This window comes from Lacerta agilis, chromosome 1 (genome assembly GCF_009819535.1).
Source record: "Lacerta agilis isolate rLacAgi1 chromosome 1, rLacAgi1.pri, whole genome shotgun sequence".
Taxonomy (NCBI): Eukaryota; Metazoa; Chordata; class Lepidosauria; order Squamata; family Lacertidae; genus Lacerta; species Lacerta agilis.
The window spans coordinates 117,890,007-117,943,067 of NC_046312.1; the positions used below are offsets into that span (position 1 = coordinate 117,890,007).

The 53,061-nt window shown below is 43.6% G+C and overlaps 1 protein-coding gene across 1 annotated transcript; it reads left to right on the forward strand.

The window, feature by feature from the left end:
* Positions 1–768: 768 nt before the first annotated feature.
* Positions 769–39,483, forward strand: NAB1 (NGFI-A binding protein 1). The gene is made up of 8 exons (XM_033168785.1): positions 769–1,017; positions 9,631–10,464; positions 20,870–21,003; positions 22,051–22,102; positions 30,960–31,076; positions 35,029–35,170; positions 37,563–37,712; positions 38,414–39,483. The coding sequence occupies exons 2-8, from the start codon at positions 9,646–9,648 to the stop codon at positions 38,503–38,505; spliced, it is 1,506 nt and encodes a 501-aa protein (XP_033024676.1). The 5' UTR covers positions 769–1,017; positions 9,631–9,645; the 3' UTR covers positions 38,506–39,483.
* Positions 39,484–53,061: the final 13,578 nt, after the last annotated feature.

The window sequence follows — 53,061 nt, forward strand, 5'->3', positions numbered from 1 at the left end:
AGAGAAAGAACGGGAGAAAGAGGAAGAGAGAGAGAGAAATTAAAAGGGAAAGAGAGAGAGAAAGGAAGGGAGGGAGGGAGGGAGAAAGATAAAAGAGAGAGAGAGAAAAGAAAGAGAAAGAGAAAGAGAGAAAGAAAGAGAAAAAGAAAGAGGAAAAAGAGAGAAAAGAAAGAGTTAAGAGGGAGAGAGAGAGAAGAGAGAGAGAGAAAGAAAGGGAAAGAGGGAGAGAAAGAGGAAAAGAAAGAAAGAAAGAAAGAAAGAAAGAAAGAAAGAAAGAAAGAAAGAAAGGAGTGATATCCAACCTCCCAACGAGCCTCCCTTTCCCTTCCGGCGACTAAAGAGGGGCCCCAGGGGCGCTTTGCCCCGCGAGGCGCCTCCTTCCCGCTTCTGCGCTCCTTGCTTCCCTTTCCCCTCGCGCGCTGGGCCACCGTTGCCGCCGCCGCCGCCGCCGGCCCGGGCGCTCCTCCGTCCCATTTCCCTCCTTCGCCTCAGCCTTGTCCGCCGCGCGCTCCCCGCCGGCATGTAGTTCTGCCCCCTCCTCCCTGCTCTGCGTCACGCGGCCTCGCGTGGGAGGTCGGCCCGGCGCAGGCTCGTCGGCGCGGGCGGGCGGGCGGGCGGGCGCGCGAGCGGAATCTCCCCACGTGACGGCAACGACGGCGGCGCGGGAGGGGGGCCCTGGATGTGCGCGCGGGCGGGAAGGCCAGGAGGAGGAGGAGGCGGCGGTGGAGGAGGAGGAGGTGGAGGCAAGGCGAGGCTGCTGCCGCCGCTGCCGCCGCCGCCGCCGGTGCCTCCCTGCAGCCCTGCCGCCGCCGCCAGTGCTGGGTTGTCGCGGGGCTGCCGGGCAGAGCTGGGCCGAGGGGGCGGGAGGCAGCTCGCCCACCGATGGGAAGGTGGCAGCAGCAGGAGAAGGAGGAGGAGGCCGGCCGCAGGCGACCCTGGCCATAACTTCGCGCCCGCCCGGAGAAGGGAAGAGCCGGGTAGGCAGCGGCAGCGGCAGAAGCGTCTTGCGCGGAAGAAGTAAGTCGGAGACCCTCGTGGCTGCTCGGCAGGCGTTGGATCGCGCGCAGGAGGGTGGGGGGGGGGGAAGAGACGTTCACGGGCTGTGCGGGCGCGATCGCGGGGATCCTTTCCCTCGCAGGGTGGCGAGTTTTGTCTGGCTCCCGAATAAGCGTATGGGTGAGACGGGGCTGCGAAATGTTGGCGCCTCGTGAACAGGTTGTAGTCGCCCTCCCCGTCGAGTTATATTTTTTAAGAGAGAGGTGCGCGCGATTCCTTCCCGGCAATGTGAGATCTTGGGCATGGGATCCTCTCCGGGTTTAAGGCTGCAGCTTTTGTAGAGTCCCCCCGAGGGTCATCCAGTCCAACCCCCTCTGCAATGCAGTACCTAAGTTTTCTCCCCGCACCCCTTCCAACACACACACAAAAAAGCCTTTCTGGAGAGACCGCAATGGATTATTATTTTTTTTGCTCACGATTCGGGAGACATTTCCCCCGCTTGGCTTTAAGCGGCTGAAACTTTGCCTGCGTGGTTTTCGGACTCGTCGCGAAATCAACCTCGCGCGTCAGAAACGCACGTGTGAATGCGAGACAGAGCGGGTGTAAGGCCTCCGCGTGTTGGAGCGGTAGGCGAATATCTTAAGAATGTTAACTGCGCGCGAGACTTCTGCTGTAAGTTCTGGTTCAGCCTCGCTGGCGTTTCTGAGGCTGTGATGGTGGTGTGTAACTGGGAGAAAGTGAGGCAGGGGTGGAGTCCCCCAACAACATCTGGAGGTATCCAAGTTCCCCAACATCACATCACACTTGACCTTTGGCCATGCTGCCTTGAGGCTGATGGGACGAATGGGATAAAGGGAAAATAGGAGAAGTTTCTGCCCTGTCCCGCAGGGTGTTTTCATAGCTGCTGCTTGGTACAGTTCATTCCTGCTGCTGCAGATTGCCGGAAGGAGAGGGTGGATTCGTGTATATGTAGGCGGAGTGTGGATGATTCCCAGAGAAATCCAGAGCAGAAAAGGGTGAGGGCGTGGGAGGAAAGTACTGAAACATCCATGTATTGTCTTCGCTTAAAAGTTTGGGGGGATGGAGTGCAAATCCAAACACTACATTGGGTGGGATATTTTTTTACTATGTTTTCTCCTCAGTTGCACCGTACATTAACGGCTGTGAAACTTTTTTTTTTAAGTGCTGGGGAAATTTATTATGCTACAGATTTTTGAGACTTTTTTTTTTTTTAAAGCGATTGCTCGTTGTCCCTCTTAGACACTTGTCCTCACAATATTTGCCCTCTGGCAAATATATTTAACAGCTTTCCTTCATTTGGCTGCGAGCATAGACTCCCATATGTGTGGAAATACTGTACTGTACATGATGTGTGGTTGTTGTTTTTTGCACAGACACACCCTAGTCAGCTTAATATTTTTGAATGGGAGGATTCCTGTTTCTTTCTGCCGCCCCCTCAAAAGAATGATACACTTTGTAGGGTTTTGAAAGCGTAGGTAGGGGATCCAAATTATTTTACGGAAAGCAACAATTTGTTTTAACAAAGGACTTTTGTTTATTTACCAACTTTGATTAGAAACTGTTTTTCTTTGTAACTAATAATTCAGCTTCCCCCCCAAGGTGGGGGAGGGGGGGGGAAACACTGAGGATCTCAAAATATAATACTGAAAAGCTGGTGGATTGTCAAAACAGAACATAATAAATTTAAGGTAGAGATCCCTAATAAAAAATCAGTAGATCTTAAATGCCATTTTGGTAGAGGAGCAGAACTGATTGCATATTTTGAAAGAAATGCTAGTTTGGGAAAGAAAACAAACAAACACCATCCTAGTTGTTTAGTTAGCAAAAAAAAAAAGTTCTAACTAGCTGGTTGTTTGGGGGAAAATACTGGGATTGTATTGTTATAGCATCCTCATCCTGAATTTGGAAAGAAGTCCTGTTGATTTTAACATTTCTTACATCAAAGAAAGCAGTATACTATATATATAATTTGCATCAAAGTAGAATGGACTTACATCACAGCATCAAAACGCCACTGATAAAGTTGTTTATTTAAGCCCTGCTTGCTAAAAAAGAAATAGCCATCTACTAATGTTTTGTACCGAATGTTAGGCTTCAGAAAGATGCAGAGCCTTTCAAAATAGGCAATCGAGTGTTGTGCAAAATACAGTGATTCTGTGAGCTGCACAAATATTCATTCAGTCGTTTTTGAGGAAATATTTTGGAAAGTCTAGTGGGTGGGCAGGCTTGCAGGATGTACTGGTAATTTTGTTTTTTCTAGAAACCCCTGAGATCCATACATTTAGAATGAAAGAATTAACAAGCCCAGGAACTGAGCTCACATTCCTTCCACACCAAATCCGCTCCTGGTGTCTCCCAGTCTCTTAGGTTTCACGATTTCAGCATTATAATGAGTAGGGAGGCGGGTCACAAACGCACTCTCCTTTGGGTCGCTTCCATTTTGTTAAGAGACTGGAAGCCATAAATCCCTTGCAGACCTACATAAAGTAACCCAGAGGTCCGCTAGCAGATCCCAGTCTAAACTTCTCCCCACCTCTGGAATGTCAGAAAAGATCGTTTCAGAATGTATTCTGTTGCTTTTCCTGCAAGCGAGAGGTCTAAACATGTGCCCACTGGCAGTGGGAATGGCGAGAGATGTTGCCTAGCTCGCCCCATCCCATTCTGACTTAATATAGGCAGTCCTCTGTACCTATAGAATCCTCACTATTGCTGGCTTTTGAGCTCTGTGCCACTGCAACACAGTTTTCAAGCTTGGGATTTCCTTTCTCTCTTTTTTGGGGGGTGGGGGGGGCAGGAAGCAATTGCTGACACTTGAAACCTAAAAAGATGCCCCGCGCCAGCTCCTGAATTAACCTTCTGTTGCATACAACCCACTTTAACTGTATCTGAAGATGTGTACAAGAAGCTGGCGCCCCTGTTACTGGATCATTTTTTTACATTTATTTTTGCTTTTCATTCCTTGCCATTTAACTTTTGCTGAATGGGACCGCCCCTTAGCTACGAGAAAAGAGACAGAAAGGGAACTTAAAGTGGAAGGGGGGGTGCATTAGAAAACCAAGCGACGTCTGTGCAAATATGTAAAATGTAAAACAGTTCTCTTTCCTCTTGTTTCCCCTTCTTTTTCCAAGGTACCCCCCACCCCAGTCATTTGTATTACAGATGTGTTTAAAGAAAAACTGGTGGGAGTCTCGTGCGAGAACAAGCCATAATGCCAGAGTATCACGGCTGAAAAATACAGCAAGACTTGCTGTTTCAATTCAGCCTTAATTGGGGCAAGGAGGGGTGTTTTGTGAGGGCACAGAGTGTGCCTTAAAAGGCGACAATTTGGGTCTTTGCTAGTTCCTCTCTGCTCAGCGTGCCCAGAGATTGACTGTGAAATTTTGATTGCTCGGTTCCATACAGCATCTCTCTAGGCGAACGTTCATTCCCAGTTTCCTTTGCTACTGAGGCAGCCTGCGGGGACAGCCTGGGAAGGAACTGGTTAATGCATGCTAAGCCCACCCTAGCAGCAGCCCACACTTTCTTGACTTCTCCTCTTATCCTGCTTCGCCTACAATGAACAACATTCGCAGCAGCAGAAACGCCTCCTCTCTGTAACCTTCACAGAAAACCTGCAATTTCCATCTTCTGCTCTGGGCAGGAATTTCTATTTTAAAAGTTGGTCATCCCAAGATGCTGACTTGGATAGGGAGATATTGAAGATTTCTGGCCTGTCGTTTGTTTGATAGTTAAAACAGCTACAATAATTCCACACTTCTCTTAGCATTTCTGTAGCATTCTCCCAGGCTGTCCTTCTAATGCCTGCCACATATCACATCTTGTAATTGTAAGTTTAAACAGTTGGCTTTACAGCATGGCCATAACCACGTCTCCTTGCCAGTAAATCCTATTTAGTTCAGTGGGGCTTACTCCAAGGTACTTGGTGTTAGGATTGCAGTCCTAGTAGCACACTAACAGTGTGCTTTTGTTATGAAGGATGCAAACTCATCTGGTGCTGTGGATAAGAAAGTGTTTTTTTGGTTTCTACTCCCCTTCCAATCCTCTTTAGAAAAAATAACCCCCCCCCCATTCTTAGTAACTAGCCTCAAACATTTATTTTTTTTATTTAGGGGATTTCAACCCTGGTGTGAGGTTCAGCCTGCCATTTATTTCCCAGACTATCATCATAAAACTGAATACAGATGCAGCAACAATTATTTAAGAAACAGCACAAGACAGAAGCAGGAAACGGAAGACATATACATGGATGGGGCAGGGGGAATGGTGAATAACCCTGGATATAAAAGGTGTCCGGTGTTTTCCCCTCATCACTCCAGACCCCACTTGAAAAATCAAAATGTTGAAAATGTATTGGAAATTTTCTCACACACACTTCCCCCCTGGTATCACTGTTTCTACCAGAAGGTTTTTGCAACTTTCCAAGTTAAGGCTGCACTCACCCTGATGATTCAGTGATAGGATTCAACATACGTAGTTTATCAGTCAGTTTCCCAGTCATCAGCTCTGGCTTCAACGCCTAAGACAACTTAGAGCTTGTTGAGGGAATTTAAAAAAGCATCTTGAGGCTGGTTGTGTGTTCATACGTGCAAACCTGTAGGTGCCAAAAGGGAAATATCTGAACAGCCACTTATTCACATGTGCAAGTAAATAATTTTACGGTGGACGACTCACAGCTAAATATGTCTGTAGCGTCTATTGACCGGCATTGTCCCAGAGATGATACCCAGAATTCGACCCATGCCGTTTGATCTGTGAAGCTGTGGCCATTGAACAACAACAACAAAAATGATTTGTATGCAGTGTTTGAAAAGCTAGGAGCAAAATGGCTCCTGGGACCTGGGTTGTGGGCGACAAAGCAGAATGTCTAGTCGCCATGGGGGGGGGGGGTTGTCGGCAAAACTTTTTATTTATTATTTTGATAGGCATGAACTAGTACACAATTCACATAAGTGACACATTGTTAGGATCACATTTTTAGAAGAAATTGTTAATACATGTTTAATTTGGTGTTTACAATAAAAAATATTGGTACCATACTTCAAATTTCAAAACACTCTAGTCTTTATCGTTAAACTCCTTAGCATACTGTTTATCCTTAGCATATCCTTCGAGGCTTCAAAGCACATACATTTCAGTAATCCTCGAGTGTAGGCCAGGTGAAAAAAAAATGGCACCCAAGCCTTTTGAGGTGCTTGCAAATGGAGAATCCATAGGTAAGAAATGCGCCTGGCGCCCTGCTAATTTCAAACCGTGATAGTAGGAACTGTTCTTTAGTGTACGGGAGCCATTTGCAGACAGGCCCCGCTCCATCCAGAGTATCTGCTTCCCTCCCTTCCTGTTAAGTCTGAGGTGGCAGGGTGAAATCTTGGATTTCCACTTGGTGCATAGTTTCACATGAGCGGCATGCCCTGTAGCTTGGAATTTAGATTAGTCGCGGCCTTGAGCTGATGTAAGTGGTTATGGGAGCACAAGAGGCCTTGGTGATCTCTCAGAAACGTGCAAGGCTGTACATGTACAACCCTAATTAATATGTTGTGTGCAAAGGAGAAGCTTGTTGGATTGGCCCAAGGGAAAATAGTGGGAGGCAAACTCTTTAAGTACATTGGTACCTCTAGTTATGAACTTAATTCGTTCCGGAGGTCCATTCTTAACCTGAAACTGTTCTTAACTAGAGGCATGCTTTCGCACTGCCGGCACACGATTTCCGTTCTTGTCCTGGGGCAAAGTTCTCAACTCGAGGTAACTCTTCCAGGTTAGTGGAGTTTGTAACCTGAAGCATTTGTAATCTGTTGTTGTTGTTTAGTCGTTTCCGACTCTCCGTGACCCCATGGACCAGAGCACGCCAGGCATTCCTGTCTTCCACTGCCTCCCACAGTTTGGTCGGACTCATCTTGGTAGCTTCGAGAACACTGTCCAACCATCTCATCCTCTTGTCATCCCCTTCTCCTTGTGCCCTCCATCTTTCCCAACATCAGGGTCTTTTCCAGGGAGTTTACAGTTGCTCAGAGTATTGCATTGTGCAAGGCTCCTTTAGGAATGTAAACTGGACAGTCCTACTGGTGTTTACTCAGAGGTAAGGCTGGGCTCCCCCACCCTGAAAGTAGCTATTCTGAAGTTTGCAGACTTAAAATGCCGTCCTCCCTAGGGTTGCTTAAAAGTGCGATTGAATCCAGGGAGACTTATCTTGGCATTGGTCTTTCCTTAGTGTGTTGGGAGTTCTAGCTACTGTACTGTGAAACACTCGCTGGCGTGCATTTGGTTCCCATAATGTCAGCTGTGATGGCCTTGGCACCCCCAGAGTCCCCACATGGAACACAGCTACTTTATACACACACACACACACACACACACACACAGAGAGAGAGAGAGAGAGAGAGAGAGAGAGAGAGAGAGAGAGAGAGAGAAAGAAAGAGAGAGACGAGAGAGAGAGGCAGAAATAGTAGAGTTCAGAAGTAATCGAAGACCCTCACAATATGCAGCTCGATTTTACTTACTTTCTATATACAAATATACTTACTAATAATTTTATGTAGCACTGGTTAGTCCCCATCTCCCCATTTTTAACTTTAGTTTGCAAAAGGGCATCTCTTGGTGCGTGGGATTATGCCTTTTATGGTAGAACCACTCTGTTGCCACCTTGATCAAAAATTGTAAATATTAATAAATGTTAATCTGGCCCCTGTGGTAGTTTATTTGTTTATTGTGGTAAAACTATAAAAAAGCTGAACCACTTCAATCCCCCAAAAAGCTCAACAACAACTTCAATCCCCCAAAAAGCTCAACAACTTTGTCGGCCCTCTCACATGTTCACTTCATCAAATCTGGCCCTCTTTGAAAAAAGTTTGGACACCCCTGGTGTAGCTTTTACAAGTAGGCAATTCATGTGTCAGTGTTGAGCTGAAAACGGGCTTAATTTAACTTGTTCGTGCCTTTTTAATTTACTGTATTAGTTTCATTAGTTTCCTTGTGTGATTCTCGGAAATCTGTAGGAGCCGGAAGACTATTTAAATCTTAACAGATACATCCTTGTGTTAAAAAAATAATAATCAGGTTTAACCGTTTGACTTATACTCTGTGATTGCCTCTGAAAGTTTTCTATTGATTTAAAAGTTCACAGGCAGCAAAACTACTTTTGTGTGTGGGAATCAGCCGGAGCTCTTCGTGCTTTTGCACGTGGGCGAAGCAACAAATCTTTAATTTTACCTTTGCACAGTGGGCTGCTTGTACACAAACTCTCTCAAACGCCCATCTCTGCTCTCTATCTGGACAAGCAGGGAGCATTATCCCGAGTCCAAGGACACATTTCAGCCAGGCAAAAACACTTGGGATGTGAAGCAGCAGGACTATTGAGGGATACAGTTTCCGGGAAGTTCTAAAGTCAGATAGCGGGGCCACTTGGGCGTGAGGTTCTCCACCCATAGTTTAAGTGGTTAAGCAGTTAAAGGAATAGCCCTTCAGTATCTTAAGTTAAATTGAAGTGGTTCAGAGTAACTGTTGATCAGTGTTTTGAAATCAGATAGGCACATTTTTCACCTGGCTATCGACCACTGGCAACCTGGCTGCAGGATGACGCCTGACATCTCCACAATCTGGAGGGGCATTCCTGGGGGAATCATTGGATTTCGACTGTTTTCACACGCTGTAACACCACATCCTGTAGAATTCTATCGGTTATATTTTATCTGCACAATTAGAATGAATTTCTGGAACCAAAAATGCTTTTTTTCTCTGCAGCCTGAGCAGATGACAACCTTGAACTAGGTTAAGAACTTGGGGAACTTAAAAAGGAAAAGTCACTTGATTCAGGGACAGTAAGAGAACTGCTGCTACGTGTCATTTGGTTTCCTATGTTCACACATACACCCCCCCACACACACAGGCAGAAACAAAAGTTCAGAAGTAATCGAAGACCCTCACAATATGCAGCTTGATTTTACTTACTTTCTGTATACAAATACACTTATTAATAATTTTATGTAGCAGCAATTAGTCCCCAGATCTCTGTTTTTAATTTTAGTTTACAAAAGCGGTATATTTTTTTTTTGGGGGGGGGGTATGCCTTTTATGGGAGAACCACCCTGTTGCCACCTGGATCCAAAATTGTAAATATTAATAAATGTTAGTGTTTCACAGAAAGCGGCCTGTTACAATTTGACTTGGCCAGATACTACATACATATTGGCCTATTTTGACCACTTTTTCTTAACGTTGACTGCTCCTGCTCAGACTGCACAGAAAAGGCATTTTGCTTCCTGAAATTCATTCCGATTATGCAGATAGGCATGAACCTCCATATTGTGATGTCATACACCATCCTGGCACCTAGGCATCTTCACTTGGTCACATGTGGTCGATAGCCAGGTGCAAAATGCGCCTGGCACCTGGCTAATTTCAAACACTGAAGATGATTAGGGTTGTGTTTTTTATTGAACACTGAACCAGGTACTCTCTTTGTTGTACCATGCAAGATCCTGTAACTAATAAGTTTGTTCACTAGCAAACCTCCCTTGCCATCCATAGCGCAGACGTTTTGAAAGAACCAACGCATTGGTTGGATAACACATCTAGAAGTGGACATTCATTTTGTTATCCTTCTTCTTCTCCTTTTTGCAGGGCTCTCCACCCACCATGGCCACAGCGTTACCCAGAACCCTTGGAGAATTGCAGTTGTACCGAATATTGCAGAAAGCCAACCTCTTGTTCTACTTCGATGCCTTCATTCAGCAGGGAGGGGATGACGTGCAGCAGTTGTGTGAAGCCGGGGAAGAGGAGTTCCTCGAGATCATGGCGCTCGTCGGCATGGCCAGCAAACCTCTTCATGTCCGGAGACTGCAGAAGGCTTTGAGAGACTGGGTGACGAACCCAGGCCTTTTTAACCAGCCTCTTACTTCCTTACCGGTCAGTAGCATCCCAATATATAAGTTACCGGAAGGATCTCCTGCTTGGTTGGGAATCTCATGCAATAGTTACGAAAGGAATAGTAATACCCGGGAGCCTCACTTGAAGATTCCAAAATGTGCCGCCACCACCTGTGTTCAGAGCGTCGGTGCAGGCAAGTCCGACGGGGTGGGAAACTTGACACTGCAGAGCGGCAGCGAAACGAGACTATGGCAAGGGCACCACACTACAGAGAGCGAACACAGCCTTTCCCCAGCCGACGTCGGCTCTCCGGCCTCACCAAAGGAAAACACGGAAACCTTGGACGCGGCGGCGGCCCTGTCGGTCACCGAGTGCGTCGAGCGCATGGTTCCCACCCTCCCCAAAAGTGACTTGAACGAAGTGAAGGAACTGCTGAAAATAAACAAAAAGCTGGCCAAGATGGTGGGCCACATCTTTGAGATGAGTGACGAGGACCCTCACAAAGAGGAGGAGATCAGGAAGTTCAGTGCAATATACGGCAGGTTTGACTCGAAAAGGAAAGATGGCAAGCATCTCACCCTCCATGAGGTAAAATGGCGCAAGCAGCAGTCAGTTTCCCCTCTTCTTTTCCAATCTTCTTCTCAGAGATTCTCTCCTCCTGCTGTACCAGCTCAGATACTACATTTTTCTTAGGGGAAGCGCATAAAATCCAAATCCTGTCAGGCCAGTGATAATTGTTAAGGCAGCAAGCAAGACCTTATAACAGAATATTTGTACTTAATTGTGTACCTTCTTTGTGTGCCTCCTCCACCAGAGGTCCAGAGGGTGGCAACACGAGAACGGGCCTATTCTGCAGTGGCTCCTTGTCTGTGGGATGCTCTCCCCAGGGAGGTTCGCCTGGCGCCTTCATTATACACCTGTAGGTGCCAGGCAAGAATGAACTCTTTAACCAGGCCTTTGGCTGATTGACATCCAATGCCCTTTTAAAATGTGTTGAGTGTTATTGGGTTAGTTTTTTTTATAAAAAAATATTGATTATGTATTTTGTATTTTTATATTTTGATTTTATCTTGTGAGACCTGCAGGTATAGGGTGGTATAATAATAATAATAATAATAATAATAATAATAATAATAATACTTGGACGCATTTTAAAAGATGCGTCATCCAACCTGAAAATTGTCAGGTGTCTTTCTGAAGAACAGGCTGCATAGCTAAAATGGCACTTTAAATGGAAAACTGCTGTTCTTATTCTATACAATTATTTATGTGTTTGTCTCCTGCATTCTACTAGATACTTTTAAAAACTGACCCAAAGGTGGGTGTTATAAGAAAGTTTCAGTGGCCTTCCTAAAGCTAAACAAAGTTGAAGTCTAAATTTCCTAGGAAGGGAGATCCATAACCAGGGGGCCAACACAAAAAAAGACTCTGCCTCCGTTTTCACCAACAGAAACTCTTGGTGGGGCTTAACAGCTAGACCTTAAATCAGCTTTATTTGGGAGAAGGCAGTCTTTCAGATATCATGGCCCAAAATTGTTGAAGGTTGCTGTGCGATCTTGCAGAGTCTGACATCTTAACTAAAGTGATATTGTCTAGATTTTGTTTTCTGCTCTGGTTGGTTGGTAAAGATTGGCAGTGCAAGTAGCCTGTTCCATTAAGCTAGACCAGAGTTTCCCAAACTTGAGCCTCCAACTGTTTTTTTTTTTTTTTTTAGACTACAAATCTCATCATCCTTAGCTAGCAGAACCAGTGGTTGCGGCTCATGGGACCTGTAGTCCAAAAACAGCAGGAGACCCAAGTTTAGGAAACCCTGAGTTTGACCAAAGGAACTGTGTGCACTTAAGGAAAGGCCTAATACACGAGTCTTAAAATTAATCTTGATCATTGTCCAAGCAAAGAATAGTTGCATCTCCAAGGAAGGGTCTAGCAGACTGTAGGCCGAATTCTCTAAATTATAAAGCCCCTCAATTCACAAAGGAATGAATCTAGTCATTCACTTCAGGAGTACAGTGTCACTCGGGTTACAGACGCTTCAGGTTGCAGACTCTGCTAACCCAGAAATAGTACTTCAGGTTAAGAACTTTGCTTCAGGACGAGAACAGAAATTGTGGCAACAGCAGGAGGCCCCATTCGCTAAAGTGGTACCTCAGGTTAAGAACATTTTCAGGTTAAGAACGGACCTCCAGAACGAATTAAATTCTTAACCCAAGGTAGCACTCTATCTCTTTACCAAATTGCATGTTTCTATGTTGCATGTTGTAGCTTTAAATTCCAGGCTTAACCATTCTTGTTTATTTTGGTACTATTGATGAACAGTTACAGTACAGGCAACACTAAGCAAATAATTATGTCAGCATTTCTTCATTTTACAGTTGATGCAACATTTCCCCCCTCACAATTTCGGGAACACTGGGGAAGTATTTCCTTTCAGAAAATGCAAGATAAAAAAGGAGGGAGTTGTAATAGTACTTCCACCCACCAGAGTTAAATTTACTGGACGGAGCTCTGTGAAAATCAATGGTCCTCTGACTTTAAAGCTGCAAAAATCTTTTCTTCTTGACGAAAAACTTCCCAGGCAGTTTTGCGGATTTAAAAAAAACTCTTTTAGACAAACACATTTTCTACTGTACCACATGATGGATATAAATTTATCGTGTCAACGTGTGCACTATAGTCTAAAACGAAAGAGTTCCTCTCTTTTACCTTCAGATAAAACGAATGTCTGAATAGCAGTGTGGCCATTTCAGGGATGCAGACAAAATGCACTGTGATCTGAAATGCTAACCCAGTGGTATTAAAACATTTTGCTTCCCTTATAAGGAAGATACAAAAGTTGGGTTCAAAGCCATAGTTTCCTTAAGATAAAAAAAGGTTTTGATCTGTGTACCACCTAAAAATCAGCACTGTTTTTTTTTTTTTTTTTTTAAAGAGCATGAGATATAGGAAGCATATTTTGGGTGGTGGTTGCTTGGATTGTAGAAGAAAACTTCGAGGTGGAATCATAATCCGGTGATGCGTTTTCGTTTCTTCCATCAGATTTTTAAATGAGAGTGAAATCCATAGTTGAAAACATTAGACTTTGCACGTAGGTTTCTGTATTTTGTTCCAATTTCCCACCTAAATTGACTTGTTTAGGACAGCCAATCCGAACGCCTTCATAGCATGGCCAGGAAGGTAAAAGTGTTCAACTGTGGGTTTTGGGTATCGCTATTCTTTTGGTCGGATTTAGGTTATACAGTGGTACCTTGGTTCTCAAACTTAATCCGTTATGGGAGTCCCTTCGACTCCCGAAACGGTTTGAAAACCAACTTCCGATTGGCTGCAGGAGTTTCCTACACTCAAGCAGAAGCTGCGTTGGATGTTTGGCTTCCGAATTTTTTTTGCAAACCGCAACACTTACTTCTGGGTTTGCGGCATTTGGGAGCCGATTTGTTCGACAACTAAGCCATTCTGGAACCAAAGTACTACTGTAATTGTTTTTTTATTTTTATTTTTAAATAAACTTTATTAGGTTTAAAAAAAATTATCATTTGACAAAGAAAGAGAAAGAAAAAAAGAAAGGAAATAAAAAAGGAAAAAAACCATAGAATATATATATAGAATATATTTGACATACAAAAATTAAATATGGACAAAAATAATACTTTTTTCACACACACCCATCACCCAGTGAACTTCCAGCCTAATATTTTATTGTAGTTTCTGTAACTACATTTCTTGTATACCTAAGTCTATTATCTCTCCTTTTTTCTGTTTGTCTTGGGCCCACTCATATGTTGGATAGGAGATTGACCCTTTCCACAGATTATAATATAATATCTTTAAATGCTTTCCAATCTTTCTCTATTTTTTGCTCTGTTATTCCCCTAACTTCTCCTACCTTCCATGCCATATTTTGGTATGATGACCATTATGTTAGAAAAATGAGAGAAATTGTGGATAAAAGACATGAGGTTTACCCTGAATTATGATTTGATCGAAAACATATACAAAATGCAATATAGATGGTATCTGGCTCCAACAAAGCTGGCAAAAATGTATAAGGGAAGTAATAATATGTGTTGGAGATGTAATAAAGAATTGGGCACATTTATGCATATTTGGTGGAACTGCAATGAAATTAAGAAATTTTGGAGGGAAATATACAATGAATTGAAAAAGATAACAAAGTATTCTTTTAAAAAAAGACCCCGAAATCTTTCTGATAGGAATGCTAGGCGATGAAATCAAGGAAAAAGATAGATGCGTGCTAATGTATGCAACCACGGCAGCAAGGCTCCTAATTGCAAAAAATTGGAAGAGCACAAGTCAAAAAGTACCACTGTAATTGGTTTGACTGGCCAAAGATAAATCAGTTGACTGCCTATTACTTGATTGCAGCCAAATACTCAATTAAGCAAAGAATGCCACTGTGGATGTGGATCCTACTCCCCACCACCTATTCACGATGGTGTAATTCAGGCACGTCCAACAGGTAGATCGTGATCTACCGGTAGATCACTGGACGTCTCTGGCAGATCACTAGTAGATCACTGGTTCCCCCCAAAGAACTTTGGCTCCCCTAAAAAAAGCTCATGATTTAGCCCTGCTTTCCTCCTCCCTAAAAAAGCTCAACTTTGACCTGAACCCCCCAAAACAGTGCTTTCCTTCCTAAAAAAAAAGAAGCTCAGCAACTTTGACCTGAACCCCCCCCCCGCCAAAAAAGGGGGTAGATCACTGCCAGTTTTTAACTCTGTGAATAGATCGCAGTCTCTTGGGAGCTGGCCACCCGTGGTGTAATTGATCAACAAGGGCAGCAATGACTGCAACACAGCAAATTTCTTCCATCACCTACCTGCAATGATTGCCTATACCTCCCAAGTTGGAATGCAAAGCTGTCATTGGTGTGAAAGGTCTCCCCCTAGGGCAGCCTAGGTGAAAAACCAGTGAAAGTTGACTCAGATGGTGCTTAAATTTGGCTTGCTGCCCAACTAGAACAGCAGCCTTCAAGAGCCGACACATGTTTTTAATAGTTGACGGTATTTCCTTCATTTCTACTTTTCAATTTATTTTCTTAATTCTAACTGTAGACTTAACTGGTGTTCAAGGGAAAAAAGCCAAATAGAAGAACTGTTCAGTGAATTGTTCATATTTATAGAAACCACCATAGCACCATAAAAACTTTTGATGCATTGTAATGAATTATATAGTAAGTTCGTCTGATGGTTTTGTTGTTTCTTAACTTGTTTTTTATAAGTTAACATAACCATCCAACTTGTGGATGACTTAACTCCCCCCCCCACGCAACCCGCCTTTTGCGAGGAAGTGGAGCTGTTTGGTGCCTAACATCATCTGGCTGACATGGCTGCAGTGCCTCGCCAGTCAGCTGGTCTGCAGGGCAGCGTGGCAGGCACCATACTATCAGAGTTGGGCTACCTTCCCAGGTTAGTGAGCCCCATCTGCCCCTCCCTTCTCTCTACAGCATGTGCAGAAACCACTAAATAATAATTTATTCTTTATACACCCCCCCATCCACTGTGGGCGGCTCCCAACAGAATATTAAAAACACAATACAGCATTAAACATTAAAAACTTCCCTAAACAGGGCCGCCTTCAGATATCTTCTAAAGGTCAGATAGTTGTTCAGCAAACAACTGTTTGTCTAGTCTTGTGGAGTGCTGTGCCTGACGTGACAAGTTCTGGGGTTTGCAGGCTATGCCTTTTGAGTGCCCTGGCTGATTGAGAATTGTGTGGGCAAAACAGATGTTTTTGGCAATATCTCTGGATACACTATAAACTGGTCCAAATCGGGAGTCGATGTTAATAGGAAACAACTTTTTGGTTCAACCATTTAAACAATACCAAGCTTATATTTGCAATGACAACATTAAATATCTAGGCATGTTAATGTTACGAGACTTATCTAAATTACTGTCATTAAACGTCAACAAAATATATCATGGGGTATCAATAGACATCGACAGATGGGAGTCATTGAACCTGACCATGTGGGGAAAAGTCAATGCTCTTAAAAATGAACATGATACCTAGACTAGTTTATATCTTATTCCTCTTAAGAGTAATTCCAGTTCACATACCGAGCAAATACTTTCGCAAAATTAAATCTTTGTTTAGAAAATGCCTTTGGGGCTCTTCAGCTCCAAGAATATCTAGGCAAAAAATGCAGATACTGATAAAAGGAGGAGCATTTGGCTGATTGTAGAATTGTGTGGGCAAAATGGGTTACTTTAGTCCTTGTGACATCAAGTGTGTGGCAGGAGGGTGGCCCCACACATCCAATCAGGCTTTGCCTAGGTGGATCTGTCAGCCAGATCCAGATCTCCACCTCTGCTCTGGATATTGGGTGTCTGCAATCATTTGATTCCTAGAAAGGAAAAGTTCCCCGGTGGCTGAATGTCTAAAACAGGAGTGGGGAACCTTAGGCCCTCCAGATGTTGCTGAACTACAACTCCCATAATCCCTGATTATTGGCCATGCTGGCTAGGGCTGATGGGAGTCTGAAGGGCCACAGGTTCCCCAGTCCTGGTCTAAAGGCTATTGTGAGTGTTTCACCCGCTGCTTCTCTTATGCGTGCCATCACTCATAATGATTGCCTTTGGGCTGATCAAGGACTGCAGTAACAAGATCATAAATCATCACCATCATCAGTAAGTTTATTGTACTAGCCGAAGGCTGTGACAGTTTCATAACAGTTTGCCAAATTACAAACCACAAATAAAACATACACCAATAATATATCGGCGATAAGAAGAAAGAGAAATCCGAAAGACCGTCCACCCTAGCTGATAAGAATTCAGTATCAACAACCACTGATTTAAATGTTATGATTGCAGGCAGTGGAGGATATGCAGAAATAAGGCAGCAGGATTTGGTCCCTGCTCGTCAGCTGTGGGGGGGATTGAAGCTGTGCAAAAGTACCTTTTGAAGCAGCTCTCTTGTGTGAGCTACTTCAAAGATGCTTTTGCAATGTTCTAAGACAGCTTCTGTTGGGTAAGCAAGAGTTTTGCCATAGTGTTAATTCGTATGGAATCCATTCTTTCTGAAGTTCTCAGTGTTCAGAGACTTCTATTAATACCTGCTTGATTCCTCAAATCTTACCTTCTTGTAGACTGACTGAACAATATGTAGTAAATGTCAGCATAAGCTACTGCATTCTCACTTAATTTAGCTTTCGTTCCCGATGCGAAGATTCATTCCAAGGTCTTTGTAGTCATTGAGAGGAATTCATGGCTGTTTGTCCCGAGTGTGGCACTTTGGAAATTGTGAAGAGGGGAAAGAATATTGGGCTCAGCCTTGGCTAATGTACTGGTAATTTCATGCCCAGTGCCCTTTCTTTACGTTGCAGTGGGACAAGGTTTGGGCTTCTGGGTCCGTAAAATTCAGAATCCTCCTGCTCTCTGCATTGCTGCATGTACTTAAGCATTAGTCGTGTTGAATATTATAAAGTGTAAAGAGGGGAGAATGACTTTGTCGCAGGGTGGATTTGATTTAAATCCAATCGATTTAAATCACTAGTCAGTAAGACTTCATTTGAATGGTTGGTTTTTTTACAGAAAGACTCATTTATTAATATTTACAACCAGATGAAGGTTTCTGATTGTGCAGATGAAATAGAACTGATAGTTAATTCTACAGGATGGGGCATTAGCGTGTGAAAATAGTCCCGATCCAATGATCCCCAGATGGTGGAGGTGTCAAGCGCCATCCTGACACACAGGTATCTTCACTTAGTCACAAGTGGTCAAAAGCCAAGTGCAAAATTTCCCCTGGTGCCTGGAGGTCTCCACCTTACAGTGGTATGGAGAACTGGGGGCACCCACCTTGGGAAATCATCTCCCCCTAGAGATCAGGTGGGTGCTCAATTGCCTTCTAAATCCAGCCCGCGGACTGTCCGGGAATCAGCGTGTTTTTACATGAGTAGAATGTGTCCTTTTATTTAAAATGCATCTCTGGGTTATTTGTGGGGCCTGCCTGGTGTTTTTACATGGGTAGAATGTGTGCTTTTATTTAAAATGCATCTCTGGATTATTTGTGGGGCATAGGAATTCGTTCATTTCCCCCCAAAAAATATAGTCCGGCCCCCCACAAGGTCTGAGGGACAGTGGACCGGCCCCCTGCTGAAAAAGTTTGCTGACCCCTGCCCTTAGCTTTTCCTGGTTATTAATCCCTGCTCCTGCCATCTCTGGATACTAAAACATCACTGTTTTATTGATAAGACTTTTCTTGTTATATTTTGGTATACAGTCGTACCTTGGAAGTCGAACGGAATCCGTTCTGGAAGTCCGTTCGACTTCCAAAACGTTCAAGAACCAAATCGCGACTTCAGTTAGAAGCCGTGGAAGCCCCATCGTACATTTGGCTTCCAAAAGAACATTCGAAAACAGGAACACTCATTCTGGGAGCCGATTTGTTTGGGAGCCAAGGCGTTCAAGATCTAAGATCTGGTTACGTATCCTTCGGGATACGTATGCGGCAAACCCAGAAGTATTTTTCCGTGTTTCGCCGCATGTGCAGAAGCGCTATATGCGCCACGCACATGCACAGAAGTGCTCTACATGCTGCTCGCATGCTCAGAAGGGCTAAACTGTGCCGTGCACATGCGCAGAAGCAACACCTCCAGATACGCGCACCTCCAGAGCTCTGGAATGGATCCTGTGCGCAACCAGAGGTATCACTGTACTCTGTTGTTCTGTCAACCACCTTGGTATTTTGTTGAAATGAAAGGGCCATATCATTTTAATAGCCAGCAATGAAATAAACCTCAGCATCTATCATATATGAGACCCCAGAGGAAAAATCGGCAGTCTTCTATTGGGATTCCCCCCCCCCCCATAAATACTCATTTCCTTTGCTTGAGAATGTCTGTATGTGGAAGTTCAGTTATAACCTAGGCCTAGGGGATGTTGGCCTGAATAACCTTGAGGAATTTTGCTCGTCTTATGGAGATACTTTTGACTTCCCTCAAAATTCCTCAGGTGTTTTGCCTAACCAGGGAACCCCAAATCTGTTTTGAATTACTTCAGGTGAAATTTTGATGGCAACCCTAGTTGACACCAGTACTCTCTCACACGTGAGGGTAGATAACATCAGGCAAATGTAGAGCATGTTGTTATTTGGAACAGTGTCAGTCTTAATCCAGCGTGTGAATGCAGATAATATGTCAGGATCCAGCCTGTGACATAATATTCTGTTTTTCATTCACAGAGAAATGGTTAGATGAGGAAAGGTGGGTTTTTAAATATATACATATATATAAATAAATACTTCCCCCCAGTTGGAAATGTCATAACAGAAGGTACATCTGGCAACTTTCACTTCTCCATTTTTAATAATGCAACTTATATTGGTTTGGATCCAAAAGTTATACGCACACAGTGTAATGGGAGTTGTGTTAAAAGAATGAAAAATAATGGCAAATAAAGACTATATATGCCATAGCATATGAACTCTAGAGGCCCATACAAAATCTTGCACAATACCTTGTGTGAATGGAAACTTAATCTGAATTTGGAGCGCTTTTCTCCCACAACACTCCTATTCCAGCTCACAAACAGCCCTCTCATAAGCCGAATGGGGATTATGATAACTGGGCATCTTCAGACCCAAGCTGCTCCTCTTCCTTCTCCTTGTATCACCATCCATCCATCCATCCTTCCCTGTCTTCTGAGGAGACGACGAAGGCTGAGGGTGAAGTCTCACATTTGTATGGGAATCTCAGACCAGTAAAAACTGGCCTCTTGATGGCCACGGATTGGTTTTGGGAACAGTAGCTCCATCTCTGATATAAATGGTCTGGGCAACCCACCAGAAACTTATTTAGAGCTTCGTTCCACCTGCTTAATGATCCCGAGCTCCCATTAGTCAGTTTAGGCCAGTGGTTTTCAACCAGTGTGCCGTGGCACCCTGGGGTGTCTTGAATGATGGTCAGGGGTGTCACAGGCAACATTGGCCTCTGTCCCCCTTTCCTTCCCTCCCTCCTCTGATGCCCTTTTGTGTTTCTGCCTCCCAAAGGCTTGCACAGCTGTTTATTGCAGCAGCCCTGGCTACAAGCTCTGGGAAGCGCCTCTCTTTGGGGCAGGGGTGGGGCAGTTCAGAGACCAGGGATGGCAGCAGCTGCTTCCCAGAGGACTCCCAAGGAGAGGAAGCTGAGGGAACCCTCCACAAGGGTGTCCAAAAAAGGGGTGAGAGGCTGGCTGCTCTGCAGGCAAGGGGGTGACATAACTGGGTGCCGCAGAAGGAATATAGTTGGTTAAGGGAGCCGTGGATTCAGAAAGGTTGAAAACCTCTGGTTTAGGCCACTTGGCCCATTTTATGCAAACATTATTAACTTGAGACTGTTCACTCAGAAATCAAACCCAAGATGGCAGCCTGTTAAAGCTTCACTGCAGGGGGATGACGAATCTCCACGCACTCGGGGGTGGGGGGATCCCATTAGATCACACCAGAATGTAGGAGTTTGTCATAGCAGTTCATCCCAGTGGGTGGCTCACAGGGTGCAGTAAGGGATTGGCTACACAGCCAGCCCCCTGAGTCAACCTCAGGATTATGATTTTATTTTATTTTAATTATTTGTTTGTTTATTTATTTATTTTAAAAGCAGGTCTGCCTGAGTTCATTTTAAAAGCATGCTTTGGTTTTAAACAAAATAGCTTGCCCCTGATCTAATAACTATTTTTTTAAAAGTATACCAACTTACTTCCCAGGGAATTGAGGATGACTTCAAATGGGGGGGGGGACCCAAAGGTACTAAGCAGTATTTAAAAACTCGGTTGTTTTTCTTTTGTGGGGTGTGCACGCGCATCTTTACAAAACTGTGGCAACTGTGTTAAGCGCGATGCCAGAAATTTGAAGAAATCCCTCCAGATTTCTCTTATGAAGCTCTAATGTTGTTTATGTACATTGCAGCAGGGATGGAAGATACATAAGGTTTCATGTTCCTCAAAGGAGTGATACAGCTAAGGCAACGAAGCATCCCTTGTCTTTTGTTCTCTAGCTCACGGTTAACGAAGCCGCTGCTCAATTGTGTGTGAAGGATAACGCACTGCTGACCCGGAGGGACGAACTCTTTGCACTGGCGCGACAAATATCCCGAGAAGTTACCTACAAATACACTTACCGGACTACCAAGTAAGTGCTTTTTTTTTAAGGGGAAAGATCCTAATTGCTTTAATGAGGTTTATCGTGAAGTATCAGAAAACCTGTTTTTATTCTTCTTGTTCTGCAGTCAGGGCCATAGAATCATAGAAATATAGAGTTGGAAGGGAACCTGAGGGTCATCTAGTCCAACCCCCCACGACCCTGAAATCAAGAGTCCCACGCTCTCCCTGACTCATAGTCCTGGTTCATAAACATGACGAACCATAGATGTGGTGGGAAGGCATGAATTTGTGTGCTTTCTCATGACACCTATAACCTAACCCATGGGTAGACAAACTAAGGCCCGGGGGCCTGATCCAGCCCAATCGCTTTCTAAACCCGGCCCACGGATGGTCTGGGAATCAGCATGTTTTTACATGAGTAGAATGTGTCCTTTTATTTAAAATGCATCTCTGGGTTATTTGTGGGGCCTGCCTGGTGTTTTTACACGAGTAGAATGTGTGCTTTTATTTAAAATGCATCTCTGGGTTATTTGTGAGGCATACGTTCATTCCCCCCCCCAAAAAAATATAGTCCAGCCCCCCCAAAAGTTGGAGGGACAGTGGACCGGCCCCCTGCTGAAAAAGTTTGCTGACCCCTGAATGTGCACACACCATCCCACCTATTGGGAGCCCATGAGTCTTTGCATTTCCACACCACATTTTTCTAGTTGTTGCAGAAAATCGTATTTTTTGTAGATCGGGTGGCTTCAACAGGGTTGACGTTAAATATCCAACCCCAACCCCAACCCTGACATGCTAGCTTCCTTTGTACAGGGAGTTGTTTATACAAAGGAGCATTCAAACACGCAAACCTTGCTCCACTGCCCATAATCTCTAATGGTAGTCCAGCAAGATTGAAGCTTACATCAAGTTCTTAAACGTGCTCTGTGAACCTATCCAGAAATTGAGGCTTAAATGAGAAATTTCAGTTTTCTATCTCTCTGTTGCAGGCAAGGATTTCCCCAAAGATCCCCCCCCCCAAAGATAGTGTGCGCTACTTAGTAAAAACAAAACAAAATGTGTTTTCATCTCCTAGGTCTAAATGTGGAGAAAGGGATGAACTGTCACCAAAGAGAATTAAGATAGAGGTACTGTATTTCAACTTGTTCTGTTTAGTTGTAATTGCTAAAACCGACTTGTGTGAGAGAGGAAAGAACCATTAAGGCTTCGTTTGGTGAATGGCTATGTTCTGCCTCATTCTCCCGACTGAAAAACAAATCCCTTAAAATACAATGCGTTCCGAATAAATATGGTCGGGTTTATCGAAGGTTCTGTACTAGTCACTTAAAATATGAGGGCAGTTGAAACAATATAATGGAGCTTGTGAAGTTGTGAGTTTGGAGAGAACTTGGCCAGTAATCAGGATAAAATAGATACATGTTCCATCTCCCCCTGCACTTCCCCAGTTTTATTTATTTCTTGCTTTTATTTATTGCCCCCTTTTCACAGCATTTCTACAGTGGAACGGGCACAAGAAATTCCTGCATATATAGATTTTCTTTTCCATTCAGTTGATAGTAGCAGTAACACATACACACACACACATACCTGGCCTTTTGCACAGTTACACATGTTCTTCCCTGAAGTAAGTAAAAGGAAAAAACCAGCCCATGAGGATGGGGGAGAGCTTCTCCCCAAAAAGCTTATGAGACCGGGATGTCTCTACTTAATTTTTTTTTCATGGAGAAGATCAGTAGGTATTATTTCAGCAGAATACCGGGGGGTACGGGACACATCAATTTGAATTTAAATATTTCACTTTATAAATACTGGGCTGATTTTACTGGAGAATATTTTTAGGAGTGGAATTTGACTGATGTTACATCCTCATCATAAGGCTCCTGTCTAGCTTCGGCTGTAGATCAGTTAATTGCAGCACAATCTTATGCATGTTTGCTCATTCAATTGTGTTAGATGGGGCTTGCTGAGTGCAGCCTCAGTGCCATGCTAGATAAACACTGTATGTTTATCATATAATAATAATAATATTAAATTATTTGTACCCTACCCATCTGGCTGGGTTTCCCCAGGCTTAGTTATGGTTATTATTATTAGTATTAAAATTTTGATTTCTATACTGGCCTTTTTTAACAATCTCAAGAGTGGTGTCCAACATTAAAAACATATTTTATGGAGCATAATAAAAAACATAATTAAAAAGCATAGTAGTACAGTGGTACCTCGGAAGCATAGCTGTCAACTTTCCCCCTTTTTAAAGGGAAATTCCCTTGTTCCGAATAGGATTCCTCGCAAGAAAAGGGAAAAGTTGACAGCTATGCTCGGAAGTCGAATGGAATCCGTTCCGGAAGTCCGTTCGACTTCCCAAACGTTCAAAAACCAAGGTGCAGTTTCCAATTGGCTGCAGGAAGCTCCTGCAGCCAATCGGAAGCCGCATCGGAGGTTTGGGTTCCAAAGAACGTTCGCAAACTGGAACGCTCACTTGTACAGTATTCTTGTATAGTATATAGTCTGCATAGTATACAGCATAATAATAAAAAATAATCATAATAACAGTCCCCTTTCTTTAACAGACCATAGATTATTTAATAGCTGAAAGCCTCGGTAAAGAGGAATGTTTTTGCCTAGTGCCTAAAAGACGTGTAATGATGGCGCCAGGCGAGCCTCTCTGGGAAGAGCATTCCACAGACAAGGAGCCACCGCAGAGAAGACCCATTCCCGTTATGCTCATAGTAAAACTATTGAAATAAATTAAGCCTCACTTAAGTGTGACTGACATTGGATGTTGCCCTTTATTCCATCATGGTTTTCTTCCGGCAAATAATGGTCCTCTGTACCTCCATTTGAGGAGCACTGGCAACAATTTTCGGCACGTCATGCTCAGTTAAACGGTCTGGGTCCTCTCTGTGTGCTAGAGCATCGTTTGACCTAAACACAAATAATTTTGTTGAGTAGGTGGAACTATTGGGGGGGGGGCTGTTTTCAGATACCTCCATAAACTGTGTTTCGTTGTTCGGATCTTCCTAAAGGAGGGAAATAACACGGAGAGAAACTCCTGCCAGTAGCTCTGGGAAGTTCTTGCCCTGTCTGATGGATCTTGTTGCCATTAGGAAACAATTTCCTGATAGTCAGAAAAATGAACACATGTATACGCACACTCTGGCTTATGGAGGTAATGACTAAACCTAGCAAAAACATGGAAATATATTCAGTATTTTTTCATTTTGTATTTTTTTAAAAATAGACCCAGTTTTAAATAATGTAGCTTGCAGACTGAGTAAATAGGCTGTCAATTTTACCGTAATTTCCCTTCTGTGTTGAGGGATATGTGATACAGCAGACCAGTAGTTATTTGGATGCATATATTTGCTGCATATATTTCCCTGTAAAGGAACGTTTCAGGAAATGGTCCCTTTGGATGCAAGAATTCCTTTGTACAATTCGATTTTGTGTGTGTGTGTGTGTGTGTGTTTAAACTACCCTGGGAAAATGTCGAGGGCACATTTTTATTCTGTAACTGCTTGTTTTGAGGTGGACTAAAAGTGAAGAGACAGGGCGAGGGAATAATTAGCGACTTACATGTTCCTATAAAAGCCAGCGAGAATTTTGCAAAGGGACTTTGAAAGTCTTGTTACTTTTTGTGCTGCAGGAAAAGGAAGGTAATTGCTGCGATCCATTCCTAAACGCATAGGCCTGTCCCAAAACTAGACCCTAGTAAAAGAGTTAGGTTGTAAAATGCCAAACATCTACATGTTTCATATAGACATGGATTGAATGTGGTGCTAGTCATACTCAGAGTAGACCCATTGAAATTGATTTCTAGGAGTAATTTAAGACCATTATTTCCTTTGGCTTGGTTGTACAGTCGTACCTCGGAAGTCGAACGGAATCCGTTCCGGAAGTCCGCTCGACTTCCAAAATGTTTCGAAATCAAGGCGCGGCTTCCGATTGGCTGCAGGAGGCTCCAAAGGAAAGCAGAGCGATACGTTTGGCACCAGCTTGGCTGCAGGAGTTGCTGGCAGGAGGCGTACAAGGCATCTTAGGGACTCTACTCTGCATTTGTGTAGGGTTTACTCCATAGCCAGTGTGGTGTTGTGGTTAAGAGCAGTGGACTTGTAATCTGGTGAACCGGGTTCGCGTCTCTGCTCCTCCACATGCAGTGTTGGGTGAACTTGGGCTAGTCACACTTCTCTGAAGTCTCTCAGCCTCACTCACCTCACAGAATGTTTGTTGTGGGGAAGGAAGGGAAAAGGAAATTGTTAGCCACTTTGAGACTCCTTAGGGTAGCGATGAAGCGGGATATTAAATCCAAACTCTTCTTCTTCTTCTTCCACTGAAGATGTACCACAAGGCAGGGTTAGGATCAGAGTTTTTTCCTTCTCCTAGATAGGCTACCTTCCCAGGTTGATGAGCCCCATTTGCCCCTTGCTTTTCTCTACAGCACGTGCAGAGACTGCCTTCTTGGCCATTGGACCAACTATTGATCTCGTCCGCTCAGTCTGCCAATACCTGTCTTTATGGAGCAAGCAAGCAAGCAAGCAAATAATCCAAAGCCCTGGTAATGCTTGAAACAAAGAATGCTTGCTGTTTGTTTGTTAAACAGTAAAACCATAAACAGGGCGGTGATACAATGACTATTGCAATTGACACAAGAGGAGGAGGTTTAACAAACTGAAGGACACCGTCCTCTTTCTGTGTTCTTCCCTATGGAAACATGCAGATGGGTACAGATATACCCTGCTTTAAGTCATTTACATACTGCCTTCTCCTGTATATTATTTACTACAACTCTCGATGACTAAGCTCCTTAGCGTCTAAACATCGGATTACCAGAACGACGTCCAAGCACTGAACCACTGGTATATCACAAGTGGACTTTTTATTACTGCATTTGCAATTGTTCAAGATAATATCTGTTTTGGAAAGAGAAGAGATGAGCTCTGAACCACTGATATATTTACAAGCGAACTCTTTACTTACTGCGCTTGCTATTGTTTAAGAAAAAACCTATTTGGGAAAGAAACTGCTTTTGCTATTTTTATGGATGTTCAGTGTTTACAGATAGTTGCCATTTGTTTGCTAAAGACAAGGGAAAATATGGTTTACCTCACTGAGGCCTAGTAACTTTTCAGGATTTCAGCCTGTCTGGTATTGTTCTTGCGAACACCTCCCATACAGTGGCAGGTGGTGCCCCCCCCCCTTTTTAAAAAGCTTAAGTTCTGGAAGTGCTATACAGCTTGCTGAAGCATGAGCCAGGAACTTTTATAGATGGCGCCTTAACCCTTGAATACATACGCCAAGCTATTTTTTCTCTTGCCACCTCACTTCTCCTGCTTAGATGAGGACTGAAACGCAGGAGCCCAGATTGTCACTACAGTCATATCTTGGTTTTCAAGCAACCTAGTTCTCAAAACGTTTCGGCTCCCGAACGCCGCAAACCCAGAAGTGACTGTTCCGGTTTGCGAACTACTTTTGGAAGCCAAACATCCGACGGGGGCTTCCGATCGGCTGCAGGAGCTTCGGTTTGGTTTCCGAACAGTTTGGAAGTCGAATGGACTTCCAGAACGGATTCTATTTGACTTCCAAGATACGACTGTACTGTTGATTCCCCTTCTGCCTTTCCACCGGCGTCAGTGTGTGTAAAACACTGCCATTTTGATCCCGGGAGGCGTTTAATGCCTCTGTTCCACAGGTGGAAATGATTACCCCCCCGGGGCGTGATGTGAAATGTCCCCCCCCCCACCGGTATAATAAAGAGGAGGGTTTTCCTCCCTCCCTCTCCGAGATGGAGGCGCCTGAGAGCAGGACTGCATGGGCAAGCAAACCTACGGACGGCTTGGTTCCAGCTAACGCCAGGGTTGCAAACATCACCTCTGCAGAGGGAAGGAGTTTTGCATAAGCAACACACAAAAGAAAGAGGGCGGAGGGTGTGCGTGGAGGCGAAGCATATCACAAATTACACCTGATTACCTGTGAAAGCCTTCCCCCCCCTCCTTCCCCCATGTGACCTCTCCGTTTTCTCGATGGAGTGGGTGGGTACGTTTGCAGGGAGAGGCGGGGGCGGAATCCCGGGAAAATGACAAGCGCTGGGAGCCGAGTGGGCGGGAGAAGGAATGCAGCAATTAGGTTCGGATTTGGGAGCAGCTATTAATGAGTTGCGGCGAGGTCCCTGAATGGCCTTCTCACGTGCAACGAAACAAAAGCAATATTTTAGTTACAAGAAGTTCCCACCCTCCCTCTTCAGCAGACGCCTTGATCCATGTGTGTGTAAGTGTGTGTGTGTAAGTGTGGAGTTGATGTGGGTGCCCCCTCACTTCCCCCCCCCCCAAGTCGGTGACACCAACAGCACACAAGGCTTTGTGTCTTTGTGCCGGAGAAAGCACAGCAAAATCACTGGTGGTTGAAGGAAGGCTTTGCTCTCTCCAGTGCTGTTATTTTGTGCAGAAAAGGGTGTGTGGCTAGGGGTGTTCCACCCCCCCCAAATACAGGATTGAGTGTCAGCAGGGCATGTGAGACAGACAACAGAGTCATTACAATCCTATGGACTAGCAGTACAAAGGCACCCTGCCGCCAAACAGCACACCCATAAGCGGAGGTGGCGGGAAGATGGATGAGAGGGCGAAACTTGAAAGATTCAGTGGGAGTAAGAGACCTAGAGGGAAATGGAAGGGGTGGGTGGGTAGCTGGGAGGGCTGGAGTGGGGGGGGGAGAGAGAGAGAGGTTCAGCATTCATGTCGGCATGAGTTATAAGGCGGGAGAGAAAGAACGAGGGTATGCCCACGCCACTGCCAAGCAGGGTTGAAAAGCAAGAGAGTGGGGGGATTTCTTTCTCTCCCCGAAGATCACAAAAGAACAGAAGCGGTGCAATCTGGTGTTCGTGTAGGAGAAGTGTTTGGCGGAGGGGAAGAAAGCGCCTGTGGGGCTTGGGAACATCTGCTCAAAGAAATTGCTTTAAGAACAGCCAAGTTGGAAGGGAGCACACTGGGTGTGTTTGATAGAGAGCAATGGGGAAGAAAGGAGCATTTGGCTATCGAGACACTCTTCACCCCCTGCTTCTTCCGTTAGGGTTCCTTTTCATAGACTTTTTTATTATTTAAAAAATCAATTTTATTAAAGGTTTTCAACATATAATACAGTCATGCCATGGATCTCAAAACGCCTTGGCTCCCGAACAGATCGGCTCCTGAGCAATTGAAACCCAGAAGTGAGTGTTCCAGTTTGCGAATGTTCTTTGGAAACCGAACGTCCGACGGGGCTTCTGTGGCTTCTGATGGGCTGCAGGAGGTTTCTGCAGCTAATCAGAAACCGCGCTTTGGTTTCCGAACGTTTTGGAAGTCGAACGGACTTCCGGAACGGATTTTGTTCGACTTCCGAGGTACGACTGTACAATAAAAAAACAACAACAAGCAAAGCTAATACCTTAAAAGATCAAAATAATAAAAAGGAAAAGAAAAGAGAGAGCGAGAAACCACACCCACACAAGCACAAAGTTGTATATTCTATCAACCTTCTATCTTAATCTTCAGTTCACAAACATGAGATCCACGTCTTCCCAGTTCCCATCTTTCTTAGCCTCACACCCGACAAAAACCAATCTACTCTGTCTCTCACACAGATATTTTCTATCCATCTTCTCTCTGAATTCATCTTTGTATCATCTTCATATCATACTATAAAAAATATTATTTAATATTATTTTTTAAAACCTACCAAAAACTTAATAAGAGAAAAAATAGGTACTCTTTTTAAAAAAAAAACCATACACTTTTCTTTCAAAGTGACATCCCAGGAAGAAGTAGGCGGGTTATGGATTTTACCTCTTTCTCTCTTTTTTTGCGGGGTGGTTGCGATGCAGGGCGAAAGCATGTTGAGTAGTTGCCACTCGGACTTAGGGCCTGCAGTGGCATTTCTGGGTGATGAGCCGCGATGCTTGCTCCAAGCCACCTGGGCTCGGAAGGAAGAGTCATATACAACCCTGAACGGCTTCCAAAAAAGCAGGAGTAGAAAAGATCAGCTGGGTAGGAATAGGTATAGGAAATTCCAGTCACGTTCACCCCGGACCTTTGTGTTTGTTTTCATTCTTCCTCCAAACAAGCAGTGTTATCGTTGTGCAATTATCAGTGAAGCAGTGGTTTGAATGGTGCCTTGAATGGTGGTCAAGGGTTCAGCGGACAACACTGGCCTCTGTCCCTCTTTCCTTCCCTCCCTCCTCTGATGCCTTCTTGCGTCTCTGCCCCCCAGAGGCTTGCATGGTTGTTTGTTGCAGCAGCCCAGGCTACAAGCTCCCCAGGCGAATGGTGCCTCTGAGCCTGGCCAGGGGGTTCTTCCCAGGCCCCTGTGGGGCAGTGTGAGGAGGGACCTCTCTTTGGGGCAGTGGGGAGCAGCTCAGAGACCAGGGGCGGCAGCTGCGGCTGCCCAGAGGACTCAAGGAGAGGGGAGAGGAGTGGAGGCTGAGGGAGTACTCCACAAGGGAGGGTGTTCAAAAAAGGATGTAAAGGTAAAGCTACCCCCGACCATTAGGTCCAGTCACGGACGACTCTGGGGTTGAGCGCTCATCTCGCTCTATAGGCCAAGAGAGCTGACGTTTGTCCGCAGACAGCTTCTGGGTCATGTGACCAGCATGACTAAGCCGCTTCTGGCGAAACCAGAGCAGCGCACGGAAACACCGTTTACCTTCCCGCCTGAGCAGTACCTATTTATCTACTTGCACTTTGGTGTGCTTTTGAACTGCTAGGTGGGCAGGAGCTGGGACTGAACAACGGGAGCTCACCCCATCGCGGGGATTCGAACCGCTGACCTTCTGATCGGCAAGCCCTTGGCTCTGTGGTTTAGACCACAGCGCCGCCCGCATCCCTTCTATAAAAGGGTGAGAGGCTGCCAACTCTGCAGGCAAGGGGGTGACGTAACTGGGCTCCTGAGCCCCACAGGGGTGCCGCAGAAAGAATGCAGTTGGTCAAGGAAGCCGTGGACTTAAAAAGGTTGAAAAGCTCTGGGTTAAAGGTTTAAATACTGCTGGTCGCAGCCACCTTCCTCCTCTCCTTTCTCTGCCGCTGCAGCCGCAGTGAGGGTGGAAAGTCAGAGAATCTCTGCCTCGCCACTTACGACAACTGCGTTCACAGTGCTGTGAGCTAGACTGCAGCGCTCTTCAGGCATTCATAACGAATTCACGTAAAGTTGGCGGTAGAGTCACTAGTGCAAGGCCTGCTCCCAGCGAAACCTTCCCCCATTGAGCGGGGAAATCTGAAGAGAGCTTCTAACCACACCAGTTCATTCAGCAGTAGAAGGTTTGGGCAGCACCCATGAGGCAGTGATGTTGGGTTGGGGCGGGGCATCCACCATCCCCTCCCTGCCTGTTGCTTGAGCACCCAGATGAGGCCCATTTGCAAAAGCTGCCTTTGTAGGCTGATGAGGCATATTTAAACCATGTCTTCTTAAATGCAAGCTTGTTGTCAGAAATTTCTAGGGAGCAAACTTTGCAGAAAAGGAGTCGTAATTTGATGTCTCTCTGACGTTATGCAACATGGGCTTCTGTTTTGTTGTACATTTTCATGCTTTCACAACAGAATGAAAGCACAGTGGCTGCGTTTGGAAACTGCTTGCTGATATGGTTACTTCTTTATTTCCCTTCCATCCTAATGTCTTAACTTGCACAAAGCAGACCTTTTGATATTCCTGATTGAAATTCCTAAATAAAAAGGGAGTCTTTTGCTACCTTAAAGTCCAGCATGTTTATTGTGCCACAAGCTTTCATTTAGGTAGAGCAACCTGCACTCGCAGCATTTCTTTGTGCCTTTAAAAGAACCGACTTTTGTTCTACACTTGCTCATCTTCAAAACCTTGAAACATTTATTTTTGCCCTTAAAACAACTGCGGAAGAACTATTGGCTGTAGTGATGATTTAAGACTGGAAAAAAATATCTTTAGTCTTCCGAATCGAAACATTCTGAAATAGTAACAGCTCCTTTCCCTGCTTTTTCATGTTTGCAGGACGGCTTCCCTGACTTCCACGACGCAGTCCAGAGTTTTTACCAGCAGGATTCAGTCAAAATACAACAGGCATTGTCAAAAGGGAAGTGTGAAGACCTGGCTGCGCTTGGCTCACAGGTAAACAACCTACGAGTTGCAATAAAAAGGCTTCCTTGTATTAATGCTTCTTGCAGAACAATCACAGTTCTTTCCTTACAGGACACTCTGTCCCCGTTCTGCAGATCAAGCGGTCCTTCTGACCTGGCTGCGATCGTTTCACTTCTAGTGTAGGTGGTAATGACTCACGACTGGTGCTTTTTTTTTGGAAAACGGCATGCTCATATGAACACACACTCGTAACGGCTACAGCTTTATCTTCATTCATAGTAAAGGGATGAAGATTTTAACTGACCGGAGCAAGGGGCATCTTTCAGTGTTTCCTGCCTCTTGTCAGTACAGAATTTGGCAACTGGGCAGATAACTGCACCAGATCCCCCATAATCTCTTGTCTAAGCTGTGCCGCCTTCAACTTATCGCGGGGTGTAGGAAACTTGAGACTGAGAGCTCTCATTCTTCACTCCCTGTTGTCCTTTCTCCCTGACTGCTCAGACTCTGCCTCTTCTAAGGCTGGTATGCTAGAACTTCTCACCTGCTCACCTGCTTCATGAAGTGTAGGCAGGTGACATAGCTCAGATCTTGTGCAGCCTGACACTTCAGTGGAGACCCAGCAGCTCTCTGGGCCATTGCAAGATGAACAGCGCAGATAGCAGAGGGGATAATTCCTACCAGAGTGCTGCTGCCTTGCTAGAGGGAACTCTCCGCACTGCTGAACATGGCGATGTCCTCTACAATTATGCTTCTCTTGAGATCTCCTCCACTTCAACCTCTACATCTGACTAGCTAGCCCTCGTCAGAAGCCCTGCCAGTGTCAAATGTTGCCTGTTGAGAATGTGCAGTGTGAGATACATTTTTGTGTGGAATTTAAAAGGGAACTAAGCAATCCCTTAAAAAAGGAACAGATGAGAAAAGATAAAAAGAAATAGGAAATGAAGATGAATACTGGCTCCTTTCAAATCTTCATAACCTTGTATCAATACACAGTGCTTTTCTTCTGGGAAAAAACGGTGAGGGAACTCACCGTAAAGTTTGTTTGTCTATCGCAGGCACAGCCGCAGTGCCACACACCCCGGGCAGTGGCTAAACGTAAGATGTGATTAATAAACCCAGGCAAACAATGATCTGGATTTAAAAAATGCCCACGACTTCATTGATTACAGATATAGGTGGATTTTTGGCCCAGGCATTGGGTGTATATCTCTATCAACCTCCCAGACAAAAAATTATTTAATTTTAAAAAGGTAAGGGAACTTAGTTCCCCCGATTTTCTGCTCAACACGCCCCCCCCAGTCAATACAGTATATTATGAGGACCGATTACTTGGCCAGCCCAAGGCATTTATTGATTCAAATTGAACTATACTTAAACAGTATATGTAGGTATACAATCATTACAGACCAGTACAAAACAAACACAGAACACTGTGTGCCATGGTGCCTCCTTTCACACCAGGCTGAGCATGTTCGATTTCATTTTACTTTTGAGCTGGTTAGATTCTCACCATCTGGGACTGGGTATCATGAGCAGTTTCACTTTCAGGCGTGGTAGTTATATGGAGGCATTCGTTTTCTGAATCAGCTGTGAGTCTGTTTCTGTTGATGGACTTCCAAGGTCACACTTGAGATGTTCATCATGAGTATTATGAGGCTCGGTTGCTGGAAGATGTGCTGTGAGTGTCGTGACATGTCTCTGTGCATCAGATAACGCAAGAAAACGAACCAAACAGGACAGTGTCTTCTTGTGAACATCGCTGGCGTTGTGCAAGGGAAAGTTGTGCTAGATGAAAAATTCTGCAGCTAGCACCATGTGAACTTATACCTGGTTTCCAATAGGTGGCAAACGGCTTCACGCCGAGGAACAGATAAAAACATTTATTTAAGAACTTATCAAGTGAGTCAACCACTTCATTACAGACAGCACCAATGGGTCTCCTATCAGATTCATACTGATGGCATTCCTTGCATTGGGTTTGTGAGCTCTCTCTCCTCAGCTGAGTTTCTTCCACGATCACAGTTCCATCTGGTTGTGCAATGGCTTCATCCTTGAAAGCACTGATGCACACACCAATTGAATGCCGTTCTTTCAGTGCTGGGAGCTTCGATTTTTACTGGTGTAGCTTCTTCATGTGGAGGATGCTGAGCTCATCTCCTTGTAGCTGCTTCCGGTACCTGCTGAAGACCATAATTACATCAGCTAAAAAAGTCCCAAAGAAGAGCTTTTCCTCATCAAGGAGGAATGCAAGAAACCCACATGCCGGTTTCTACTCATAATTCTTTAAGGAGAGGCCTAGAGAATGTCAGGAAGCTAGTAGAGTGGAACCTTGGTTCTCAAACTTAATCCGTTCCAGGTGTCCGTTTGACTCCCGAAACAGTTCGAAAACCAAGGCACGGCTTCCGGTTGGCTGCAGGAGCTTCCTGCACTAAATTGGAAGCCGTGTCGGACAGTAGGCTTCCGAAAAATGATCGCAAACCGGAAGACTCACTTCCATGTTTGCGGTGTCTGGGAGCCGATTAGTTCGGAAACCAAGGTACCACTGTATTGTATTCACAGGTGAGAAGGAAAACTCCCACCCACCTGACCTCAGAAAGATTGGGGAGTGCAATGAGACAGCTGTTACTGCATCTGAAGCCTGGTGTGTGGAAATACACATAGAGAGCTTGCGCAAAGACCATTGCACCTGTGGCTACAGATTAAACCAGATTGGTGTATGCACTGGAGATGTGGATCTGAAGGGAGATCTCTTTTAGCAGGTTGTTAATTATCTTTCTCCTGTAGTGTATAAGGCCCTGGTCTTTTTTTCCAGGTGAAACGTTCACACTGTTTCCCCCCACAAACATACTGCCATGCTACACTTTTCAGAATGGGGATTTTTTTTTACAAATTATTTGAAAAAACAACAAACAGACTTCGAACCACTGGCAGGATTGGAATAAACATACACACATTTTATTGGCACAATATGAATTTGAACAATATGAAAATAATATTTACAGATGTATTACACACAGAAATAACATATACCAACAAAACAGTTATGGGAGCTGGGGGAAGTCTTGGAGGGGAGGGAGGGGGGAAGGAGGGGGAAATGGGGGGAAATGTATTTGATTGTAATGTTGAGAAGTGGTATGGATTAAAAAAAAATCAATTAAAATTATTTTTAAAAAATTGGGTAGTGCTATTTCCAAAAATAAAGCTTGAGGGAAATCTTGCCATAATTGTATTTGCAATTTTTCAAAGAAGGAAAAAAAGTTGCTGTTGAAATATTGATTGATTGATTGATTAGAAATAGGCACCCAAAGTGAGGAGGGGCTTGTTCTGAAGGGTCATAAAGATGCCAAAATGTTTAAGTGGGTCGAAAATAGCTGTAGATTTGTTTTCCTTTCCTTTTTTTTGTTTGATTTTGGTACCCCAGTAGGTTGGGAGGGAGAAATTTGGAACAAAGTAGTGAATTCTGATTACCGGCAACTTTGAGAATTTCCCCCATCAAATTCTGAATTGAAGCAGCTTGTGTAGATTTCAGCTAATTGTTATAGTCTGCAAAAAAAAAAAAACCAACCATGATGTGACCAAATGTACTGAGATTCTTCTTGCGCTGTGTTTTACCTGTGTTCCCGAGCGCTGGTAAAACACCAAAAGAAAAGAATCCTGACTATCACATTACGATTGCTTTTTTTGGAGTGTTTTATCAGTCAGGATTGAGAGGGATTAATAACTAGGCAACGGCTCTCTGATCTTGTCATCCTTACCTTTTGCTGGCTCCCTGATTTCTTTTTGCTTGGAGATCCACTGCTGGTTGTCAAGTCTTTTCCCTCCATGATTCAGCCATTTGTAGATTGTGGGATTCCTGCCTGAGACTGTGCCATTTCGGTGTACAGTACTTCACTTGGCATCTGGTTGGTGTAAAACGACTGTACTTCGTAATCGTAATTGTAATTGTGGCAATTCCCTAAATCTGCCTTTGTCTCCATTGCAGCCTGAGAAGATGATGGCCAAGCAGATGGAGTTCCTCTGCAGCCAAGGTGGCTTGGAGAGACGCCTTTCCACGGGCCTTTACAGGCAAAGCTCAGAAGAGCATTGTGCCAATGGCTTGACATCGGATTATGGTGTTGGGCAAGGTACAGTAGCTTCCAGGCATGTATTTGCCACCACACATCTGTTTTAGAATTGTCGGCGTTTGTGATACTGGTGCAACTGTGACGATTGCTAAATTATGACAAAATGAAATTGCCTGTGGTTAAATGATTTCTTGGGAGAGTATTGCGGGGGCAAAAATGTAGTCTGTGTACACATTGCGTGAGGAGAAATAAACCCTCTGAGACCTAGATTCCTTAGTGTTTGCCTCTCCTGCGGTTGTTCCCACATGGCTTGGGTCACCCACATGATCTCGCAAGCATTTTGCTGGTTCCAGACCATGCCTACAATGGCTGCTGTGAAAAGAGCTTTATGTTTCCATGCCACGTGCCATATGGGTGGAAGGCTTTTAAGTCGCCCTTAGGATTGCGAGAGGAGCAGGGGCTAACACAGCTCTGAGATATTGTTTATTGACTTAAAGGTAAAGGTACCCCTGACTGTTAGGTCCAGTCGTATACAGGGTGGATTTGATTTAAATCAAACTGATTTAAATCACGATTTAAATCACTAGTCAGTAAGCCTTGATTTAAATCACAGTTTTCTACATAAAGACTAATTCTTGCTGGTATAACTTTAATATGCAAGTAGATGAAGATTTTTAGAATAACAACTTTTCATATTAGTTTTTTTATCCCCAGTTTAATAGGTTAATCATTCATATTTGGACAACTTTTCTGTTGTACTTAGGAAGGAGAAAAGTAATCATTACCTTAATAATAACAATTTAAATAGATTTATTAGATCCATTCCACTCCAAACAATCAGAAAAATATTGTTTCTATTCTATTCACTGAACTTCTTGAAACTTAACACTGAAGGGGTTGATTCTGTATTCATAGGTTTGTAGAATAATAGGATTAAGGTCTTTTTCTCAACTCTGATCATGTTATAACATTTTTGCTGTGAAGAAGAGGCATGTGATCTGCTGAGTCAAATTCAGTTTTGAGAACTGCAAAAGTAAACCAAGCATCTGTGATAATATCTTGTAGGCAGAGAAACTGCCCAATAATTTTTCAAAAACCTCTGGAAGAGCATAAATGACATTGTGAATAAATTAATGGAATTTATTTACCCAAAAAATTAAACATATACAGCCTTATTCTACATAATTAAAAAACTAATCTTTATTTCATGATTGAATAACCTTTGGATGGTAATATATTTTCACCAAAAAGCATTTTATTTTAAAAAATCCGATTTAAATCAAAAAAATCTGATTTTTTTTTTTTAAAAAGTCATTGATTTTTATCCACCCTGGTCGCAGATGACTCTGGGGTTACGGCGCTCATCTTGCTTTACTGGCCGAGGGAGCCGTTGTTTGTCCACAGACAGTTTTTCCGGGTCATGTGGCCAGCATGACTAAGCCGCTTCTGGCGAACCAGAGCAGCGCACGGAAACGCCATTTACCTTTCCGCCAGAGCGGTACCTATTTATCTACTTGCACTGCATGCTTTTGAACTGCTAGGTTGGCAGGAGCAGGGACCAAGCACCGGGAGCTCACCCTGTTGGGGGGATTCGAACTGCCGACCTTTACTGTATTTATTTACAGTTGCTCTGCCCTGGCTTCTGCCAACCTAGCAGTTCGAAGGCACAGTAGTGCAAGTAGATAAGTAGGTACCGCTGTGGCGGGAAGGTAAACGGTGTTTCCATGCGCTCTGGCACACATCACAGTCCTCTGCGTGCCAATAGCGGTTTAGTCCTGCTAGCCACATGATCCAGAAAGCTGTCTGCGGACAAACGCTGGCTCCCTTGGCCTGAAGCAAGATGAGCACCACACCCCATAATTCCCTTTGACTGAACCTAACCGTCCAGGGGTCCTTGACCTTTCCAGCTTTTACAATGTTTTATTTTTTAAAATGCAAGTCACCTTGAGGCACCTGAGTGCAAATATTTCGGAAATCTTTGAGTGGTGTAGAGTCTGAAAGACAGCAATAGATCATTAAAACGAAAACAAATACAGTGGAACCTCGGTTGTCAAATGTAATCCGTTCCGGAAGACCGTTCTACTTCAGAAAAGTTCGACAACCAAGGCGCAATGGGCGGTTGGCAAAGTCAATGGAGAAAATGGAGAAATGCGCCTCAGAAGCCATTCGACACCTGAGGCACATTCGAAAACGGAATCATTCACTTCCGGGTTTTTGGCATTCGGGTTCCAAATCGTTTGGCTTCTGAGGCACTTGGAAACCGAAGTTCCACTGGTAAAATCAGGAAAACGGCAACATGAAAACACACACAAAAGCATATACAAGTGAATAAAATAGAGATTCATATTAAGTTATGATCATATGGTGACATGGGCTGTTGGGGGCTACACTGTGCGTGGACCACCTCTCGGTTATAGTATTGAATGAATATCTCTTTGACAATATATTTTAGGGGAAAGGCCTTTAAATCTACGCATGTCAAGTCTACCAAATAGGCATATGCCTCACATTTCATTAGACGATGAGCCTCACGTCGTGAAGCCAATCTGCAGTGACTTGAGCAGATTGTACGCCAGTGCTGAAGCAAAGTCACAACCTTCAGGTAAAATTCTTCCCTGCTCATAACGACTATGACCAGGGCCGGCCCACCCATGAGGCAAGGTGAGGTGACCACCTCAGGCAGCAGGTTTCACAGGGGCAGCAATCCCAATGGAGATCTTCCAGATGTAGATCTTCCCTCATCCCTTCTTTCCTGCTGGTGAGGGGACACCATTTTATGGTTTACCTCAGGTGCCAAAATGTCTTGGGCCAACCCTATCGTGTGAAATTTGTGGGGGCACTTTCTCTCAGGAGAGGGAAAATGATTCTCAGGCATCTTGTATAGCCTTTTAAGTGCTTCGTGCTATTTTGGGCCTCATTCAAATGTTACATTATAGCCACGGACCATTTCTCCAGCATGCCTCAGGGTTTATATCACAGCAGAAATATCTGCAAGGCCAACCACATGGGGTGCTAGAACTGCATGCCACATCAGTATTGTTTATAATTTCGTTTTTTGCTTATGACTTTTTATAATCTTAATGTTTGATTTTATGTTTTTTACATTGTTGCAAACCGCTGGTGGTACATTACGACGGAAAGCAGATATTGCCTAGTGGTTAAACTGAATTTATTGCTGTTTGGTACTACAAGGGTACATTTGTGTAAGATTTCATATGCTGTCTATTGACTACAACTGGCCGAAAAGAACACTGTTGTTTCGGGTCGATATTTTTCTAAAAGGAATCCATTTTGTTGTTGCAGAAGGCCTTGGTATCTTAAAAGATTTCCCTCACTCTGCTTTCAACAGCCTCGAAAGGAAGGTGATAAAGACAGAGCCAGAAGATACGAGATAGCCATGCTCCCTTTTTGTTTTTGTTTTTTAAAAAATTGTTAAAATAAAGCTTTGAATGAGAAACGGAAACATGCCTTAATAACCAGCGTTGCCTCATTGAAATAAGCGATTTCATAGCCAAAGCCTAAGGACTGGGACTGTCGTGTTGTGGAACTGACGTACGAAATAACCAGCTGAAAACTGCAACGAGAAGTGGGTGCAAACATTTATGGAATGAAAAAGCGGCTTTGTAATTTGGGACAGGCTCACAAACTAATAATACTGTGGGCCCTTGTTATTTAAGAATGTATTATGTATTTGTATAACTTAAAAAGTTTAGAAACACCCACAACCCCAACAACTAATAGGTGTCATAGATTTGTATTACGTCCAGTAGATGTGGCTTGCCATTATTTTTACTTGAAGTTTTCAATGTCTACTTTAAATGTAGAGATATAACAATAACTGAGGTGGGTTTAAAGAAGAAAAATTCTTACTTTGAAGCAGTTGGACAGAAGACTTAAGGAGGGGAGAACAGCATCTTAATAAAGCATTTTAACAGCAGGTTTTCAATGTTTTCAGTTTTAGAAGCAAAAAAGACCAACAAACCAATTACATACGATTTTATAGGGAAATAGCACTCGCAAGAGCTGACTGTATGATAACTGGCGTTTTTATGCTTATTGATGTAAGATCATTTTCAAGCACTTCCTGGACGCATTTTTGTATTTTATCTACATTGTGTTCCTGTCCACTATTAGGGAATTATGGGTAGAAGCAGCAGCACACTGTTGCTTCACATTGTACACTTCAAACAGGGTAACAAATATATTTGCATTTATTAAGACACTCTGGTTAAGCCTGCCAGGGCGACTGCTGAAATGCTGGCAACATTTTGGAATGATCCTTAAGAGTCGTTCTCATTTTCTCAAGCTGGAATGTTCCAGATAACAGAAGAGGTGGGAAAGCACTGCAAGAAATTTGTATTGTCTGAAACAACCAATACTCGCAGGAGAAATAAGAGGAGGAGTACGTTACTGTTATAGGAGTAGCTTACTCCTATATAATATAATATAATATAATATAAACCACATGCAGCAGGTGTAGCCAATCTGATGCTTTAGAAGATGCTGGACTGTGGCTCTCCTAAATCCCAGGGAGCAAGGTCAATGGTCAGGGATTAGTCCAGCAAAAACTAGAAGGCAGAATATTGGCTACACTTTCACGGAAATGTATGTATGAACAACTGTACTCATTATTTATTTTCTGGAGGGTGCCATTTTGTCCATAATGGAATGACTGGCTAATACAGAGACATTTCCAGGGTATTTCAGTGTGGTGTCTGCATGTTAATGCACAACATCATTATGACATGTGGGTCTACCTAATAATAGCCTCCTCTCTTTCATTCCTTTGGATCGTGTGTTTGCATTTAAAAATAGGGTTTTCAAAACTATAATTTTATTTATTTCTTTTTGAAATGGTGAATTTGCCTATAGTACTTTCGGATGGGGTGGGTGATGAAAATGCCACCGGTTCTTGTCGATTTGCCATAATAGGATATTGCTCTTCATATCTGAAGATTTTGCTCCGTGTAATAGTGATTTACCAAGTCATTCCATATGCCATATTGAAACTCTGTGTAAAGTGTAAGGTGACATGTCCCACACAACTATCTGGTATCATTGTAAAATGTGTTTAATAACTGTTTATCACTTGATTTGTGGAGCAAAGCTTTATAGTAGAAACACCAGTGCACATGTTTTTAATATTATAAACGGGGGGGGGGGATCTTTTTTTAAAAAAGAGAAAATACTGGTTTTTTGAATTTTGTTGTACTACTTTACTGACGAAGAAATGTATTCAGCAGAGTAGAATCTTCAGCTTAATGGATCAAAACAGATGGATTAATGTGTAGCTTAAAATTGGATCATTTTATTGTTTTGTGAATTAATAACGTGTGTTTTCGTGTTAACTAAGGTTTCAAGTAGCACTGCTTGATATCTGAGCAGTTTCATAATTTCTGACAGTAATTATAGGCAAAGAAAAGCACATAACACTTACCCATAGTATACAGCATCTTGTTTTATAAAGGCCAATGTAATGTAAATTTAAATCTGTGGTACAGATCTATTTTTTATTTTCAGTTGTAAATGACCCGAGACAGCTGTGTTATAAGTACTAAGGTACTTTTACTTTAAAAAAAAACAAAAAACAGTCCTGCAAATCATTTCAGTCCCAATAAGCAGGGCTTTTTACATTTTGTTTTGTGGGCTGTGTTACACAACCTTAAAAAGAAAAAAAATCCTATCAAAGTAAGCTGAAGCAGCTATGCAGTGTTCCCCAAACTTGTGTCTTCAGCTGTATTTGGACTACAACTCTCATCATCCGTGGCTAGCAGGACCAGTGGTCAGGGATGATGGGAATTGTAGTCCAAAAACAGCCAGAGACCCAAGTTCGGGAAACGCTGAAAGGCACTCTTTAAACATCTTACCTACCAGAGCAGGTACCTTTGGCCATCCAGATGTTGCTGAACGCTAAATCCCATCATCCCTGGCTATTCACTGAGCTTGCTAGGGGCTGATGGGGGTTGTAGTTCTGGAAGGCCAGAAGTTTCATGCCCCTCTTCTACTGTAGAAATAAGAGCTGATTTCAGGGGTACAGAAGGGTGCACAGTACATTCACCTCAGAGAGCACATGGGGAATTGTTTTGGAAGTACCCCTTTCTCCCACATGATAAACTCATCTCACCCGAAGGAGCCTAGTCAAGCCTTGTAGCTTGGGCTGCTTCATGAATTATACAACTTTGCACATGGAGAGAGATTCATGCAAACTGCCCACTCCTGCCATGCACAGATGCATTTGATTTCATGACATGCCCTTCTGACTTACCTCACGACGTTTTCCAAGATGCAGATCTCTCTTATCTTGCAGTCAGTACACAGGCTTCTTCCAGAATGCTAATTATTAAGACTCACCGATTGTCAGCAATACAAGCAGAAAAAAAGCCTTGTCTCTATAACTTTTGCAAAGGGGGGGTAATTAAGGAAGCCTGGCTGTTAGCTGCAGCAGGGTTATTTTGACCAAAGTGTGATCTTTGTTTGTCTGCATTTGTGTTCTTGTCTGTCTGCATTTGTGTGCCTCGTTGGATACAAAATAAAAAGTCTCATTGGCAAAGAATTCCCTCCCCTTGTCTTACTTTAAACAGAAGGAGAGAAGAGGTAATTCTGCTACAGAAGTAATAAAGACTGCTTATTTGTCCTTGTTTCTTCTGGTAATTCTGGTTTGCATACCGGTTTACGGGAACTCAGTTCTGGGTTCGAGCTGAAAAATGAGCTACAGGTGAAACTCGGAAAATTAGAATATCGGGGAAAGGTTCATTTCTTTCAATAATTCAACTTAAACTAATATATGAGATAGACTCATGACATGCAAAGCGAGATATGTGAAGCCTTTATTTGTTATAATTGTGATGATTATGGCGTACAGCTGATGAGAACCCCAAATTCACATATCTCGCTTTGCATGTCAGGAGTCTATCTCATATATTAAACTCCAGTAGCTAATGAAAACAATTGCTTACATAAATGGACTTTTCTACAATATTCTAATTTTTTGAGTTTCACCTGTATTTAAGGTGTCAGATAGCACACATTTTCCTGATGTGCCTTGCTCTTTGTTGTTACTGAGGAGCAGGTAACTTCCATACAGTGCTGGCGCCAAGAAGGTGGAGGAGAAACTTAACTTGCGCGTGAATTTGAAGTTTACGACTTCACGTTACACTGAACACGGGCACAAGTTGTCTCTGCACATGCGTAAGTGTTTGTAACACCCATCTGCACTATACTTTTTTAGCACTATCATACCACTTTAAACGGTCATGGTTTCCCCCCCAAAGAATCCTGGGAACTGTAGTTTATTAAGGGTTCTGAAAGTTGTTAGCTCCCTCCTGCCCTCAAACATTCCCAGTGTCTTAACGATCAGTCCTTTGCCAAGGGAAATCTGGGAACTGTAGCTCTCTGAAGGGAATAGCGGTTCCCTAACAATTCTCAGTACCTGTAACAAACTATACTTCCCAGGGGATGGCACTAGGTTTTTGGGGAACATATTTTTCCTGGAACATTGGCTTTATCAGCCACAATGGGCATGGTTCCAGTAAAATTGATTTTTATTTTTTTTGCCCAACAGGTAAAAATGTAAGTAGGTACCAGTTTAAGGCTTTAATATTTCCAATTTCAGTACCGTTCAATGAATACATCTCACATGGCTTGGGATTACAGTTCAGTTTTATTTACATAGACTCTGATTCTACAAAACATTAGATGCATAAATTATACATGGATTTATGCACATAAATACAACCGGTAGAAATGCTGGCATGTAATTTTTATGTTGCATAATTTCTACCTGGCTAGCTTGTGTTCTTTTTCTTAAAGGTATATTTGTGGGGAAATCTGTGTACAACATATGAGTCATTTGGTTTAGCAGCGTTATTTTTTAAGAACTGTCGTCCCCCCCCTCCCCAAGAACTGCATATTTGCAAACACCAGAAGTTCTCTGTAGTTCTAATCTTGCTGTCATTCCCCCCCCCCTTGCATTTTACAAAATCAGTCTTGGGGTCTCCTGCCTCCCCATTCACCTTTCCCCACACCTTAATATAAGGGCTAGTTTCTATATCACAGTTGGTGCTTAGATGCCAATACCTAAGAAATACCAATGTATGTGCACTCCATCAACTATGAGGACACACCTGAGAAAGTGTCTCCCTTTCCTCCTTTAAAATGTATGCCCCACTTTCCCCACTCAATCCTAATAATAATAATAATAATAATAATAATAATAATAATAATAATACAAAATCAAACTGAGTTTGTTCCTGGTACGAGCTTTCGTGTGCATGCACACTTCTTCAGGTATCTGAAGAAGTGTGCATGCACACGAAAGCTCATACCAGGAACAAACTCAGTTGGTCTCTAAGGTGCTACTAGAAAGAATTTTCGATTTTGTTTTGACTATGGCAGACCAACACGGCTACCCACCTGTAACTGTAATAATAATAATAATAATAATAATAATAATAATAATTTATTTATACCCTGCCCATCTGGCTGGGTTTCCCCAGCCACAGTTGTCAATCTTCCCTTTTTTTGCAGTGGGAAACGGCGCTGGAATAAGGGAATTTCCCGCAAAAAAAGGAAAAGTTGACAGCTATGCTCTGGGCAGCTCCCAACCGAATATTAAAAACACAATACAGCACTAAACATTAAAAACTTCCCTAAACAGGACTGCCTTCAGATGTCTTTTAAAAGTAAGATAGTTGCTTATTGCCTTGATATCTGACGGGAGGGTGTTCCACAGGGAGGGCGCCACTACCGAGAAGGCCCTCTGCCTGGTTCCCTGTAACCTCACTTCTCACAGTATGATATTTATTACTTTTTCATTTAAAAAATGCATATAAAGGGAAAACCAATGATTCACATGTGTCAATGCCCACTTTGTCTGATGCAGTATGTAAGGTATTTGGGCATTAGCAACAAAAAAAATTGGGTAAGCAGTTGCCTTGTTCCTTATTATCTTAATATTTTAAAATACAAGAAAAAAGAAACTGCTGGTAAATAGTAAGTGTTGGCATCTATCCATAACTTCCCCCCACTATTAAATTCCACTGCCCATCCATCCTCAGGTCTGGAGGGTTACCTGTGGTGGGGTGCATATGGAAGGGTAGGCGACCAGGTGGTTCGTCTTTTATGGATGGTAATCTTATTCTGAAATTATTTATCAAGGAGTAAACAAACTGGGGGAGCGGGTGACGCTGTGGTCTAAACCACTGAGCTTAGGGCTTGCCAATCATAATGTTTGAATCCCTGCGATGGGGTGAGCTCCTGTTGCTCGGTCCCTGCTCCTCCCAACCTAGCAGTTGAAAAGCACATAAAAAAAACAAGTAGATTAATAGGTATCACTCCGGCGGGAAGGTAAACGGCGTTTCCGTGCTCTGCTCTGGTTCACCAGAAGCAGCTTAGTCATGCTGGCCACATGACCTGGAAAAACTGTCTGCGGACAAACCCCAGCTCCCTCAGCCAGTAAAGCGAGATGAGTGCTGCAACCCCAGAGTCGTTGGCGACTGGACTTAACTGTCGGGGTCCTTTACCTTTACCTTTTAAACAAACTGGAGGGAGTTCACCAGTACGGTTTAAAGTGGCTGATAGAACAGGGGCTCCCAAACTGTGATCTGTGGACTACCAGTGGTATGTGAGCTTCATTCATGTGGTCCATGACACGTCTATGGAATTGTAGCTGAAGATGAGAGACAACTCCTCCATCCCACTGAATATTCATAAGGATTTTCAATCATCTTTTTGTTGCTTCTTTCGTTTCTTATATTGTATTTTATTGTACAGTCACACCGCGGAAGTCGAACACCTTGTGAAATGAACGCCACAAACCCGAAGTGATTGTTCCAGTTTGTGAACGTTCTTTGGAACCCGAACGTCCATCATGGTTTCCGATTGGCTGCAGGAGCTTCCTGTAGCCAATCGGAAGCCACACCCTGGTTCCCAAACATTTTGGAAGTCTGGACTTCCAGAACAGATTCCGTTTGACTTCCGAGGTACGACTGCATTACAATTTGGATTCTGTAGAATGACAATTGCTACAACATGCGGAGAATTCATTAAATGGGTCCACCAAAACTCTTAGCGATTTTCAAGTGCTCTGTGGGTTGGGAGTGGGGAGTTTAGGAACCTGTAACTTTCACAAGGTTGCAGATTTTTGAAAAAGAACTGGCCAGGTGAAACAATAAGCCATCACCTGTACTGTAGGTTACATATTGGAATACTCATGTGACTTCAGATTTGTTGCATTAAAAACTGGTTTCAGTCCTCACCACCTGCCAGTAAATGGATTTATTTTTTGCCGCAACATGCAGTAGAGGCAAGTTATCTTATTCATCTTCCCTCTTTAGAAGGATTTACTCAACCATTCATTAGCTGAGAGAATAACATCCTCTTTCCAGTTCCTGCTGACTCCTTATAAAAGCTGCCATCAATAAGATTTCTAGCAAGATAAAAGGCTGCAATCCTATGCACACTTTCCCAGGGATAAGCTCCAATTAACACAGTGGGACTTATTTTTCGGAATAAACACGCATAGGATTGCACCGATCCGAGCCCCACAGAACGTAACCCTTTTGTGTACTTTAATCAGGAAGCAGAACTTACCATAATATAGCCTATTGTTTCATCATTTAGTAATTAAGCAGAACAGTGAGACTGTTGCACACATTTCCAACACACAAATGCACACAACTGCCAAGATACAATCCACAACCAGGCATCTTAATCCTTAAATAAAACTTGCATAGAATACTTAATTGGAATAATTGGAATTCTTGGCCCTCTGGCTCAGTTATAATTACACTTTCAGTTGTAATTGCTTGGTTTACAAGCATGCTCTCATCAACCCATTATATATATCTATCTCCTAATAAAAGGTGGGAAATAAAACCTGGGAAAGTGGACCTTTGCAAATGGAAGCATCCTTGAGAATCTGTAGGGAAGTTGTTACTGTGTTAACATCAAGAAAGGGCCCCCTCTATGTATTTCCATTGCCCTTGAATGCCCAAAGAAGAAGGTGGCCCCGCAAGAGAGGACATTTTTCCCATAGTCCCCAAGTTGTGGAATCCCCTCCCCACGAAAGTGTCTCTGGCACCTTTATTGTGAGGTTTCTGACACATTTACACTGGCCCCCTATTCTCCTCACTGTAGTTTGCTTTGATGTTGTATTTTTGAATTGCCGAAGCCTGGTGAAAGGGCAGGCAAGAAATGGAATTTATAATAAAATAAATAGCCAGGTTATTTTGGGGGACTCTGTAACAACATAAAGCATCCTACTCTCTCTCACACACAATATCTGATTTTGGAATGTCTTTTATTATGTGGTTTTAAACCACTCTGTAGTAGAATCGGAGAATTGCAGAGTCTCTTGACGAAGAGTGGCATATAAATTTTTAAAAGTACACAAATCAGAAGAGATTCTGACTCTCCACACCACATTCAAAAGGAGGCTTCCTGAAGGCCCTTTGCCAAATTTATATCATATATATCCTGTCATTTATCCACATACAAATTACATGGTAGGTCTGGGGTGTGGGTGGCGCTGTGGTCTAAACCACTGAGTCTCTTGGGCTTGTCGATCAGAAGTTCAGCGGTTCGATTCCCTGCGACAGGATGAGCTCCCATTGTTCTGTCCCAGCTCCTGCCAACCTAGCAGTTTGAAAGCACACCAGTGCAAGTAGGTACTGTAGATAAATAGGTACCACTGCGACGGGAAGGTGCGACGAACCTCCACTTCACACTCTCCCCTTGTTACTAAGTGAATTTCTAATCATGTGTTCTGGGTCAAATTTCAATCCACCCCACCTGTCCCTATGAGGTCCGTCTGTTATTTCAATTCCCTTTTATTAATAATCTGGGAATCTCTTAGTAACGGGAGTTTTCCTGTCCAGCGGCCGTGGACGGTTATATCCTCTGCTCTGGGCTTCAGGGGTTAAACTCTTCTTTGCCTACAGTTCGGGGTCTCTCTTTCATTAGATCCCTCACTATATCAGTTAGCTAAGCCCTCTTAGCAACTCTGTGGCAATACCAAGGGTTTCCGCCCGCTAGCCCCTCCTGAGGGAACTCCAAGACACAAACTATCACCCTGCAGGTCAGTTTTGTCCTTTCCCTGAGTTCACCTCCTCATGAGCATACATAACTCGCTGGACCAAATGAACGACGATATTTTCTTAGCTCAACAATAAGAAGTCTTTATTTCTTTCAGAACATAACGGTTTCAGTAATGGTTTATAAGCTTAGTTTCATAACAGTGTAAACTCTTTCTTTTAGCATCATATATACATCTTCAACGATCCTAACCTATCCTAACCTACCCACCACTATCCTGGCCCCACACCCTCCTTCTTCCAGTCACCACTCTTCTCACACTAACGGCTGCTCCCTCCTTTTAAAGAGCGGAATGTCCCGCCTCCCAAGGGATATCTGCCACTCAAACTGGGGTGCCCATTAACTCATAAAACACTGTGGGTTTCTGAACATCCCTTAACTTAGATCCGATTCGTTACAGAAGGTAAACAGCATTTCTGTGCGCTCTGGTTTCTGTTACGGTGTTCTGTTGCACCAGAAGCGGTTTAGTCATGCTGGCCACATGACCCGGAAAACTGTCTGTGGACAAATGCTGGCTCCCTCGGGCTGAAGCAAGATGAGTGTCGCAACCCCATAGTCGCCTTTGACTGGACTTAACTGTCCAGGGGTCCTTTACCTGAGAGATGGTGACTGGACCACGGTCACCTGGTTTTTTCATGGCTCAGTAGAAACCGCAACTAGAACCCTGGTCTCCCAGGTTTAATCCAGACCACTACTGGCTCTCACACTGGCTTTGGGACATTCTGTGGGAATTAATTCATACATGAAATTTTAAAAAATGTAAATAGCTGCACCCATGTGGGGAGGGTTCCCTGCCCCCTCTTTTTCCTGTTTTATTAATCAGCCTACAGAGAAGAAGCCCTGTTAAATTAATTGATGTATGCTAGTCTGCTTCAAATTTAGCACAACCGCCACAGTGTCTTCTGTTTCGTCAAGCAGATGACTATTGAGACAGGGGGAGGAGGGCAGACATAAGAGAAACATTAGATCCTTTTGTGCTGTGGTGAATCAGTGGGGAGAAAGTATACATTCCCCCATGTACTCCTCCTACTTGCTGTGTCAAGCATGCAAGGTATGGCACACCTAAGAATAGGAGCATTCTGGCCCACTAGCTGATGGAAATGGGGGGAAATGGGAGGGGAATATGGTTATAAGTTGGCAGGGGAGACCCCCCCTAAACTCAATAATTTAATGAATGTCAGAATCTAGCTAATATTGGGGCAGGCTAGGAAGGGAAAATGCAAGCTACAGAACTGTGCCAAACAGGGAATCCCTGGGCTGGCTTACATAAATCAGCCTGGCTTGCCATTATGAAACAATGGCCAGGTATTTTACATATCTTATAAGGTTCTCAGGTCTGTGCAAAACAGCATACCCTCCAGCATTTCTCCAATAAAAATAATTATGTCCTTAATAATAATAATAATAATAATGTTGGGACATGGGTGGCGCTGTGGTCTAAACCACTGAGTCTCTTGAGCTTGCTGATCAGAAGGTCGGCGGTTCAAATCCCCACGACAGAGTGAGCTCCCGTTACTCTGTCCCAGCTCCTGCCAACCTAGCAGTTCAAAAGCACACCAGCGCAAGTAGATAAATAGGCACCACTGCAGCGGGAAGGTAAATGGCATTTCCATGCACTCTGGTTTCCATCGTGGTGTCCCGTTGCACCAGAAGCAGTTTAGTCATGCTGGCCACATGACCCAGAAAGCTGTCTGTGGACAAATGCCAGCTCCCTTGGCCTGAAAGCGAGATGAGCGTCGCAACCCCATAGTCGCCTTTGACTGGACTTAACCGTCCAGGGGTCTTTTACCTTTTTAATAAAGTTGTTGTTGTTGTTGTTGTTGTTGTTGTTGTTGTACCACGCCCATCTGAATGTGTTGGCCCAATCATTCTGACCAGCTTCCAATGTATATAAAAACACAACAAAACATTAAACATTGAAAATCTTCCCTATACAGGGCTGCCTTCAGATGTCTTCTGAAGGTTGTATAGTTACTTATCTCCTTGGCTCATGGGTTGCATAACTCCATACCCTCCAACATTTCTCCAATGAAAAGCGGTCGTTCTAAGATAAAGCAGGACATTCCAGGATCAAATCAGAAACCCGGAAGGCTTCTGTAAATCTGAGACTCCTTGTGGAAAATAGGGACACTTGGAGGGTGGGAAACAGGGGTTGCCAAGGTGATGGAGAGGGGTGTGAGGTGACAGGGGAAAGTGTCTTCTACAGGAGGCTTGGGTTCCTGACAAGAAGTGTGCTGGGAAGAAAAAGGAGAACAAAGGCCACTAGCTGCTGGGCAGGCCAGGAGCATCTTGGGTAGCAATGAAAAACATTATTGGGGTACAACGTTCTGCACCCCCTCCACTGCACAATTCCAGGTGTAAATATATGTTAATAAACCATATTTCGTAAAGACACTTCCCTCCACTGTGCTTTGAAGTTCCCACAACTCTAGATAAGTGCCTGGAACCCCAGGAAACTTGTGTGGCGGCTTAGCGGAGATTTCGGGTGACATGTAACAATACTCTGAAGCATGTAACTAGCCACCTGTGCCCACTCATTATTAACTTCTGTATTGCAGCAACCTGAGCTCTTTTCGACTGGCTTGGATAAAGAAGTCACCGGGTTAAGTTGCCCATCTTCTACAATCCAGTTTCCTAACAGTGTCACATATACATCGACATTCATTTCATTTCAACACAGACATTCAAACATTTGCGTCTTTCCTCTTTCAATCACACATAATTGGTGATAATTGAATTGTGTTTGCTGTCTTAAGTATCTTAAATTTATTTCTTAAGTCTATTGTGTCTTTAAATTATATATGATTTAAACTTCTTCTTACTTCTGGAATTCCAGAACGGCTTAATTCTTTTTGCTATGTAGGAAATTAGAGATAATTGCTTTGGCAGGGGGAGAAGGGGACAGAACCTGAATTCAAATAAATCCTCGCGTTCATTTTCTCCCCATTTTCTTTTTGTCCTCAGAAGAAGACGAGTCATCATTTTAGAAGTAAACAGATTACTTTCTGAACCCAAAATATAGGAAATTTATTAACTATTCACATGCCACCTTCGGAAGGGAAGGCAGGAAAAAAGGTTTTTTTAAGGCAAGAAAGAAAAAGGAGGATTCTTGTCATAATTCGAAAGTACCGTACTTCTCAACAAATGAGTATTAAGCTATTTGACAGGAGCTGAATTAGGAGGTGCATCCTATTTGCACATTTTGAAATCCTGCAGTGACTCATTTATCTGCCATTAAAAGTTTACACTTCATACATTTCGAGTTCAGCTGCTTCAAAAAGTGCAGTGTTACCCACCCACGGGATCCTGGGAAGGTAGGGCTGTTCTTGTATTACTTTTTGTGTTCACTGACTGATAGGGTCACTCAGGAACAAGCACGTAGGACGATGCCAAGTGGTGTTCATGTAGGTGGAATCTCATTGCTCCCCACAGTCGTTTCGGATGGGCATTTGCGAGGCACACAAATAGCTGCTGAACACAGGGAGGGTCTGTGAATAAAGTTGGGGGTGCATGTTTAAAGGAGGGCACAGAATTATTCCCTCCCAAGGTTCTGGGGAAAACTTTGGAAGAGCAACCTGAAGTTTACAGCATGTTATTCCTTGAAGGAGAACTACCTTAAAATGATTTACAGATGTTATTTAACTCCGAGTAGACTTGCTAAAATGTATAAGACTGAATCAGATAAGTGCTGGAGATGCAATGAGGTTCAGGGAACGTTCTTTCATGTGTGGTAGACTTGTAAAATGGTAAGAGAGGGTATTGGGAAATAATCCACAGAGCCTAGGGCTTGCCGATCAGAAGGTTGGCAGTTCGAATCCCCGCGAAGGGGTGAGCTCCCATTGCTCGGTCCCTGGTTCTGCCAACCTAGCAGTTTGAAAGCATGTCAAAGTGCAAGTAGATAAATAGGTACCACTCCGGCAGGAAGGTAAACGGCATTTCCGTGCGCTGCTCTGGTTCACCAGAAGCGGCTTAGTCATGCTGGCCACATGACCCGGAAGCTGTACGCCGGCTCCCTCGGCCAGTAAAGCGAGATGAGCGCTGCAACCCCAGAGTCGGACACGACTGGACCTAATGGTCAGGAGTCCCTTTACCTTTATCTTTACTCCCCCCCCCCCAAAAAAAGAGTCCTTTTTGCTGGAGATAATTTAGACGGAAATTCCCAGGTGTTGAAAAAGGCTATTTATGTAAGCCACTACTGCAGCCACACGTGTTTTGTTAGCTCAAAAATGGAAAATGATTGAGGTCCCAACTAAAGAATAATGGCAACTTAAACTGATGGAATATGTGCAGCTTGAAGATGTATCCTATAGAACAAGAAAACAAGAAGAACATACGTTTAAAGAAGCATGGAAAATGTTTATTCAATATATGGGGTGAAATTGTGTAAGCTTGAAAACATTGGCAGCATTAAGATAAATTCAACAGTGTAAATAAGTTTTGATGGAAGTAATAATGGAATACTGAATGGTTTAGTTTATGTAAAATATGCAGGGATTTATGTTATCCAAAATGAACCATGGAAAGAGAAGAAGGGAAGCCATCGATATTTTAAGGTTGTTTAAATGAATGCTAACAGAGAGAATGGATTTGTATGTTGTGAAGGGTTAGCTACTCAATACAGATCTCAAATTACCGGTATGTAATGCAGCAAGACAACAACTGCTTACCCTCCAAGTGTCCCGGGTTAAGCAGGACACCACAGATTGACAGAAGTCTTCTATCCCAATCCTGGATGTCCCATTTTGGCTCCTGTGGTGTGCTAGGCCACGCCGGACCCCGTGCCATCTCCTGACCCTGCGCAGGCTGATGCGATCTCATGCCAGGCTGTGGTGGTCTGTGCATTGTACCCCATTGCTCCCCTGAGGCTGCGGAGGGGGACAGCAGAGCAGGAGGGAGGAAGAGGAGGGAGTGGGTGAGCGGGCAGGCGAGGAAGGGGTCAGCAGGGTGGGGGTGCCCCAAATTGCCCTCCCCAAATTCTTGGGGGGGCGTATGCAAGTGACACAAATGGGACTAGAGCTGCTAGATTTCCAAAGCAGCTTGAATCATATTTTGACCGGGACGTGCAGTAAAGTTAATGCCTACTGGGATCTGATATACAATGAATTGAAAAAGATCTTTAAATATACTTTTATTAAAAAGGACACTATTAGCCCAGAAATGGAAGCTGCAGGAACTTCCAACTTTGGAAGGATGGCAGACAAAAATGACTGAATATGCAGAACTGGCAAAGCTGACAGGGAAAATCTGAAACCAGTGTGACGAACTGTTTGAAAAGGACTGGAGTAAATTTATACAATACATGAAAGAACATTGTAAACATTTGAGAAAATTTGCAGGTTTGATTTAAAATATTTAGTAATGATAATTTTTGAAACTAATTTACAAATACTAAAGTAAAATTTTTAAAGTATAGTAAGAAGGTAAATAAATGGACGCGGGTGGCGCTGTGGGTTAATCCACAGAGCCTAGGGCTTGCCGATCAGAAGGTTGGCGGTTCGAATCCCCGCAACGGGGTGAGCTCCCGTTGCTCGGTCCCTGCTCCTGCCAGCCTAGCAGTTTGAAAGCACAAAGTGCAAGTAGATAAATAGGTACCGCTCTGGTGGAAAGGTAAACGGCGTTTCCGTGCGCTGCTCTGGTTCTCCAGAAGCAGCTTAGTCATGCTGGCCACATGACCCAGAAGCTGTACACCGGCTTCCTCAGCCAGTAAAGCGAGACGAGTGCTGCAACCCCAGACCTAACAGTCAGGGGTACCTTTATCTTTTAAGAAGGTAAATAGGGTGATATAGAAATGCCAAGAGGATTGTGATTGCTTAAGAAAGCCAGGGAGTGGGGAGGGGGAGTCGATGCTCAGTATGAGC

Bases quoted from the DNA above. Each gene is read 5' to 3' on its own strand.
- NAB1 (XM_033168785.1), top strand. From the start codon at position 9,646: ATGGCCACAGCGTTACCCAGAACCCTTGGAGAATTGCAGTTGTACCGA. The intron at 22,103-30,959 runs GTACTGTATTTC...TCATGTTTGCAG, and splicing joins CAAAGAGAATTAAGATAGAG to GACGGCTTCCCTGACTTCCA. The intron at 31,077-35,028 runs GTAAACAACCTA...TCTCCATTGCAG, and splicing joins TGGCTGCGCTTGGCTCACAG to CCTGAGAAGATGATGGCCAA.